General features: G+C 36.6%; 5 protein-coding genes across 5 annotated transcripts; 2 read left to right on the forward strand and 3 right to left on the reverse strand.

The window, feature by feature from the left end:
- Positions 1-1,615: 1,615 nt before the first annotated feature.
- On the reverse strand, positions 1,616-8,957 carry LOC131989331 (butyrophilin subfamily 3 member A2-like). The gene is made up of 13 exons (XM_059354521.1): positions 8,900-8,957; positions 7,576-7,899; positions 7,106-7,393; positions 6,877-7,011; positions 6,571-6,737; positions 6,274-6,372; positions 6,001-6,081; positions 4,468-4,530; positions 3,967-4,056; positions 3,773-3,868; positions 3,141-3,257; positions 1,739-1,822; positions 1,616-1,630 (listed from the first exon to the last, which is right to left on the reverse strand). Exons 1-13 carry the CDS (start codon positions 8,955-8,957, stop codon positions 1,616-1,618), a joined length of 1,617 nt encoding a protein of 538 aa, XP_059210504.1.
- A 12,407-nt stretch (positions 8,958-21,364) lies between these two features.
- On the forward strand, positions 21,365-22,767 carry LOC131989150 (carcinoembryonic antigen-related cell adhesion molecule 20-like). Its single transcript, XM_059354349.1, has 2 exons — positions 21,365-21,682; positions 22,588-22,767. The coding sequence occupies exons 1-2, from the start codon at positions 21,478-21,480 to the stop codon at positions 22,755-22,757; spliced, it is 375 nt and encodes a 124-aa protein (XP_059210332.1). The 5' UTR covers positions 21,365-21,477; the 3' UTR covers positions 22,758-22,767.
- A 7,658-nt stretch (positions 22,768-30,425) lies between these two features.
- LOC131989332 (Fc receptor-like B) lies at positions 30,426-34,150 on the reverse strand (the record flags this gene model as incomplete). The annotated part of the gene is made up of 4 exons (XM_059354522.1): positions 30,426-30,550; positions 31,324-31,659; positions 32,743-33,003; positions 34,027-34,150. Coding segments are annotated over 4 exons (846 nt in total), but the record flags the coding sequence as incomplete, so codon positions are not given.
- Positions 34,151-49,904: 15,754 nt separating this feature from the next.
- LOC131989333 (high affinity immunoglobulin gamma Fc receptor I-like) lies at positions 49,905-53,814 on the reverse strand. Its single transcript, XM_059354523.1, has 4 exons — positions 53,514-53,814; positions 52,512-52,757; positions 51,359-51,601; positions 49,905-50,053 (listed from the first exon to the last, which is right to left on the reverse strand). The coding sequence occupies exons 1-4, from the start codon at positions 53,812-53,814 to the stop codon at positions 49,905-49,907; spliced, it is 939 nt and encodes a 312-aa protein (XP_059210506.1).
- A 3,548-nt stretch (positions 53,815-57,362) lies between these two features.
- Positions 57,363-60,137, forward strand: LOC131989335 (low affinity immunoglobulin gamma Fc region receptor II-like). The gene is made up of 3 exons (XM_059354524.1): positions 57,363-57,368; positions 59,516-59,798; positions 59,881-60,137. The coding sequence occupies exons 1-3, from the start codon at positions 57,363-57,365 to the stop codon at positions 60,135-60,137; spliced, it is 546 nt and encodes a 181-aa protein (XP_059210507.1).
- Positions 60,138-60,948: the final 811 nt, after the last annotated feature.

A 60,948-nucleotide genomic window follows, 5' to 3' on the forward strand; every position in this document is an offset into this window, starting at 1 on the left:
TTGCCGATCTCATCCACAATGACAGGTCCTGTGGCTGAGCTCTGACTGTTGTCCTGCTCCTTGAGTTGAGGATTCTCAAACTCCTGAACTTCACATCTTGTTGCATTTACCTGGGAAGACATAACAATGAACTAGTTACCAGACAAACAGATGAATATTGACATTTAATTTTCTGTTGGAAGTGGGAGAGAATCCCTAAGTGGAAAACAATGTTTATTATATATATATATATATATATATATATATATATATATATATATATACTTTTTTTGGTATATATATATATATATATATATATTTAAATACAATTGTTTTTGCAACAGCCATGGAAATAATTGTAATTTGTATTATCTGTTGTGGGAGTTTGCTTGATAATGGATAAACATAGTCTTCAATCGCTCCAGAAAACAAAGAGAGTCCCAAAGTAAGCATCACCCAGAGGATTCAGCAAAACAAAGTCTAATTTTTATTATTTTAATCTCACAGGACAATAAAAAGATTAACTCTCATTATTGACTGTTAAGTTTGTGGAGATCATAAACCTTTTTTATGAGTTTTCTTGACAACTTTATCAGGGAAATGTTAATATTTGTGAAGATTAAAAGAAAGTGTGAGCTTTCACCTTGTTTTCAGGCTCCTTTAGGATCTCCGGTTCTCTCTCAGCATTTTTCCTTTTGGAACTTCTTCCTCGCAACAATTTTTTCAACTGGGACTGAAAGAGAGAAGAAGAGATCATTTTGTTTCATTTAGTATTTAATTCAATAAACAAAATATTCTGGTCTGGGGGAAGAAGGTTTCTGATCAGTTGGAGGTTATGATTTATTACCTATTTAAAGGTGGCTAGGCATTTTGTTTTTGGAGGGAAAATTCTATATCAGCCTTTAGGTATATATATAGATATACAATACAATACACATAGAGAAACCAAATTTGCTGTAAAAACAGGAGAACTGCTGGGGTTATTCTTTAGCTAATCCATGTCGGTTTGATTGTGGAGATCATAAAATCTGAAAACAAAGCTATAACCTTAGGCTCCTTCAGGTTCTCCAGTTCTTTCTCAGCATTGTCCCTTTTGGTCTTTTCTTCTTGGAGCTGCTTCTCCAACTGGGAATGAAAGAGAGAAGAAAAGAGGCATTTTGATTTTATTAAGTATACAAAATATCCCAGTCTGGATGAAAATAGTTTCTGATGAGCTAGAGGTTGTGATTTATTACCTTTATAAAAGTTGGGCTACTAGGCATTATTTTTGCCTTTCTGTTATCAGGCTTCAGAAAATCTGTGATATGACTACGATAAACTTTCCTTTCCTTCCTTTCCTGTTCACCACCAGCGGACGTTCAACACAACACCACCAGCTGCTTTTTGCAGAAGTTCTCTGACGACACCGCTGCTATAAGGTTTTATAATGCATAAATCTATAAGACTTTGGCCAATCATAGGTCATTTCAGAGGGAGAGCATCACTTTTGTCTGTTCTACAAATGAACATGCACGTCCTTTCAGTGAGACTTTTAGCCTTCTAAACTGAGATGTGTTAAAAGGTAGTTCAGTTGTTCGTCCAGAAGTGAACATTTGCTGTGAAAACAGAAGAGCTCCTGGGCTGCTGGAGTTAGCCTTTAGCTAGTGTATGGCTGTTTGATTGTGGAGATAATAAATCTGAGTTGTCTTGACAACGTTATTCGAGAAATACCAATATTGGTGTGAAAAAAAAGACAGTGAGATGAAAACAAAGCTTTAACCTCGGTCTGGAGCTCCTTTAGGTTCTCCAGTTCTTTCTCAGCATTCTCCCTTTTGGTCATTTCTTCTTTGACCACATTCTGCCACTGGGACCAAAAGAGAGAAGAAGAGAGGCATATTTAACTTATACATAGATTTTCTATCACACACGTGTGTTACAGTGACACTTGAGTTAATTTTCGGTTATTTGATGTCTCAGATTTCCCTCCTAGTTAGTTTGATCATCTCAGTAAAAATCAATGTCATATGGAGAGTATATGAAAAAAATGTTTTTATATTTGAGTGGAAAAAATCACCGTGTCATTGTAGTCCAACAGATCACTCTGATGTTTTTCCATTCCTTCCCTAGTCCAGTCCCGCTTTTCCAACTGTTTAGGGAGGAGAGATGAAGACAGACATTTTATTTAAATGTTTACGTTATGTCAATGAGTGAATTCAGTTTATTAGATACAACATATGGATCTGTATATACTGAGAATATGAGCTCTGTGCTGAGTTTTCCTTCTTGCAGTTAGTATAACCTGAAACTGGGAGTGAGACGTGAGTGAGTTGAGTGAAGCATTATGTATACATTATATTATGCAACCCACACTGACTCCGTCTTCTGGCATGTCGTAATCTGTTCATACAGCTGTTTATATCACAAATTTCCTGCTGTATATGTGTTTTGAACTGATTAACTGCATGTTCATTTATTATTCAAGGCTCCCAGTCTGTCTGCGCGCTTCACTCTGCAGCAGCTGAGTGGATTTGTCTTCACCAGGCTGACTGACAGCAGGAATTTACTGAAAGTTATCTATCTACAAACAGACTGGGAGTCAATCAATCTGGATGAGGTTAATAAGTATATGTGTGATTTCAACAGCTCTCTTGAAATCTCTCTTGGGGCGGCTGTGGCTCAGTTGGTAGAGCAGTGGCACATTGATGGACAGGTTGGTGGTTTGATTCCTGACCATGGCAGCCAACATGTTGAAGTATCCTTGAGCAAGATATTGAACCCCAAATTGCTCCTGATGCTGCGTTCATCGATGTGTGAATGAATTTCCAATGGTGGCAGGTGGCACCGTTTAGGGTAGCCTCTGCCACCAGTATGAATGTGTGTGTGAATGCAGTATATGCAGAAAACACTTCACTAAATGTGAAAAAATAGACTTAAAGCATAAAAACATGCAGGTGTCTCTGTAAGTCAAGTGAGTGATAGAGGCCAACAACACTGTTTTATGTAAAAAAAAATGTATCTGAAGGCATTATAATAATTGGTTTTCGGTACTTTTTTGCACCTGCATTGTAATGAAATAAAAACAATTATATTCTAAAACATTCTTCACTTTTTTCAATGGTGTTGAATAGCACTGACACTGTGTGTGTGTGTGTGTGTGTGTGTGTGTGTGTGTGTGTGTGTACCTGTCCTTTCAGCTGGTGGATCTCTGCATCCTTACTCTTGATCTGACCCTTTGCCTTATTAAGCTCTTCATTCTGTTCCTTCCACCGTTCGTTGGCTGCTTCTCCCAACTCCTTCAGCTAAAAAAGACAGATTGGTGTTTATTTCAGCTGTTTGTAAATCATAATCAGACATACAGGCACAACAGATATACGTTTAGCTGTTATTATTCTTTGTAATGTGAAAGGTCTTTGAGCCTCAAATTCTGCCGGGGGTGCTAGGCTCCATTAGCCCAAAATGAGAACTATTTAAAATTTCTATAAAAGTCATTTTGAACTGATGATATATTTCAGTAGTCACATTAACATTGCTGTAGAACCTTGTTATTTACAGTACATTTTCATATGGTCTTTATATATGAATGTTGTTGACTTTTTTAGCAGCATCATCCAAAATAAGTCGTCATCAATTTACCAAATTGTATTACTGAGGGGCGATCCTATGAGGCAGCCGGGGAAATCAGCTAATTATATCAGAAATAAATACAGCATTGAGAAAATGCAGAAAACATTGGGGACAATCTTTGGCTCTTGTGTGGTTCCCTGATAGAGGTGGTATGACATGAAAGGGGTGTCAATATCAATAAAAGATGAACCTCTTTTTCCTTCTCCTCCAGCTCCTTTTTCAGCTGCTCCTCACTCCTCTGATTCTCCTCTTGGAGCTTCTTGTAATCAGCTGATAGTTGATCCACCTGAGAGGAGAGAAGATAAAGACACAAGATGACAGACTGTTCTCTAATTAAACCAAGTAAATTACGGGAAAAAAAATAAATTTCAATAAAAGCAGAACCTCTTTTTTCTTGTTTTCCAGCTCCTTTTTCAGCTCCTTCTCACTCCTCTGTTTCTCCTCTTGGAGCTTCTTGTTGTCAGCTGATAACACCTAGAGGGAGAAAAAAGATGAGAGACATGCACGATAGATGAGTGCAAAATCAAGGTTAAAAAAAAAAATGGACAGCAAAATTTCAAATTTAATTTTATATTGTGTCAAGCTCCATGTTTGGAACCAACCACTATGAAATAATACTAGTACTACTATGAGTAAACACAAACAAAACAAAAGTGTCAGTTTCACTCTGATTCAGACGAACCAAATGGACTTGAGCTGTGAAAGCATCATTATTGACTCTTTTAACTGTTTATGGTCTTCACTAATTACTGAGAAAAGACTAAATGCTCCGCTATGTTCACCAGTTGGTCTGTGTCTCTCTGCTGTTTGCTGATAATCTAGTAGTGGACAGTGGCTGAAATCAATGCAGGAAAACTGTTTTATATGAAGAAAATACAGACTAACCTCCTTCTTCAAGGACTCTGCATCCTTCTCAGCCTGCGTCTGAGAACTAAAAGATGATGGGAGCTAAGAAAAGGCATGGGAGGAGAGACAAATTGGTCATAAGATGAATAACAATCACTTTCTTTTCTTCTTCCTGCTTGTTATCCAACCAAGCAGCAACTTCTGGAGCTGAAAAAATGAGTCCAACACAGAATGTCCCAAAAACTGCAATTCCTCCAATAGCTACTTGAGGAGTTTGATCGAGATTGGTGTGCTATTACTTTTCTCTACAGAATACGAATTTTTCCCGACGTAAGTCACGAAAAACAGCCCAAAATTTAGCATTGAAGTGAATGGGACGGCCGACAAAAAATGAGCGAAAAAGAACAATATTTGGAGATTTTTAAACGTCTACTTCTCCAGCATAATTTCACCTAGAGACTCCATTTAAACTTTAAACAGTAGACACAAGTCTTGTGTATTGGTGTATTAATCCACGTTTCGATAGGTCATATAGTTTTTTATCAATCCCTGTTCAATGACCATGATCATTTTTGGAGAAATTCTGAGAATATAATGGGTGTGTATTGCACGGAATGTTCGTGTCACAGTGTGTGACATCATCGCCAGAGTGTAGAGGGAGAGAAAAAACTGTCAAAAAATAAATTTGAAAACTGCGCTCCAGGCCACAAATTCCACTCTACAGAAATAATTTATACATAGAAACGTAGGAAAATTAGTCTTCTCCCTCACAATCCTCTGGTAAAGCTGTCAGAGTTATAGTTTGTGCGTAGGACGCACAGATGCACCACCAACACGCACCAACAGCCTCATTGGCTCCCATATTAAAAACGCAGGAAGATTTCAGAAAAAATGAGATGTAACAGTTTTTTTAGATTGCTCTAACAAAGCTATTTTTCAATTTTTCTTTAAAAAATCATATGTAGACATTCAGGAAGAACTCAGGACGCTCAAAGTGAAGTCGGATCAATGATAGGTATTATGGTTTTGCCAAAAATGCTTTCTGTTCGAGGCCAGAAATTCCACCTGTCAATGTTCCGGGACATTAGCAGGTGTCAGTTAATTCTGTTGATTGCTTTGATCTGATTGCCTTTGATCTTTGATGTGATTACAGTTACAGATACACACACGCACACACACACACACACACACTGGTCATTTAATGTAATAACAGTTAAAGATACATGTACACACACACACACATGCGCGTAAGCACGCACATTCCTCACACATGCATACATATGCTTCAAACACACACATGCACGCACGCACGCACGCACGCACACACACACACAGTAACTTTAAGTGATTTTAATTACATACACACACACACATTTTGAGGTTAAAGGGCATAGTTATAAATCTCTGAAGAATCTCATCATAGTGTACACACACCGGCAGTAGCCCCCGTGGCCCTTTCAGAATTTCCCCAGAGGAAATTTTCTAGTTATTATATATTAGAGTACCTTAGTTATTAGATTAGAGTAGATTAGATTAGATTAGATTGTTATTATGTACAAAGTAACTTCAGGCGAATGTGTAATTTGTGATATAGGCTGCACCACTTACCAAAGAAAACAAGAAGGACTTGGCTGGTGCAGCTTGGTTTGCCTCCTATTTGAAGTGAGGAGAGAGAAATAAAGTCAAATATGTCAGGGATCATTGCACACAATCGTATTCATCGTCATCGTATTTACAGCCTGTGTGCATTTTTAACACTTGATGTGCACAGGTGCTAAGAGCCTCTCAGTGCCGAGGTCAGTGGTCTTTAATCTAATTAGTCTGATTGTTCTCAGCCACCATCACCTTGTTAGGAATATCCACTTCGTTCACAGTCACTTTCTTCTTTAGATCCTCATCAGGGACCAGAGACAGATCAGAGGCAGCAGATAGTTTGTCTTCATGCTGGTAAGAGAGAAAAATAGAGAGACACAACTTTCAAACAATTACACATAGAGAAATATCAGCTATTCATGCAGCTGAAGTTCAAGTTTAAGTCTGATGCTTTTCTAGCTGTTTATCAGATTATTTCTCGTCCAGCCAGTAGCTGCTCTTGTTGTCTAATTCCTCTTAATTTGAGAAAATCAAGTCCCTGTTTCTTACGTGCTTGGTATTATCTTCTCCTTCCTCTTTGAAAACCTGCATTTGCATTGAATCAGCTGCCATGAGCCTCTCTCTCTCTTCAGTGAGCTGATCTTCACTTTTGTTAGTTTCAGAGAAGTTATTCTTTTCTCCTTCTTCAGGTCCATCTCTGTCGCTTATCTTGGTTTCTATTTAAAGAGATTGAAGGCATTGAAGACATTTGCATTGAACAAATGTATCATATGATACATTATGAGACACTTCAGTCAAGTTAATATTCCCCATAAAACCTGTGAGCATTAGTACTGCATTTTTTTTGTGACTTACTGGTTATTTTTTGTCTCCGTTTCCACACAAAAAAGAAAAGTAACAGGACAAACAGGATGATCCAAGTAACTGCCAGACTAACAGCCAAACCAGTAATAATGGGAGCAGAACTGGACTGGATGTTAAAGAAATCATCTGAAATGATAAAACAGAGGAAAAAAACATGACATTTATAGAGAACTGGATCTTAACTATAATCACAACATTTAAAATAAAGTAATTTCTCCACCTGGAATATAGGTGTGTGTCTCTGTGGTGTGGTTGGTGTCCTTCTGGTGGACTCTACAGGTGAAGCTGTTGCTGTGTCTCTTCTCCACAGTCACTCTGCTGCTGACAGTATAGAGGTCATCAGGACCTCTGACTGTCTCTGTAGGTCCAGCAGAGAGGAGCTTTCCCTCACCGTCCAGCCACAACACCTCAGGCTCTGGATACCAGCCAGAAGACTCACACTGGAGAACCACTCCCTCTTTGTCTCTATCAATCCCTGCTAAATTAATGAACGGTGAGGAAACAGCACCTGGAAGTGGAAGTGGGACAATTATTCATTCACAAACAATCAAAATGCAAAAGTATTTCATGATAAACTATAAATGGTAGTTGTATCAAAAAGGTACTTTTAAATTAACTTGTTCCCCTTTAAATTAATCCCACTTAAACCTGATTTCCTGCAGTGAGAAAAACTGAACATCATGAACTTACCAACAAGTAGTTGAACAAAACATTGCCTGTCCAGTCCTGGAGTAAAACATCTGTATGTTCCCCGATCAGCGATTTTCACTTTGGACAGTTTCAGTGAAATGTTTCCAAGCTTCAGCTTCTCAACAAGCAGAGACGTTCTTCCTTTGAATAACTTGTGTTGTTTACCCACAAGGTGTTGAGCAGAACGCCACACATGGACGAACCTGGGGTTCAGGTCCGGCCTCGACCACTCCACCGTCAGGTCTGTAGCATCTTCTGCAGGTTCCAGCTGACACGGCAGAATGATGTCAGCACCGAGGGTTGCTACTATTGGCTGAGACTGAGCTGGAAGGACAAATGTCTGTTAGGAAGATCATCTAGTTGACTTTATGAGGCTCCATCCCCGACAGTAAGACACAGCATTCATAGCACAGGTTTTCTGTGAAGCCTCAGTAAATGCCTGATGTCACTGATTGAAAAAAAGGGGGCGAGAGGACTTGTTGATACTGAAGGAAACACACTTTCATTCAGTTGTTATACATGCAAATGCTGGAAGGGAAGTAGTTACAAGGGTGAAGTGACTACCTTCAGTCATGTCCAAAATACCTCATGTCATTCACAAGACTTGAGCCACGGAAGTTACATAAAAAACGTAAGTTACGTAGAAAACGTAAGTTACATAAACAACGTAAGTTACATAAAAAACGTAAGTTACGTAAAAAAAAAAGAAGTTACATAAAAAAACCTAAGTTACGTAAAAAACGTAAGTTACATAAAAAACATAAGTTACGTAAAAAACAGAAGTTACATAAAAAAACGTAAGTTACGTAAAAAAAAGCCAGTTATGTAAAAAAACAAACGTAAATTACATTAAAAAAACAAGTTACGAAAAAAACTGAGGAAAATCGGAAGTTATGTCAAAAACCTCATGTCATTCACAAGACTTGAGCCATGGAAATTACATAAAAAACGTAAGTTACGTTAAAAAACAGAAGATACATAAAAAAACGTAAGTTACGTAAAAAAAAAGTCAGTTACGTAAAAAAACTAACGTAAATTACATTAAAAAAAACAAGTTACGAAAAAAAAAACTGAGGAAAATCGGAAGTTATGTCAAAAAAATTAAGTTACTTATAAAACTGAATTTACGCTTTAAATGGGAGTTACATAAAAATGGAAGTTATTTTTAAAAATGGAAGTTACGAATAAAATGGAAATTACATTTAAAAAACCTGGAAATTATCTGAAAAACTGAAATTATGTAAAAACAGAAGTTACGTAAAAAATAGTTTACTTCTGTTTTCACGTGGGACATGAAACCCTTTCTCCTGTTCAACCCTCCCACCTCCCCTGCCATACTGAATGTGACATCCTCCATTTAACTCCGCATCCACATCAATCATTACAACCACATCCGCAAGATCACAGCAGAGGACAGTCTAAAGCAGAAATATGAGTCGTATTTTACTGCCTGTACAAACATATATTGAAGTTTTGAGGGGAGACCAGTCTGAGAAAACAAATGAAAATATGATTTAGCAATCAAGTTTTACCACAGCAAAGTTGTTGTGTTGGACCCAAATTATAAATGGGACCTTTACTGATAGCAGATTGGTGGTCGACCCACATAAGCGACTTATTAGTGACACAAAAATGACGAAGATGTATTATTGTGCAAGTTACCTTGACAGCAGAGTGTCAGGACAAGAGGGGAAACCAAAACACTGAGTGTTCTGAGACGACTTTGAATGGACTTTCCATCCATGTGGAAAAGCATCACGAAGAGCTAAAAAATGAACAGAAACCAGAATGAACAGTGGAATTCTATAGATAAAATGCTCTGAATAGTTAAACCAATTAAACTTGGGCCTACAGTGGAGTCATTTCTAGACAGGCTCTAACTCTGCAGAGTTTTGTGCTATTTTGCCCCTTTTTGACTCCTTTTTATTCTGGCTGTATAAACAACCTAAACATGTTTACCATCACATGTTGGTATCATTATTTTCAGCACAAACTCATCACAACACAAAAACACAAAACACATACTCTTAGAACACATTGAGTTCTATATTTTCATATTAAATATATTTGACCTCATCTACAGTTTTACTTGGCCTATCATCATTAACCCATTGAGGCCTAAAACGCCTGTAAAACCTTTGGGCGATTTTAAAATCAGCCCCTAAAACCTGAAGTTTTTCTGGAAATTCAACAGAAGTGTCAACGCTTCTACTAAATAACAGATTTTTCAGCCTCTGTAGCAGATAGAAATGAAATTCAAAAAGTATTTGAGAGCTTATACAAATACTACAAAACAACGTATCTGCTTTCCAGGCTTCAATGGGTTAAACAAAAACTGTCATGGAGTTTGAAGCCAGAACTTTAAAGGGAATCTGACGGCAGGAAACACGCTGCTGAAGGTTTTATGAGGAAGTCATGTGATTGGATGATGCCAGCGTGTCTTCAGAGGGTCAATAAGTTATTAGTAAACCCAAAGTCCTGATTTATTAACTAAACTTTGCATATTAGATGGTCCTGAAGCTCAGATGAAACTCAAGTCTTTACTGCCATCTAAGGCATTCTACTGAATATTACCATACAGACACACATCTCCTTCATTAAACTCTTCAGTTCACTTCACAATAATGGCAGTTTCAGAGTATTAAACTATCAGTTTTCTACCACAGCTTTCGTTATGTTAAAAATAATGTTTGAAGTCTGAACTCTTTAATATTTTTCTTACGCTAGAACCCTTTCCATGTTACATAGTCCACAATAAGTATCACAAAGAATACTTATTTGGGCTTGCAAGTTTTTTTACTGACACAAGTTATGAAATAAACCTGATTATCTTTTCTAATCTTGGGTTGTGTCAAAGAGCGACCACAACTCAGTATGCAGACCCGCTTCTTTCTGGAATTATCTGTCTTTCTTTGGATTAAATGTTAGACAAAGATCACATACCTGCTGAATGCTGCGTGTTGTCACATCATCTGACTGCCACTCAGTCTGTAAATCATTGATAGGCTCTGACCTTTACTTTCACTGATATCAACTTCTCCATGCAGTTTATTTTGTTAACAGAACATTTATTTCTTCATGTTAACTGATAAGTAGTTATTCAGTGACAAAAATAGTTTTTGGTATGTGAATGTCTCATATTTCTTGCAATGTTCCTTCAGTAATGACACCATGTTAATACAGACACGACTGGTTAATGATAAACTGACTAATCTCAAGCAGGACATGAATTAAGTAATCTGTATAAACCAGTTACACACTGGTAATGCAATGATTACTGATAGTGTTTTATATTGGGGCAGCTGAGGACAAGCTAATGTTCAGCAAGGCAGAGTTCACAGCTGCTGTTTTACTTTAGGGGGCAGGACGACACAGGAATATTAATTCATAGCACCTGACAGCCATGCAGATATGGATTTGAGTTTTGACGTTTAATGCATGTTGAGGATGGAGAGTCGAGATGTAGGAGGGGAAGGAACAAGGTCCTTAATGGGACTCCTATTATTTTATTTATATTTATATATTTATGTACTGAGACAGATTTAACCCTCTGAACCCCAACGATTTTTGCTCTTTTTACATTTTGCTCATCCTGTCCTTGTGCTTCAGTGCAATATATAAAATCTCCATAAATCTATAAGTCCCACAGCTCTATGGAATCAGCACAATCATGGCTAGAAGTGGAAACAACCCCAACATGTCTTGCGCAGAATAACTCAGTTAGAATTACAGAAGAGAAGAATCAGAAGCAAAGGAAAAAAAATGCAAGTTGAATTTGTCATATTTTCTATTTGTATTATTTTATATATGCAATGCTTTAACCCACAAGTGTCACGAATATTGGGGGGGAATTGTGTTTCCACATGATCTACTATTGAACTATTTGCAATTTTCTAACCTCTACTTGCACCCTCTCCTGTCCTCTCCCCTCTGCTCTGTGTAAACAGCGCCGCCGGGACCTTGAAAGTCACGTGACTTGGAACAAACCAATAGGAACAAATATCCATGGAATAGCCACGGGATATGACTGTCTTTAACTGCACGCGTGACACAAAATAAATGCGCGTGCAGATGTGTTATCGCTCGCGCGACTTTTGACTCAAATATGATGCCATAATTTCCATTTTATGTAACTTTATACTTCTACTTCACTACATTTTAGAGGTAAATATTGAACTTTTTACTCCACTACATTTATCTGACAGCTTTAGTTACTTTACAGGAAGAGATTTAACATAAAAAATAATTTAAAGTGATTTGACTTGTTGTTGTTTTTTAAATTAAACCTCATAACAGTAGTTTAGTAGTTAAAATTAGCCATATCTTTAAATTAAATGCTGCTTACATTAATGCATCATAATTCCGATCCAATAATAGGTTGTTTTTATATGTTCTAAAGTATTCTAAGTACATTTTGATGCTGATACTTTTGTACTTTTACTTCAGTACGTTCAGACTTTTACTGTAGTGGAGTAATTTCACAGTGTGTATTAGTACTTTTACTGAAGTAACACACACACACACACACACACACACTGCAGCTGATTATTCTGAGTAACGCTGCTGGGAAATCTAATGTTATACAGTGTGTGTGTGTGTGTGTGTGTGTGTGTGTGTGTGTGTTTTGGTTCGTGGCTACAGATGCATTGTGTTAATGAAGTGTCCTCACAAAGATAGAAGTAAACGCATGTGTGTTTGTGTATTCAGGTCTTTCCGTCATATGAGGACCAGGGCTTTAAAGGACAAAGCGAGGACATTTTTTCTCCTGAGGTCTGTTTGAGGGTTCAGACTTGGTTTTAAGGTGCAGGTTATAATTAGGTTTAGGTGAGGTGGTTAGGGTTCAGTTAGGCATTTAGTGTGATGGTGAAGATTAAAAATAGAACATAGATATCAGGATACAGCCTTCTGTTTTTCTGTAAACATAAAATGTTTGTATGTAGAGCACTTTACATGTTCACCTTCATGCTTGATCAGATATAAACAATATTAACAAGAAGTATTATTATGTATATAAAATAATTCCCTAAAATAATGAAGTAAGTCTGCTGCAGCTTTAAAGAGAACCAGTAAATCTGAGACTAAAAGCAACAGGAATCCACTTTAGATTGTTGGTTCAATTCAACTTTATTGTTCAGTGCAAAAACTAGCAACATGCAGAGTAATGTACATATATTATTATATAACAGTAGGTGGTGGATATGAACACACCAAGATATAAACAGCATGGACATGTGCAGCAGTTACAGCAGGCAGTGCAGGTATAAGTATAAAATATATCAAACAGGTGTGAGTACAAGATATGCTCATAATGACACATTATATAGAGCAGTAGTTCTCAACCTTTTTGAGTCGTGACCCCCAATTTAACATGCATGTTGTCCACGACCCCCACTCACTGAACACAATCTCACACGCACAGTTCAGATCACCCAAAAAATAAACAAAATGACCACAAAAAGACACAAAATGACAAAAAAAGACACAAAATGACAAAAAAAAGACACAAATTGACAAAAAAGACACAAAATGACTAAAAATAGACGAATGACCAAAAAAGACATAAAATTACAAAAAAGACAAAAAATGACTAAAAAAAGATACAAAGTGATAAAAAAAGGACACAAATTGACCAAAAAAGACACAAAATGACAAAAAAAAGACACAAAATGACAAAAAAGACACAAATTGACAAAAAAAGACACAAAATTACCAAAAAAGACACAAAATGACAAAAAAAAGACACAAATTGACAAAAAAAAAGACACAAAATTACCAAAAAAAGGACAAAATTACCAAAAAAGACACAAAAAGACTAAAACACATGAACACTTTAACACAGTGGAGACAGAGCTGGCTTCCAAAATGATTTGGCGACCCCCAGAAATCATCTCGCGACCCCAACTGGGGTCCCGACCCCAAGGTTGAGAACAGCTGCTATAGAGAATAAACTGCATGATATGAATACTGTGTATAGACTATAGATGAGATATATACAGTGAGGACAAGAAGTATGAAGCGTCTCAGGCCTTCTTATTGTCCTCTTGACAGCATCCCTCCCCGTCTCTTGAAGGATGTTTTAATGTTATTGGGCCCTCCTTGTGTTACGGATCTGATTCATTCATCTCTGATGTCTGGATGTGTCCCAGCTGCCTTTAAACATGCTGTGGTCCAGCCCCTCCTCAAGAAACATCATCTAGATCCCTCAGTTTTATCTCATTCTAGGCCCATCTCTAAACTTCCTTTTCTTTCTAAGGTTTTGGAGAAGGTGGTCAATGAACAGCTGCAGTCTTTTATTGATCTTAATGGCGTCTCTGAGAAGCTCCAGTCTGGTTTTAAGTCACGCCATAGCACAGAAACGGAGCTTTTAAGGGTTTTAAATGACCTTCTGTTAACAGTGGACTCTGGTAACCCTGCGGTCCTGGTCCTTCTGGATCTGACAGCTGCCTTCGACACAGTTGACCACAACATTCTCCGTTCTCTCCTAAACACCTGTGTCGGCATTAAAGGCACCGCTCTGAACTGGTTTGAGTCCTACCTGTCAGATAGGAGCTTCTCTGTGCAGCTGGGCCAGTTTTCCTCAGACTCTTCCCCTCTGAGCTGTGGGGTGCCTCAGGGTTCTATTCTGGGGCCCCTCCTCTTTTCTATTTACATGTTGCCATTTGGATCCATATTTCAAAAGCATAACGTCTCATTTCATTGCTATGCAGACGATGTACTAATATATGTGCAGGTCTTATTAGACTGCCTGAAAGACACCCAGTCGTGGATGGAAGCAAACTTCCTCTCAATTAATAAAAACAAGACTGAGATCATTTTATCTGGCCCACAAAATCTTTTAGATGGCTATGACAGCTCCATTGGTAGCCTTGAATCTCTGTGTCAACCAGTCTGTTGAGCACTTTAAAACATTATTAAAAACCTTTTATTTATTCTCCTTGGCAAGAATCCTTGGCTTTCTTTAACTTTTTTACCCTTTTATTTTTCTTTTCTATCTCTAACTGTGTTTTTAGATCGAGTTTTTATTAATATTTTATTGTTTTACTGTTGTTAGTATTTTATTGTTTTCATTGTTTTTATTTATAACTATATTTGTATATTGTATGATTTTTATTGTATTTTAATAACTGTACAGCACTTTGGTCAACTGAGGTTGTTTTTAAATGTCTATAATTAAACTTTGACTCGACTTGACTTAATATTTATGGGTAGGTGAGAGTTAAACAATGACGTAAACTAAGTTTCACCAACAGGGGGCGTCTCTTAATGTCAGATCAGAACCTGAGTGTCTTTGTCTGGCTCAAAGTTAAAAACTAATACAGAGGAACAAGAAAGCCAATATTTCATTATTTCTGTTTTCTACATATGTTGAGCTGATATCTACCAGCAGTGGACTCTGTGCTGAGTTGATGTTGTTGATCAGTGGAGTCTGATGGAGACAGAAGGCTCTCCAACGTTTTCATAGTGCACCGTACCTTCATCTTCATCTTCATCATTACGCTGCTGTGAAAAACAAAAACAACATCCTTCAGATTCTGCATGAAAACAAATATTACACTGAAAAAGTCATAATTTGTTGTTTAGACTCACATTGTTTTCTCCCATCTGTGCTCTGTTCCCTGAAAAGACAAAATAAAAGAGTCAACTTTAGCTTCCAGCATAAAAATCCAGGTGAATTCAAACTTCCTGTTTTTAAAAGTGTCTTCTGTGAACGTTGTCACCTTTAGTTCTTGTCCACATGTTGACTGCAACAACAGTTATGATGAGAGCTGCTAAACCCAGCAGCACATAGATGATCCTCCACCAGCCTGGAGAGAGAAGTTAGAAATGTTCAATATAGTCGCAGGTTTCATCATCATCACACATTTGTTAGCGTGTTCTTGTGCTCTCCGTGTCTCTGAAAGTGACTAAAGTGTTTTCTTTACATACATCAATCAATCAATTAATCAATCAGACTTTATTTTATGTCACCTTCCATACAAGAGAGATGCAGCACCAAGTGCTTTACATAAAAAAGGAGAAAGAAATCATAATAATATCAATATTAAAAATAAGAAAACACAGAAACAAGCAAACACCCTCCATCCTGTTAAAAACAAAGCACAAACTGAGGAAGCTCCATCTCAACATGGAGCAGAGAGGAAACACTGGAGGCAGACTAGAAATTAATTAGATAAAAAATAAAGTAAGGCAAGAAAAAATAAAAATAAAATAAGATTCAAAACAATAAAAGTCAAATAATATAATAATAATAATAATAATAATAATAATAATAATAATAGGTCAATAATAATAACAATAAAAAGTTTTAAAAAGTACTTAAAAAAGATAAAACAATGAATAAATAATTATGAAGTAGAGCATGATATATATATATATATATATATATATATATATATATTATATATATATCATGCGGTGGTTGTAGTTGATACTTTCATTGTTTGTTTAGTTGTTGTTGTTGTTGCGGCCTTGTCACCTTATGGAATACAAAAACAATAAGCAACAGATGCAACAATCATCCACATCAGTTTGAAGTGAGTTTAAACAGCTCATCATATTCTCACCTGGTTTCTCACCTGAGGACTGAGGAGGGCTGAAGGGGAACAGAAGCACCTGTTCACTGTTACAATCTGTCACTTCACATTTCAATGAGTCGTTCTTTGACTTCTGATTGAAGTCAGATGTTGTAAATGTCACTCCTGCTGAACAGCGATCCTGTGGTGTCTCTCTGCCTGTGACATCATTTCCCTCATGCAGCCACTTCACTGAGTAGAAACACCAACCACCTTCATCCACAGAACACAACAAGTTGACTGTATCATTGTTCTTCTGTTCAGTGACTGGTGAAGATGGAGATATTGTGAGAGAAAGACAACAAGAGTAAAATTAACTTCATCACTGGAATCAGAATCATTGTAATATTTCAGTATTTTGTTCTAACAAGACAGTTAAACTTTATGACTTAAATACTCACTGCTGACAACAGAGAGGTGAGCTTCATCATATTGTCCTGATCTGATCTTTATGCAGGTGTAATAACCACCATCCTCCACTGTGACATTCTTTATAACCAGAGAACATTGTTCTGTAACACTCAGTCTGTCTGATTTAGTTGCAGCATCTTTGTGAATCTGTCCACGATCAAACAGTGTGACTGTCTTCTTTGAATCAGTGAACAACCAGGTAACTTTGTCACACTTATGATCATGTTCCACATCGTCACAAGGCAAAGTAGCTTCATCTCCAACTCTGACATAGGAAGATCCCCCAGCTGCTTCTGTTGATAAAATATAAAAAATGAACTAAAATAGGAATTTGTCTGTCATGTTCATAATAAGTGTGATGATAGTTTGAGATAAGTTTGTGTTTCTTTGGTTTCAAGGCACATTTAGTTGTATAGCACCATTCATACACATTAAAGACATTAAATAGACATTAAAGCACCAGAAGCAGCACTGTGTCTCATATTTGGCTCCAAGAGTTCACTAAACTCACCACGTTACTAACTAAACTTGTGTTCTTACCTCTAAAGCTGAACAGCAGCATCACAAATGAAGACATTATAATCCATCTGAATTCAGCCATCGTGCTTCTCTCTTGGTGTCTCGCTCTCAACTGTCAAAGTCTCTGACCAGCTGCTTCTTAAAATGAACACAGAACACATGTTAACAGTAGATGACGTCTTGGTCATCAACAGAGGAAGTTTAATGTCTGAAGATTGTTTCTTGGTTCCTCATTCTATCTTGGCACTAATTTATTAATTTATGTTTTCTAAGAAGGAGAAGTATTCAGATGAGAATGCGTCTAACAGCAGAGCTCTGCAGGTTTTACCCTCTAATGCTGACCAGATAAACATCACAAACACTAACTACACTAACAAGGATCTGACAGAACTGTTGGTGAATAACTTGAATGTAGAGCATCAAGTCTCCAAAACCCCAGAACAGATGCAGCAGCAGGTCTGTCAGAATTCTCCCGTGGCTATTCCAACATACAAAGTGATTATGTACATTCACTGAGTCAATATTTAGAAAATAAAACATATATTTCTCGCTAGAAATGTGATCAAAATCCATTTTTATGCAGAAACTAAGTCAAAATATTGATTTTTTCACTAAAAATGAGAGAACTGTCCGCCATGTTTTTTGTTCTGACCGCCGGGACCTTGAAAGTCACGTGACTTGGAACAAACCAATAGGAACAAATATCCATGGAATAGCCACGGGATATGACTGTCATTAACTTGCATTGTCAAGGTCAAGGTCAAGGTCACGTTTATTTCTAGAGCACCTTATATACAACCAAGGTTGACTAAAGTGCTTTACATAAATGAATCACAACAAAAAATCCAATGCAATACAAGATACATAATTGAATAACAATAAACTCACAAAATAAAAATAAAAGACAATTTAATCTAATAATATATGAGATGAGATGTACAATACAGCACACAGAAACGACTTTCTTCTCACGCAGGTTCAAAAGCCTGGGAGAAAAAATGAGTCTTAAGAGAAGATTTAAAATTGTCCAATGTCTTTGACGACCGGATATGCAGCGGTAAACTGTTCCACAGCTTCGGGGCAGCCACTGCAAAAGAGCGATCGCCTTTTGTTTTTAGCATTTAGGCTCATCCAGGTAGGACTCATCAGACCTCAGAGCTCTGGTCGGTCTGTGAACCTGTATCAGTTCAGTCAAATATGCTGGAGCCAATCCGTTTAAAATTTTAAAAACAAACATCAGGATTTTAAAATCTATTCTGAAACGGACAGGAAGCCAGTGCAGAGAGGCCAGAACTGGGGAGATGTGTTCACGTTTCTTTGTGCCTGTTAAAAGACACGCTGCAGCATTCTGTACGAGTTGTAGGCGTCTCAATGAGCGCTGGTCTAAACCTACATACAGCGAGTTGCAAAAATCCAGTTTTGTAGAGATAAAAGCATGGATAACCTTCTCCAGGTCACTAGGAGAGAGGTACGGTTTTACCTTGGCCAAAAGTCGCAGCTGGAAAAAGGCACTTTTGACCACATAGCCGATTTGCTTATCTAGTTTAAAATCACCGTCGAAAGTGACACCAAGGCTCTTAATGACAGAGCAGTTTTATGAAACCAAGGAGGGGGGCAGAGCATCAGCACAGTCGCTGTAATGTTTATGACGCCCAAACACAATGACTTCTGTCTTGCTGAGTCTTTACAATTCATTTGTAAGGGGAGATAAATCTGAACATCATCAGCGTAACAATGAAAGGACACATTATGTTTGCGGAGAATGGAACCAAGGGGCAACATGTACAGTGTGAACAGTAAAGGGCCTAGAATAGACCCTTGAGGCACCCCACAAGTAAGAGGGGTCACACTAGAAGAGAAATCTCCCAAATGCACGGAGAAGCTCCTATCGGTAAGGTAGGACTGGAGCAGCGAAATCCGTGTCAGTTTCACGGAAATTCGATGGATTCTGTGGCTATTCCACGGATTTTGAGTAAAGCAAATCCGTGGCTATTTCACGGATTCCTGTGAGACCAGGTTCGGGGAAGTTATAGTTTCTTTCTACAATAAACCCTGTATTTAATTTAAAGAAATATACTTTCAATGCCAGAGTTCAGAGGGTTAAATAAAGGTTTCATTATGGCTCAATGTTGAAACCACAGTGCGTCAGACCCCAACAGCATGAAGAAAAAAAACTGCACAGGAAGAGGAAGTCATAATGAGCAACGAGTTCAGTGAAGAGCTCAGTCAGTCAGCATCACGGCAGCATGGAGGTTACAGCTCTCTGCTTCAGACTGGGTGAGTACCAACTCAATCTAAGATTCATATATTCTTCTATATCAATGCATCTTTGGCTGATATTTTCATTTTTCTGTCTAGTGACGGTTGTAGTCATTCTGTCGGCTGCACATTTTCAGGAGAGCGTTACTCAAAAATATGGTGGGTAGCAAATACTTAATCCTTAAAATACAGTTCATGCATTTTTTTTTGCATTTTTCCTAAAACCCAATCCAAGTTAAAGCTTGAAACCAATTAAAACTTTAAAATTTTTTGGTAACACTTTACATTAACCATCTATGTGATGTTTATAGATGGTTAATCAAGCAATTATTATTAACCATTTACAAAATTCTATACATATTTAATCTTTAAATGTTTACAAGCAATTTCTTAAAGGCATAAGAATCATTTTGAAATCATTTACGTACTTAATATGGTGTTAAAAATGTTATAACGAGTGTAAAGCTATTAGTAAACTAATAATTATGTTTGTTTATGGTAAAGTAATCTATTTGGCATTTATAAATTATAGTTCAACATTATTACATTTTCTATTTACCATTCTAAATGGCCTATATACGGTTTATAAATGATGATTAAACATCTGTTTACAATCTATAAATGATGGTTATTGTAAAGTGTTACCAATTTTTTTAACCTGAATAGAAAATTGACCTGAATTCAAATATTGCAAAAAGTAAATTCACTCTAATGCTCATGTTGAGAAAGGAATACCAGAGACATGAACTTGTTTTAGATTTCTGATAGTTTTGCAGGTAATTTTTATGTTAGGAGATTATATTTTAAGCAGTGTTTTTCACTGTTTGTCTATTTCAGGTGCAGCTTTCCGTACAGTGTCGAACAGACTTCAGTTCTTTGAATATGAGTCCGTCTCTTTTCACTGTGAGAGTGCTGGTGGCTCGAGTCTGAGCGGGATTAGAAATCGTAAAGAAGTCATTCAGAAGTGTAAAATAAAGAAGACCTCAACACTTCATTGCACCATTCAAGAGGCCTATGAGTCAGACAGTGGGGAGTACTGGTGTGAGACCAAAACAGGAGAGAAAAGCAACATTGTCAACATCAGCGTCACCTGTATGTTTGTTATACATCAACACCTGCTAATTCACAATTATTTACTTAATGTTTTCTTCAGTTCTTTTCCAGTTTGATAGAAATTGCCTAAGCTAAGCAGATATTTTTTCCTTCAAATATTTCTTGATTTACTAGTAAATGCAATAAGCCAACAACTGCTCCTAAACAGTGTGTAAGTGTAAACATTTTATTTGGGGTCATAAAATCACAAACTTTTTCCGATCTGTCCCTAAAGTCTAAATTTAATCGTTTTTTGTCTTCAGATATAAAAGAAATCACAGAAACTACAATAAGTAAAATAGATATAAGTTATAAGATAAGTTGCTTTCTACAGAACTTAATGTATTTATGTTGTTCAGCTTTTTATTCTGCCACAGATCGGGTAATATTCGTCACTATGCAGACAATACACCGCTATACATAACTATTCCATTTCTGTTTTGTTTTTTTTATAGCTGTGTGATGTTAATTTATTTTTTTAATTTTCATCTTAAATGCATTAACTCTGTGCATGTTGTAGCCCAGCTTCAAAATCTTATGTAAACACTGTAAAAGAAAAGAAAAAAATAGTTATTTTACAGGGTTTTTCTTGTTTTTTTAAACATTAGCTGCAAATGCCATAAAAAAAAGTAAATTACCTTTATTACAAATATTAACCAAAAAAATACATTAAAATAAAAGTGGGAATCTGTAAATTATTTTTATGGCATATAACAGTAAAAGAAATCTTAAAACAAACAAAAAGGGTAAAAAGTCTAGCAGCAGAAGGTGCCAAACACTTACCATCATATTACATTAATTAAAAAAAAATATTATCCATATTTGTAGATGATTCATCTGTAAAGAATGTTAAAGTGTGAAAATCCAGAATAATAATGCAAGAATAAAGGCTACACTATAAAAAAATACATATATATTTGTTTTTTTCCCACAGAATTCTATCGTGTTAGGTCAAGGTTTTTTGTACGTAAAACGTCTCTAACATTTGACTTTTTCAACATGTCGTTCAGCTGGTTCTGTCGTCCTGGACCTTCCTGCTCTGCCTGTGATGGAGGGAGACAAAGTGACTTTGCACTGCAGAAACAAGACAAACTCCACCAACCTACCAGCTGCTTTCTACACACCTGCTTCCTACAAACCCAGCTCATCCGGGAAAATGGTCATCAAAGATGTTTCCAAGTCTCATGAAGGACTCTACAGCTGCAGCATCCCTGGTGTCGGAGAGTCACCGCGAGGCTGGCTGACTGTCAGAGGTGAGACACAAGTGTTAGAAAAACATATAAAGTGTGTAAATGTTAAAAGGGAGCCAATATGAAATGTGCAATAAGCTTCAACTACAACTACATTGTAAATTGTAATAAGTTCACTTTACTTAAAAAAAAGTTAGGAAACCGATTGCCTCAAAATCTCCAAGTAAAGTAGCTAATTCATTTCAAAGTGTCACAGCTAAAAATAATTGTGTTTAGACAACTCAGATAATGGCAGTAAACTTGAGTATAGTTAACTCAAAATCATTAGTTAGGTTACTTACTTACGCTCTGAATTTGGAGTAATACCCTCAACAATGTATGTAACCACACTTGAGAACCCCTGTATTTAAGGTAAACTTAAATAGTTTTCAGCCTGGGCCCCATTTTCCATGTATTTGTGTTCAGAACAAAAAAAGTTTAATTATTAAGCTTTGTTTTCCATTCAAACTGTTGTCTTTTGTGTCTTCGTTTCAATAACTTATCACTTTTGGTTCAGCTTACTTGAACATATCAAGGCAATCGGTTTCCTGATATTTTGCTAGTAATGTGAACACTTACATTTGTAAGGATAACTTATTTTTATGAGTACTGCCTAATTAAGATAACTCACAAGTTTAAGTAGTCAAAATTGACATGTTATAGTCAACCTAACTAATGATTTTGAGTTAACTTTACTCAAGTTTACTGCCATTATCTGAGTTGTCTAAACACAGTTATTTTTAGCTATGACACCTTGAAATGAATTAGCTACTTTACTTGGAGATTTTGAGGCAATCGGTTTCCTAACTTTTTTTAAGTAAAGTGAACTTATTACAATTTACAGTGTACTTTCAACAGTTAATCTTTACATGCTTCTCAATTTGGTCATGTTCCCAGAAAAAAATTAATGTCTTTCGTCCCTTTGTCAGTTTTAGAAAAACAAAAGAAGCGTCTTGTCCACCATCGCCCCCCTCATGTCCTCGTCCTGCTGTGGATCGCCGTCACAGTGTTTCTGGCGGCTGTGATGCTGCTGCTGCTGCTGGGATTCACTCATATCAAGAGACAAAGAGGTACGGATTCTATCATTGTAGGTAAATAACTTACATTGAAATACTTGAAAAATAAAAGTTACGTATGGCATCCGATAACACTCCAGGTTATATGTATAGCTAATAATTCATCAACTTATTCAAACGAGGACACAGATTTACTTCGCTTTATATTCTATTTTTTATTTTCTGGAATGCACACAGCAATATGAGTTTCTGAGAAACGAAGATGTTCAATAACTTTAACCTCTGAGAGAGTTAAAAGTGCCTTTGTGTGACTGTCCCTCAGGTTAAGGTGACAGTTTCAGATTGAGACGTGCTGCTCAGCAGGACTGAGCTGTCAACTATTTTTGCCTTCTCACTGAGTCACACTCTGTGTTTTATTTAAGATGCTGCAGTTTCTGCTGAAAATAAAAGCCCAGAGTCAAACCAGAGCACAAAACCACAGAGTGAAGAAGGTGAGAAAGTCTGTTCATAAGAGTATTTATAGCTAAGTTCATCTGTCTGTCACACACTGATCTGTTCACTCTGCTCTAACTGTAAGTGAGACTCCACAAGTTCACATATTTTATATCACAAAAAAAGGTGCCCACACACTTAATGGACCCTTCAAAGCAAAGCTGCAGACATTTCAACATTGTATCTTCATCTGGTATAAGATACACATGTACACTCATTTGTTCCCTCACTAATGGTCATGTACATTTAGAGTTAATTTAATGTATTTAAGATGATGTTTGTCCAGACCAAGGTTATAAAAGTTTTGAATTTTTCATTAGTTTTAGTTTTAATTTTGTTGTCAATTTTTGTTTTCAAATTCAGTTAGTTTTAGTTAGTTTTTAGAGTGAGTTTGCTAGTTTTGATTAGTTTTATTTTTTGGAAAATGCTTAGTTTTAGTTTAGTTTTTATTAGTTTTAGTGTTAGTTTTAGTTTTTTTTGTAATGGGGTATTTGTTGGGTGCCAGATTCAATAAGGTCACAATAAATGTTTCCTTTATTTCCTTTGTCTGATCCATTTCAGCCCCAATAAGTTTATTAAGTCATAAAACCAAATAGATGAAATTGATTTCATATCAACCTAAAAGGTTTACGTATGAAAAAAGTTGACAAAGACAAAAAATAAGGACATTTTCACTATAATTTTAGTTAGTTTTAGTTAGTTTTGTAACCACAAAATACAGTTTCAGTTAGTTATCGTTTTTTATAAACTCTCATTTTTATTTTTATTTCAGTTAAATAGCCACGGGATATGACTGTCATTAACTTGCATTGTAGCCAAATCCGTGTCAGTTTCACGGAAATTTGAGTGATTCCGTGGCTATTTCACGGATTTTGAGTTAAGCGAAATCTGTGGCTATTTCACGGATTCCTGTGAGACCAGGTTCAGCAGGGAGACAATGCTAATGTAAAGTTAGAAGGAATTATTTTTTTGTGCTGGGCCGTATTCCCTGGTTTAACATGATGGAAGGGGAGGAGGATGGGTCGAAAAAATGTCCAAATTTCACCAGGAGAACACAAAAACAAAAGTAAACAACTTTTAACGTAACTTGTGTTTTTTATGTAACTTCTGTGGTTCACGACACCCTCATAACTACTTCACTTCCAGCATTTACATCATTAATTTCTTGTGTAAGCTGTTGTTTATAACATCTAACCAGGACGTTTTTTGCCCTAAACCTAGCTCAGTGGTTTTGGGGCCTAAATTCAAAGACACTGCAGCTTTTTTTTTACAACCGTGAACAGCACGTGTATGTTTGAAGCAGACAGTAGCAGCAACACAGAAGCAAAGAAATGCACTGCTGTGGATGGGGGGAGCAGCAAAACGTATATTTAGACAGCTTAAAAAATTAATCAGTTTACAATTAGAATATTTTACCTTGCTGTCAGCCCGTTTAAGTCTATGAGGGGGAACTGAAGTTGTGACCTAAGCTCTCTTCAAAGCCACCAGACAAAAAGTGAAACTTTACTTGGAGTTGCTGTTCTACCACTGCGTTAGTGTGTTTGTGTTGTGAAGGAAATTTGGTGTTTCCTGCATGGTGGGACAGCTCCCACATGGTGAGAAGTAGGTGGCGACCTACTTGATATTCAAGACACAAGGCATTGTGGGAACTGACTCTGTGAACTTAACAATTCTAACACCATGACTGAGGGGAACGTGTTGACCAGTGGGCTCTGTCCTGATGTGATGCATAGGGCAGGAAGATAGGGCCGCATTGAGGCTTACTAAAGAATCAATGCTGGGAAATACAACAGACATAAGTCGAGCGGTGTACGGGACTTTGTTGTATTGTGAAAGAGCTGTTCGGGATTTTGCGGTGTATGGAACACGAATGTGCTAATAAAACCTGCTGAACAGAGTATTGAGTGCTTTGTTTTTGGCCAGCTCACCCACTAACTTAGTGCAATTGACCAGAATTGCCACGACAGTGTATATGTGTGACTTTGTTGAATCAAACTGGTTCTTTTAAGAAACCACAGTGAATATTAATAAGTGTCTCATGTAACCAAACTTTTAACATAACCAGGCTGAAATTATACCTTTCTGTTTGAGAAGGAAACACCTTTAGTTTTTAATGTTTTTTTACATGTTTAGCTGTGGAAACACGTATCTGTGGTAACACATCTGTGGTGAAGTAGACCATAGGTGAGCCTTGAGTCCAGAATATTTCACCACGTGTAAAGTTTCTGTGTCTTTTGTCTAACAGACCACAAAGAGCAGAGACTGCTGACAGAGGAAGACTGTTGATGTCTGCAAACGCAGAAGATAAACATAATAAAGACTGTTCTGCAGCTGTAAGTTCAACTTATTTGTGAACTTTAGTCACTGTATTTACTTTATTTGTGAGTTAGTCATTTCATATGGGTGTACTGAAAATGGCATGTAACAAAAATGTGTTTCTCAATATTGTATGTACTGAATTTTGTTTATTCTGCAACAAAAAGAAGAATTGAATAAATTCACATTTGATGTACTGTTGAACTTTTTAAGCTGAATTCATAATAAACTATGGCAGATGTTTAAGTTAACACAGCATCAGTTTCTATTTTTAATAGAGTGAAACAGTTGAACCACAGTCACACTGAAGAGTTTCCTGAACCAATGCTAATGCTAATGCTAACGCTAACAGCTACAGGGGGTGTATGTGTATGTGCATAGCTCACTATTGTAATCACTAAAATGGTGCAAAATTGTACATAAAATGTTTTAACCCATAAGAACCTATGGTGACACGGTGTCACAAACATTTTAAATGTTCTAGTAATGTTCATGTATGTTTTCTCAAGTACATAAGTGTGTTTTTCAGTGTTCTACAGCTACAGTAGCTTGTTGAGAAGCCGTCAAATGAGGCAGTGTTATTTATATTTATTTATTATTGATTTATTATTATTTTGTTACTTAAAAACAAATCTGAAATGGAATTTGTTGTTCAACAGCACTATTAATGTCACAATTTTTACATATGTGGTGGAGATGCAAAGAAAAAGGCACATTTGTGTTTCTGTAAACAGAAAATGTGTCTAGTTTTATTAAATTAAAAATAAGAAATATCATAATCATAAATACCATAAACCAATGTAACGTATATGTCACATCACAGATCTTTGTTATTTAGGGCTAGTATTTTTTTATTTTTTAAACATCATAAATGTGTTCTATGTGGTCCACTTGTTCTGTGGTATATCCCCCATAATGTTCCTTTTTAAGGGTAACTGGGTCTGGGTTAGATAGTTTATTGATGTTTAATCATCATTTATAAACCAAATATAGGCCATTTAGAATGGTAAATATATAATTTATCAATGTTTAACTAACTACATCATTTATAAATGGCAAATAGATGGTATATTAATGTAAGTTTATAGTTACTTTACCATTAATAAATCCAATAAATTGTTTATTATTGTTTTAGTTGCACTTATAACATTTTTAACACCATATTAAGTATGTTAATGATTTTTAATTTTGATTAAAAATTAATTCTTAAATCTTTGATTCATATACCTTTAAGAAATTGGTTGAAAACATTTAAAGATGAAATATGTATAGCACTTTGTAAAGGGTTAATAACTGGTTTATAAACCATCTATAAACATCACTTAGTTGGTTATTGTAGATTGTTTGTGTAATTAAACAAGCCCCCTCACCGCCACAGCCAAGGTTATAATAGTTTTGGATTTTTCATTAGTTTTAGTTTGAATTTTGTTGTGAATTTTTGTTTTCAAATTCAGTTAGTTTCAGTTAGTTTTTAGAGTGAGTTTCCTAGTTTTAGTTTAGTTTTTATTTTTTGAAAATGCTTAGTTTTAGTTTAGTTTTTATTTTTTGAAAATGCTTAGTTTTAGTTTAGTTTTTATTAGTTTTAGTGTTAGTTTTAGTGTTTTTGTAATGGGCTATGTGTTGGGTGCGAGATTCAAAGAGGTCATAATAAATGTTTCCTTTATTTCCTTTGGTTTATCATCTCAGCCCCAATAAGGTTATTAACTCTTACAGTTCTGGGTGTTTTGTATTTTGGTTCTAGTGTAAACATCCCAGTCTCAGTAAACATATTCACCATGTGTTCCTGCATGTTGAAATAGAAACACTGAATTATGAATGAAAAAAGTTGACAAAAAAAAACGAAAACTAAGGACATTTCCACTATAATTTTAGTTAGTTTTAGTTAGTTTTGTAACCACAAAATACAGTTTTAGTTAGTTATCTTTTTTAAAAACTCTAGTTTTTATTTTTATTTCAGTTAACGAAAATGTTTTTTCAATTCTAGTTTTCGTTATTTCGTTAGTTTTCGTTAACTATAATAACCTTGCCCCACAGACCACAGAAGTTGTTTTGGTGACTGTGGCATATGGTGTACATTCATCATCTGCTTTAGGTTCAGATTAAATACCAACTTGTCCACATTAAACTCTAATAATAGTATGGTTTTATGGTTTTATTTTATTTGCACAGTTAGAATTACATAAAATGACAAAGATAACATAAAATGTAAAGTGCAGGAGAGGCAGAAAACCCAGATGGGCTGATTTATTTAAAGCCTCCACCTAAATTTTCATTAGAAAGTAATAAACTGATAATAGAAAAAACAAATGTATAACATCAACAAGTTATAGTGACAATAACAAAAACAATTAAAAACAAAGATGAACATGTTAAAAAAGTGTATTTGTGTGTGAACTAGAATGTTAAAACAGCAGTTAAATGAGCTTTCAGACATCTTTTGAAGCATTTCACAGAGATGGAGTCCTTTGCCAGATGGGAAAAGGTTTTTATCCATAATTTATTCCCTAAATTGAACAATAAATTGACCTCTGCATGTCAGAAATCTTGGAGGATGAAGATCTAAAGATTGACGCGTTGAATAAGAGTGAATCTGAGAATTAATTTTGAAATAACAGTGCTTTGGAAAGTTTTCATGATCTGAATATACCTTAAAAATAAAAACACATATTTGAGAAATATTGATGTGATGAACAGAAAGTATGTGGAGTTTCTGAAAGAGGAACAGATGATCATGTGACTCAGATCTGGTTCTCTATGGAGTGTAGTAGGAAAGGTGCCCAAACTATATTACAATATGAACGATATGGATAAATTAAACTATAATAAAGTGTATGAAGACAGTTTGTAGTTACCAGATTACTAATCCTCTTAATTATACCAATAGATTTGCTTATTTTTTTGCTAACCCAGTGTATTTGTGCTTTCCAACTCAAACTCTCATCAACAAAGATTCCCAGGAATCTTTTACATGATGCAGTGGCTGATGACTCTTACAAAAAATATTGCGTGAAATAAATTTAATCAGACAATTGGGAACATACAATACATTTTTGATGAGTATATTACATACAGCAAGAGGTCATAACCTCAGACTAATAAACTGCTGTTTATGCAAAACTAATAGCGCCTTTTACATAAAAACAAATAATGGGTATCAATGTGTCAATATGTATTTCACAAAGTTAATTCATTAATTACAGTCCTTACATTGCAAAAATAATATCTGGGGTCCAGACAGCTGACGGGGTGATGAACCAGAGGACTCGGACTATTTATTCCCCTCCTGCAGACCTGATGAAACACACATTCAACTATCTTTATAATATTCTCATTTTTCTGTCTGCTCACGTTCTGCACTGGTTACCACAATCACTTCCTAACCTAAACAACATTTTGGAAAACAAAAAAAAACAACAAATAGGTGGGAAATCATAAAAAAAACCCACATGACTCCATGTTTTAATGGTCATGTTTGGGCTCTGGATCCGTGAACGATTGAGGTATTTTGGAAAGCAGTGTGGCTGACCTGTGAGGAGTTCCCCACGGCTCAATCCCTGGGCCTCTTTTATTTAACATTTACAGCATTTAAAACAAAAACAACAACAATAACAAAAAATTAATTACCCATTATGTGCAGGAGACAACCGGATGCACATAGTGTTTCTATGACGACAGCGATAGTTTTTTCGTAGATCTTTGTTGCCCCAATTTATTGTACATATGTTTGAATGCCTTTTATTCCCATTCAATGTTTTTAATGTATTAAGTAAAATACTATAAATCTGCTTTGTTTTGACCACATAAATGGGAACTCCAGCTTAATTTAAGGCTGTTGGGGAGTTCTGAATGCAATAAGACAATATCTTTGTTCCTTTCACTTGTTTTTTCTAACTATTTATTGACAGCATCATACAAGCACAAGGATTCCTGATATATTAATTACCCTTTAAGGCCCCGTTTACACGAGGACGCTCGCGGGTAAAAACGACAAAATATTTTATGTGAAGTGCCTTTCGTTTAGACGGTGACGGCGTTTTTGGGGCTTAAAGACGCAAAAATCTGAAACCACCCTCCAAAGTGTAAAAGTGTAATCCTCTCCTCCGTAGCGTGTCGTCTACACTGACAAGACACAAAACTCTGATCTGATCTGCTCACGTCACGTATGTGTTTACGTCACATACATGCTCCAGGACAGGAAATAAAGAAACGTGGGATTATTTCCATGGTGGGACCTTCAAGCTGCTCTGGCAGCTCTAATAAACTTACAGGAGTCTTTCCACCAAATGTCCAGGATATGTACAGATAGTATTAGTGAACAGAGAAGGATCTGGAATTACCTCCATCACATTCTGGATGCAGCGATTGGTGGGAGGAGCCAGACGGCTGTGAACGAGACCTGGGAGATCTAGTGATGGAGGAGAACTTTGTGGAAGGAGTAGCTGATGAAAATGTGTGGCGTGAAAACTTCTGCATGCCCAAAGATGCTCTTATGGCTTTAAGTGATGCCGCCTGGCTGCATACAATCCAATTTCACACACTTTTGCGTCACCGTATGCAGCAGATTTCCTCCTGAAAACGCTCGTCTAAACGAGGAATAAAAAGTGAAGACGAGACGCCACTTTTGCGTCTTCTGTTCAGACCGTCCTCGTGTAAACGTAGCCTAAATCTGTCTTGAGTTAACTGTCTTTTCTTAGTACAGAACCCCTCTGCCTTTTTCTATCTCTTATTTTCTCGTGTGGTTTGTGTTTGACAGGCTCTGGATTATCAGCGTCTAAATAAAACGCATGTGATGTGCAGTACTGCCTTTTCAAAATAGCTCATGCATCAGACTGTACCTCTGTGGTTTTCACTGTAACATTCTCTAACAACAGCATGACACAAGTCCCGACATATTACACACCACTTCAACAGCAGTGAAAGTTAGATGATAAAGTTATTATTTCCTACGTGCCTCTCGGTGTCCAGCAGTGCAGCAGTCCCAGCAGCAGCAGCATCATGGCCACCATCACGGCGGTGAACACAGTCCTCATGAGGAAGTGGAGGTGACAGGAATTATCTCTGTGAAGGGCTGCAAAGACAAAGACAATATGCAAAGACAATATTCACATACCCAAAACTAAGAGCATTGTCTAACTGTCAAAACCAAAACTACAGCTTTTGGGAAACAAATTGTTTAAGATTTGACGTGTTCACTTGGGATTTTTCTGCCACTTTTCTTAGTTTTTAACAGAGATGAAGAAACAAGAAGTGTTGGGTATACTGACACTTCAATACTTCTGCTAACTGTCTTATTTAAAATGGAAATATTCACATCATCCAATCCCAATCCAATCCCCCTTTATTTGTATAGCACATTTAAACAACACAAACGTCTCCAAAGTGCTGTACATAAAATCAACAATAAAACAAACAATTCCATACACCAATCAGCAATAAATAATAAGTGTATCAATCTAAAATGATGCCATAAATAAAACAATACAATCAAACAGATAAACATAGTAAAATAAAATAAAAGACGTAGTTAAAAGTAGTAAAATAAATAAGAGGACCACAAAACTCATGCAGTGTTAAAAAGCCAGGGAATAAAAATGGGTCTGGATCATTTACACCATGTAATTATATGTCTCATATCAACATGATCAAGAGTCTCTAAAATCATGTAATCTGGCAGGCTCTTCTCTATTCATTAAGTGTAATTGTTCTTTTTGCATATTTCTCTTCACCTCCAGACACTCATATTTTACAGCATATATTGTACTTCATTTTCTAAAAAAGGGACACTCTATAAACTTAAAAATGCATTTTAATGACTTTGTGTTGATATTTTAATAATAAAGGTATGGTGGGGTGTCCCCAACACAATTTTCAATGTGTACAGAATTTTGTCTTGCTGAGGTAAAAAACAAACAAACAAACAAACAAATATCTCACCTTTAACAGTAATCCAGCTCTCAGGTGACTCTCCACCATCAGAGATGCTGCACTTGTAGAGTCCTTCATCAGATTTAGAAACACGGTGGATGGTTGTGTTTCCTGTAGAGCTGCTGATGAAGAGGAGGCCATCTTTGTAGAAATCAGTCCGGTTTGATGAGGTGGTCTGGGTCCTGCAGCTCAGAGTCACCTGGTCTCCCTCCACCACAGGGACAGCAGGACTCTCCAGGACCACTGGACCAGCTGGACAACATGAGCTTCATATCTTCAGTTGAATAAATCAAACTTTGATTTGCTGATACACTACCGGTCAAAAGTTTTAGAACACCCCAATTTTTTCCAGTTTTTTATTGAAATTCAAGCAGTTCAAGTCAAATGAACAGCTTGAAAGGGTCCAAAGGTAAGTGGTGAACTGCCAGAGGTAAATAAAAAAAGGTAAGCTTAACCAAAACTGGAAAATAATGTACATTTCAGAATTATACAAGTAGGCCTTTTTCAGGGAACAAGAAATGGGTTAACAACTTAACTCTATGGAGTCTTGGGCTATTTTGTCCATTTTTGAATTCTTTTCATGTCTTTGTAAGTCATTTTGTGTCTTTTTTTGGTCATATTGTGTCTTTTGGTGTCTTTTTTGTCATTTTGTGTCTTTTTTTAGTCATTTTGTGTCTTTTTTTGGTCATTTTGTGTCTTTTTTTAGTCATTTTGTGTCTTTTGGTGTCTTTTTTTGGTGATTTTGTGTCTTTTTTTGTCATTTTGTGTCTTTTTTGTCATTTTATGTCTTTTTTTGTCATTTGTGTCTTTTTTTGGTGATTTTGTGTCTTTTTTTGTCATTTTGTGTCTTTAGGTGTCTTTTTTGTCATTTTGTGTCTTTTTTTGGTCATTTTGTGTCTTTTTTTGATGATTTTGTGTCTTTTTTTGTCATTTTGTGTCTTTTGGTGTCTTTTTTGTCATTTTGTGTCTTTCTTCGTTCTTTTTGTGTCTTTTTTTAGTCATTTTGTGTCTTTAGGTGTCTTTTTTGTCATTTTGTGTCTTTTTTTTTGTCATTTTGTGTCTTTTTTTGATGATTTTGTGTCTTTTTTTGTCATTTTGTGTCTTTTGGTGTCTTTTTTGTCATTTTGTGTCTTTTTTGTCATTTTGTGTCTTTTTTTAGTCCTTTAGTCCAACATAAAATGTGATTTTGAATCTTTTGTTTTACTTTCAAAACACTATCATGCTCAATAAAGAATGTTGCAAATGTGCATTAATTTCAGAGTACACTGAGACATTAAACTATTATTATTAAACTGTTCTCTAACTTTTGACCAGTAGTGTATGTTGGAGACGTACCAGTGACGGAGATGTTGACCCTGTTGCTGCTCCCTCCTCCTCCAGTCTGACACCAGTACTCCCCACTGTCTGACTGGTAGGCATGTCTAACGGCACACAGGGACCCTGAAGACTTCCTCCACTTGTCAGCACATGTGGTGAATTCTCCATTAACTATCCTCACCACCTCCCATCCAGCCGAGCCATTCAAACTCTCACATTTAAAAGAGACGGACTCGTATTCGAAGAGTTGCAGTCTGGACGGAACAATACGAGCTGCATCTGAAACAGATAAAAGATAAAGGTTACTTTTAATAACTGAGGCTCCGTGAAAGAGAGTTTGTGTCTTTTTTTGTCATTTTGGTGTCTTTTTTTGGTCATTTTCAGTCTTTTTTTAGTCATTTTGTGTCTTTTTTTGTCATTTTGTCTTTTGGTGTCTTTTTTGGTCATTTTGTGTCTTTTTTTGGTCATTTTGTGTCTTTTTTTAGTCATTTTGTGTCTTTTTTTGGGTCATTTTGTGTCTTTTTTGTCATTTTGTGTCTTTTGGTGTCTTTTTTTGTCATTTTGTGTCTTTTTTTTGGTCATTTTGTGTCTTTTTTTGGTCATTTTGTGTCTTTTTGGTCATTTTGTGTCTTTTTGTGTCTTTTTTTGTCATTTTGTGTCTTTTTTTGGTCATTTTGTGTCTTTTTTTGGTCATTTTGTGTCTTTTGGTGTCTTTTTTGTCATTTTGTGTCTTTTTTTGGTCATTTTGTGCCTTTTGGTGTCTTTTTTTGTCATTTTGTGTCTTTTTTTAGTCATTTTGTGTCTTTAGGTGTCTTTTTTGTCATTTTGTGTCTTTTTTTGGGCACAGACTCAGAAACAACCAGCGAAACGTACACTGAAAAAAGAACCAACTTAATTGAATTGTTTCATTTGGTAACACCTAAATGAATTAAGTTCTTTCAAAATAATTTAAGAAGTTACATTAACCCACTGATGCCTAAAACTTCCTGTAAAACCTCTGGGTGATTTTAAAATAAGCCCCTAAAACCTGAAGTTTTTCTGGAAATTCAACAGAAGTGTCAACGCTTCTCCTAAATAATAGATTTTTCAGCCTCTGTAGCAGATAGAAATGAAATTCAAAAAGTATTTGAGAGCTTATACAAATACTACAAAACGACATATCCGCTTTCCAGGCTTCAGTGGGTTAACACAATTGATTTTAAATTAATTTGAAAGAATTTGGTGTTAATTTGGTGTTACCAAATGAAACGATTCAATTAAGTTCGTTCAACTATTTTCTTTTTTCAGTGTACTTTGACTTACCGTGTTTTTGAGCACAGCTTTGGTGAATTTGTGCAACGAGCAGGATCAACACATCTACTGAAGAGGAAAAGATAGAATGAGAATAGATTACTGTTAGATAGATTACTTCAAACTGCACAATACACCATTAAACAGAGTGACTCACTCAGTCTGAGGCAGAGAGCTGTGGCCTCCATGGTGTCTTGCTGCTGACTGACTGAGAAACAAGTCGACTGGTGATGGAGGTTAGAACTTCCTCTTCCTGTCTCATGTATTTCTGCTGCTGATACAACAGCAGGGTTGAGTTTTATTTTTGCAAACAGAGTGTGTGGGAGGGTCGAGTTTTGAACACTGCATCTACTTTAAGGCTTGGTGGTAGTATCATGCTCTGGGGATGTTTGACTGCTAGAGGTGTGACGATACAATCAGCTCACGAGACAAGATGAGACACGACATTGGGTTCAAGAGGATGAGACAAGATTTTAAGAAAACTACAATGAAACAATATTTGACTGGACCAACAGACTTTTATTTAATGGAGTTGCACATACACTACTGGTCAAAAGTTTTAGAACACACCAACTTTTCCAGAATTTAATTGAAAATGATGCAGTTTAATGTCTCAGTGTACTCTGAAATTAATGCACATTTGCAACATTTAAAATCCTTTATTGAGCATGATAGTGTTTTGAAAGTAAAAAAAAAGATTCAAAATCACATTTTATGTTGGACTAAAGGACTAAAAAAAGACACAAAATGACCAAAAAAAGACACAAAATGACTAAAAAAAGACACAAAATGACTAAAAAAGACACCAAAAGACACAAAATGACTAAAAAAAGACACAAAATGACCAAAAAAAGACACAAAATGACAAAAAAAAGACACAAAATGACTTACAAAGACATAAAAATAATTCAAAAATGGACAAAATAGCCCAAGACTCCATAGAGTTAAGTTGTTAACCCATTTCTTGTTCCCTGAAAAAGGCCTACTTGTATAATTCTGAAATGTACATTATTTTCCAGTTTTGGTTCAGCTTACCTTTTTTTATTTACCTCTGGCAGTTCACCACTTACCTTTGGACCCTTTCAAGCTGTTCATTTGACTTGAACTGCTTGAATTTCAATAAAAAACTGGAAAAATTGGGGCGTTCTAAAACTTTTGACCGGTAGTGTATATTTTGAAATGTTTTATTTTAACTCTTTACATGCATGATGTAGGCATGAACTTTCAATAAACTTCTTCTTCCACCAATTTAAACTAAAACTAACATTTATAAAAGTTAAAATAAAATTAAATATTTCTCTCTTTTTTTCAACAAGCTGCTGATCGGGATGAAATGGAGTTATGAACATGCAACAAAATTCTAAGAAACAAGTTAGAAACCTTAGTTATTAATACCTGACATAATAAAGACGCGGTGCTCTGCTTGAGACTTTCACCATCAGATTACTTTATCTGAGACAACATACAGACACGTACAGGCCTTTTTTCTGAATCTTATCTAATTAAAGAGTGTCAACTTCTGTAAAAGAATGAGAAATGATTTCATTGGTCCTCTGCTCTGTGAAGCACAACAATTTACATTAGCCTATATCTGTTTACATTTTAGTGAATTGGGACAATGAAAAGTATTTTTTAAGCTTTGCTTCCTGTTTTATTTTCTACTCACAATGAGACTTATACAAGCACAGTTTATATTCTTACCTTTGTAATTCATTTATTTATACAAGATTTTCAAACTCATCATTTCTTCAAAGTAATAAAATATACAAAACATTAGTGAAAAACAGCATTTAGCACCACATCGTAACCATCAGCCATTACACATTACACTGTAAAAAATGTTTGTGGAAATTACAGTAAAAAACTGTCAAATTGCATCAGAAATAGGTCGTAAAATTAAACATTGTACATCACCGTAGTAGATACTTTTAATTACTGTAAATCAAAGAATAGTATAAAACTTTAAATTCTACCGCCATAAATTGTAGAAAACACACAGTTTTGCTGTAAAAATATAACATTTCCATGTAAAGTTAATGGAGAAATACCATGATGAAACAATTATCCTAAAAGTAATGGGATTATTCAGTATAAATTACAGTTTTTGCTGATATTTACATTTACATACGCTCACTGTATTTTTTTACGGTGATGTTCTGGCAACCACAGCTGCCGGTATTTTACCGTAAATTAAACAGATCTTTTTTTACAGTGTACACACACCCATTTCTGTCCTTTTTATACAGGTTTTTCATCACTCAGTGCAGACTTGTGGCTTTAAATTGCTCTTTGTGTGTTTGTTTGCTTCTTCTCATAGTTCTACTCTGATGGTTTCCTTGGGATTGATCTGTTTGTCTTATTTCAGCGTATCTTTCTCATCTTTCCCTCCGTCTCCCTGATTTACACTCTTCTCTTCAGTATTCTGTTGTTGGGTGTCTCCCTCTCCTCCTGCTTGTTGGTTATCTTCTTCTGCCTCATTTTGGGTCCTGATCTTCAGGTTCGTTCCCTGCAGCTTGTGTTGGCTCTTCATCTTCTTCTTCCTCTTTTTGGTCTTTGTCTTTGTTCCACTCTGTACTGCATCTGGATCGGCCTCGTCTCCAGGTTCAGATTGATTTATGTCCTGATCTATCTTCCCTAAGTCTGGAGGATTATTTTGCTGTGGGTTAGTTGAAACCTGACTTGCTGTTTCAATATGTTTGGCTTTGTCTTCCTCGTCTTCATTTGTCTTGTTTGAGTCACCCTCTTCTTCTTCTGCTTTAGTAATCTTACTGTCTACAACCATTGCCCCCCCTTCAGCTGGAAGAACATTGTGATGCATGTCTTTATTAGTTGTAACCTGATCATCTGTTTTCTCATTTGTACCTTGTGTTTGTCCTGTATTTTCTTCCTTGGCGGTTCCATTTTTTGCTTCACCTCCTGCTTCGACAGGAGCTCCATCTCCAACTATCAGAGCTGGTGTTGCAGCATTTACAGACCCTGTTTTCTCATTTTCACCTGTCCTGTCCACATTATTCTGCCCTTTTCCTACCGAGAGATCAATTGGTTGTGTTTCTCCAACTGGTGAACCCTGTCCTGCTGGTTTGCTATCTGTAGATTCTATTTTCTCTAACATATTGGGATCATTATTTGCCTTTTCTTCTGCCCGGACCTGCAGTTGTTGTCCATCTCCACCCTTCTGATCTGGACTTGCTGTTTCAGTAGAGTTTGTTCCCTCATCATTTCTCCTGACTGCATTAGGACCTGGACCTGCTGTTCCTTCTTTTACTGGATTGGTCTTGTTTTCTGTCCCTGCATCTGTAGATGGTTTCTTGTCCTGGGTCAAAGTGTTGCTAGTGTCTGCTTCAGTCTTCTCCTGTTGTGTTTCTGCCTCTGCTGGACCTGGACCTGATGTTCCTTCTTTTACTGATTTGTTCTCCTCCTCTACTAATGACTTGGTCAAAGTATTATTAGTGTCTGCTTCAGTCTGCTCCTGTTGTGTTTTTGCCTCTGCTGGACCTGGACCAGGTGTTCCTTCTTCTACTGAATTGGTCTTGTTGTTTTCTGTCCCTGCATTTGTAGATTGTTTCTTGTCCTGGGTCAAAGTATTATTAGTGTCTGCTTCAGTGTTCTCCTGTTGTGTTTCTGCCTCTGCTGGAACTGGACCTGGTGTTTCTTCTTTTACTGATTTGTTCTCCTCCTCTACTAATGGTTTGGTCAAAGTATTGTTAGTTTCTGCCTCAGTCTTCTCCTGCTGTGTTCCCTCCGTTATTTGACATGAAAGTCCTGTTTCTCCTGTTTTATTTTCTTCCTTCAACTCATGCTGATTCGTCAGTGTTTCTCTCTCTGGTGTGAACTGTTTTACAGCTGTTTTTGTTTGCAACAAAGACTCTTGTTCTGGATCATTGCTCTCTGCTCCTCTCTGTGTTTCTTCATCCACGGGTCGCCGCCTGCTCTCTGAGTGCAGAAACAGTATAAAGTAGTTACACATTGAATATGCGTGCTTGTGTAAAAGTGTAAAAATACTTTGACAATGGACCACACAAGTGCAACACGAATATCATAGAGCAGCTGGGTCATATTTTGCATTAAAATGGCTTGAAATAATGAGGACTGTTGAAAGTTTTTATGTAATATGTAAAAAAATGAATGTGGATGTGAAATTCCATTTTTCCAATGAAAATGGAAAAATGACTGAATGGATACTATATTCCCCCCAAAAAAAGATTATTTAAAAATCTAGGTGACTTACTGATTGCGTGTTGTCTCCATTTCCACCCAATCAGAGCAACCATGAGAATTAAAAGCATCCCAACAACTAAACCAATGATGGTAGAAGCAGTTGAACTATACGAGTCCTCGAAGAAATCATCTGGAAGGATAAAACACAAACAACATATTTATTTAACCCTTTGATGCACAACATGGGTCTAAAGTGACCCGACTTGAGTTTTTAAATTTTCTATATCTTTGCAATAAATTAATTTCATCATTCAGTATTCCAGGTTTTCCTCAATGAACTTGTTTTAGATCATCATACATCCTCATTTTTTGTTTTCATTTCTTAGTTTTTGAATAAAACCCCTTTTTGTATCACTACGCTTCTATTGCACAACATGGGTCAAAAATGTCATTATGGGGTATTGTGTGTATAATTTTAAGGAAAAATTAATTTATTCAATTTTGGCATGAGACTGAAACATAAAAAAATTGGAAAAGGTGAAGCACTGTGAAAATCTACCAGATACAGTGTATGTGTGACAAAATGATACATAAACATGTTAAATATATGAGTGTGGAAAGTAACTATTTGAAACAAATTACTATTATTATAGTATTAGGTAATTTCATTTTAAATCAAATTTGGATGACTGAGTCATTTTTGACCCATGTTGTGCATTAGAAGGGTTAAATCATGATTATTTGTGTGAAATGATGAAATCAAGAATAAAAAATGCTCCAGCTCACCTGGAACAGTGATGTGTGTCTCTGTGGTGTGGTTGGTGTCCTTCTGGTGGACTCTACAGGTGAAGCTGTTGCTGTGTCTCTTCTCCACATTCACTCTGCTGCTGACAGTATAGAGGTCATCAGGACCTCTGACTGTCTCTGTAGGTCCAGCAGAGAGGAGCTTTCCCTCACCGTCCAGCCACAACACCTCAGGCTCTGGATACCAGCCAGAAGACTCACACTGGAGAACCACTCCCTCTTTGTCTCTATCAATCCCTCTCAAACTGATGATAGGTGAGGAAACAGCACCTGATAATGAGCAAAAGGAAACGTAACGATGTAAAAGGAATTTGTTAAAAATGGTGAAATGTCTGCCAGCTAAACTTACCATCATATTAAAGTATAAAAAAAACTTTAGATATTCTACAGATATATATTCATTTAAATACAGATATTTAATGTATATTTTAAAGAAATTGTCTTTAAAATAACTGTAATAACAGTTGTTTGCTGTTATTTGGTGATAAGTATATGGTAATTTTTGCTGCCAGTCATTTTCCTTTTTTTTTTCATCGTTCAGATCAGTAGTTCTCAACCTTTTTAAGTAGCGACCCCCGCTCACTGAACAGAATCTCACACACACAGTTCAAACAAAATGACCAAAAAAGGAAACAAAATGACCAAAAAAAGGTAACAAAATGAGCAAAAAAAGACACAAAATGAGCAAAAAGGACACAAAATTACCAGAAAAGACACAAAATTACCAAAAAAAGACACAAAATTACCAAAAAAGACACAAATTGACCAAAAAAGACACAAAATGACAAAAAAAAAGGCACAAAAAGAGCAAAAAAAGGAAACAAAATGAGCAAAAAAGACACAAATTGACCACAAAATAATCAAAAAAGACACAAAATGAGCAAAAAAGACACAAAATTGCCAAAAAAAGACATTAAGTGACCAAAAAGACTAAAAAACATGAACACATGATTTGGCGACCCCCAGAAATCATCTCGCGACCCCAATTGGGGTCCCGACCCCAAGGTTGAGAACAGCTGGTTTAGATGATGAGATGATAATTAACATCATAAACATAAATGTAAACTTACCAACAACAAGCTGAACATTAGATTCAGTATTTAACGCTGGAATGAAGCATCTGTACGTTCCCTCATCAGAGACTTTTACTTTGGAGAGTTTCAGAGACATGTCCCCCTGTTTCAGTCCATCGAGGGACACTGATGTCCGTCCCTCGTAGGACGGATTCTGATCAACCAGGTGGTCTTGACCGGACCGCCTCATGTGGACAAATCGGGGGTCCAGGTTGAGTTTTGACCACTCCAGCATGGTGTCAGCAGCATCCATGGCATGTTCCACGTGGCACGGGAGAGTGATGTCATCACCAAACCTTGCCACTATTGGCTGAGGCTGACCAATCACCTGAGACCCACCTGAGAGAGAAATATTTATTTTTTAAAAGTCTACTGTGGTACGAACTGACCCAACTTTCCACACTGTAAACAAAATAACCTCATTTCAATCAAGAATCCAGATCCAGATGTCACTTGCTGTGTTTACATATATTTTTATGAAAATAAGACTGCCACCAATATTTTGTTCAGGAAGCTGTAAAACAAACAAATGCATGATTTTCCTGACATTTTTAACGCCTGGATTCCACTGGATGCGTAACGACTCCGAAAGGGGTCCGTCCGCAACGGCTGCGTATCTCCGCAGTCCGTCAACACCCACCGGATCCGTCTGTGTCGGAGCTGTTGCGGACAGCGGAGTCCTGAGGACGCACGAGATCTCGCGAATTCACGCCTAATCAATTGATATAACTGGAAGATAATCAACATCTCCTCGTTAATGACTGGAGACAAATCCAGCGACTCCGTCTTAACGAGCGCTAACGAGGTCGGTCGGCTTGTTAACGAGAGCCTCTTGTTAACAAGCCTTAGTGATCTATGTTGATTTCAGGTCTTCAAGTTATGAAATACGATCCGCCATGAACCCGAGGTAATTTATTTTGAAAATATACCGGATGTTTTATTTTGTGTCTGTGCACGACTTCCTGTCCCGAACGATCTGTTCTGTGCTGAATTTATGCGTCGTGCTCCGTCGTCCGACAAAAATAGAAGCTCTGCGCAAGTGTTGCGAGGGCTGTCGGACGGCCATGCGTCGTCTGACTCATTACGCAGCGGATCTGCAGTCGGTGGAATCTCACACATTGATTATAATGGATGCGTAACGGCTCCGACGATGGATCTGCAGCCGTTACGCATCCAGTGGAATCCAGGGGTTACACTATACTGCCTACACATTTTTTACAGCATCTAAACCAAACTAGGACTGCGCGCAGTACTGAACGGGCCCTCACAGTACACGCGTGTCGGGGCATGCTGCCGTCGGGGTTTGTACGTTACAGGCTATACCACCCCTATCAATTTCATTGCCTTAAGTCTTATGGTGTGGGCACAGTGGCACTCATTAAATTAAACTGCCGCCAGAGCGCCACCTAGGGGCCGGTCAATAATATCTTCAAGGGTTATCCTCAGGAGGGCATTGACAATAAGTATACCAAGTTTGGTGTTAATCTGACCAACTGATGTGGAGATATAAAATACTTCAATTTAAAGAGCGCCACCTAGTGGTAATCGGCCAACATTTTGCAGCGAGCCTCAGGGGCTCATGGGGAAGTAGTAACCTGAGTTTCATGTCATTCAGACTCACCAATGTGGAGATATGCAACACTTCGTGTTTTGTGTTGAAAATAGCGCCAGCTGTTATTTAATAACTTGAGTATTCTTTGGGTTATCAAAATTCTTTTAATAACTTTTTGTCATGAGGGTCCATAGATGCTTTGTGCAAAGTTTGGTGCAAAACGATGAAATTGCCTAGGAGGAGTTCGAAAAAGTAGGTTTGCGAATTTGCGAAAAAAAACGGCAGGCGAAAATGGGCGTGGCCTATATCAGGAGATTCAGCACCACTCAGTGAACGCGTGGATATAAGTTTTTTGAATGTGCGATAAAGTATGTGGGAGTTATTAGCCAAAACGCAATTTCCTTCATTATAGCGCCACCTAGTGGTGGAAATTCAGGATGACAATAGATTATAAAATTTTTCACCAGGTGTGACTTATATTTAAAGTTTCATGAGTTTTGGGGTATGTTCAGGCAGTGAAATATGCGATCATTTGGGAAGAAGAAGAATAAAAAAAAAATCATTCAAAATACAATAGGGACCTCGCAGGTCATTGCCTGCTCGGGCCCTAATGAAACACACTGACACACACATATACAATGCTATGTTACCAAAAGTGGACCGTGGTGCCGTGCTATCCTAACCAAGTGTGGACTTCTGTTTCTGGTCATTTTGACTCAACAAAAACAGAACAAAAATTTACTTTTAAGGTAATTTCTTCTTATATGACTGCAAAAGTTTTTTTTCTTTTAATAAATTGCCAGGAGGGAACTCTGAGCGCCCTCTACCTTTCAAAGATGGGAACTGCAGTTGTTTTATCCCCTAATGCGTGATGTTGGTTTGCTGCAAAGATTTCTTTCAACAACTTTTGTCTTATCAAATGTAAACCTTTTTCAGTGATACAAATTAAACAGAAAAACACAAATTACATCAGTTTACTCATTTTATTCTCTCTTCATATTTGTCTGTGCTATTGTTGGTCATTTTATGCCTCTTGTGGTATGGTGAAATATTCAAAGATGGCTCTTTAATAAGAATGTGTTTTTTGACAGGCCAAAAATGGGTATGTGACCTGAGGGAAACACCGTACCATAGAGGGTTAATAATTTACTTGGAGTCAGGAGAAAAATGTGTTCGCAATCTTATGTAGGTTTAGAATTCTGGGGCAACATCTCATCCAACAGAATGTAGTTATCATGAAAGGCCTTGAGATTGCATGGCTTAAAATATGTTTCCCAGTGTAAAAAAAAAAAAAAAAAAAAAAAGGAACATTAAACACGATTGACCTCAGCTGTATCTATAAATGACACTCTGCACAGCAACACACAGGCACAAGTTAATGATAAACTTCCCTCTTACCATCTAGACATTATATCAGTCAAAAGCTATCTTACTGACCTGTAAAGTCAAACAAACCTTATCAGTTAAACAAACACAGGAGACACTTTCACTTTCATTATGACCACCGAGTTTATATGAACAGAGAGAGTTCACAGTTTGAACTGTGACAGGTGAGATTATTGCATTATCTGCATTGTTCCTCTGAGAAAGGTCTTTCTGTGCCACTAATAACAGTTGTTACAAACTAAACTAATGCTGACTATTACTTAATGCAGCTGTTCTCAACCTTGAGGTCGGGACCCCAATTGATGATTTCTGGGGGTCGCCAAATCATTTTGGAAGTCAGCTCTGTTTTTTTGGTCATTTTGTGTTCTTTTTAGTCATTTTGTGTCTTTTTTTTAGCCATTTTGTGTCTTTTTGGTCATTTTGCATCTTTTTTTGGTATTTTTTTTCTTTTTTGGGTTATTTTGTTTATTTTTTTTGTCATTTTTGGTCAATTTGTGTCTTTTTTTGGTCATTTTGTTAATTTTTTGGGTCGTTTTTGGTCAATTTGTGTCTTTTTTTTGTCATTTTGTGTCTTTTTTTGGTCATTTTGTGTCTTTTCTTGGTCATTTTGTGGGTTTTTTTGGTCATTTTGTGTTCTTTTCGTCATTTTGTGTCTTTTTTTAGCCATTTTGTGTCTTTTTTTAGCCATTTTGTGTCTTTTCTGGTCATTTTGTGTCTCGTTTTTGTCATTTTGTGGTAATTTTGTGTCTTTTTTGGTAATTTTGTGTCTTTTTTTGTCACTTTATGTCTTTTCTGGTCATTTTGTGTCTCGTTTTTGTCATTTTGTGGTAATTTTGTGTCTTTTTTGGTAATTTTGTGTCTTTTTTTGTCACTTTATGTCTTTTCTGGTCATTTTGTTTCTTTTTTGGTCATTTTTGGTAAATTTGTGTCTTTTTTTGGTCATTTTGTGTCTTTTTTGTCATTTTGTGTCTTTTCTGGTCATTTTGTATCTTTTTTGGTCATTTGTTTACTTTTATTGGTTATTTTGTGTTTTTTTTGGGTGATCTGAACTGTGCGTGTGAGATTCTGTTCAGTGAGTGGGGGTCGTGGACAACATGAATGTTAAATTGGGGGTCACGACTCAAAAAGGTTGAGAACTACTGACTTAATGTAGCAGCATATCTTTAATATTATAAATAATATTAGTAGCAATGTATCAGCCCCTATAAAGTGTGAAGCTACTCATATAAATCATTGCAAAACATTAGAAACAAAAGTAATTTTGCAGCTAAAGTTTGCAAATAATGTCAAAAAACAGCCAGCAATATGTGGGTATAAAGTACTGACATGTGTGACAGTAATAAAAATCCTAAATAGAATACAAATCATACTCTTCATGAAAAAATATGAATTATTAAAATCAAAATGACTGTGATGATAGTTGGTGTCCATATTTTGATATCACATTTTACAATATTTATACTTTATAAGTATGATTTTGACGCTCTAATTCCACAATAATGACATTTTATTATGTTTATGAATACATTACCTCCATCAGAGTGTGTTAGGAGAAGGAAGGCGACGGCATGATGGAAAATCAGAGTTTTACAGAACAGTACGTCCGTCTGCTGAGGCATCATGGAGAGCTGGGAATAAAAATAAACCACATATATATTCACAAAAGATCACATGGATGAAAAATGTTTTAATATTCAGACAAAATACACACAGTGATCTCTTCAAACAGTCAGAAAGAAGCCTTTAAGGTTATAACTTCTATCGGTTGTGTGTATATATATATATATATATATATATACACACTACTGGTCAAAAGTTTTAGAACACACCAACTTTTCCAGAATTTAATTGAAAATGATGCAGTTTAATGTCTCAGTGTGCTCTGAAATTAATGCACATTTGCAACATTTAAAATTCTTTATTGAGCATGATAGTGTTTTGAAAGTAAAAAAAAGATTCAAAATCACATTTTATGTTGGACTAAAGGACTAAAAAAAGACACAAAATGACCAAAAAAAGACACAAAATGACAAAAAAAAGACACCAAAAGACACAAAATGACAAAAAAAGACACAAAATGACCCAAAAAAAGACACAAAATGACAAAAAAAGACACCAAAAGACACAAAATGACTAAAAAAAGACACAAAATGACCAAAAAAAGACACAAAATTACTTACAAACACATGAAAAGAATTCAAAAATGGACAAAATAGCCCAAGACTCCATAGAGTTAAGTTGTTAACCCATTTCTTGTTCCCTGAAAAAGGCCTACTTGTATAATTCTGAAATGTACGTTATATTTTACCTTTTTTTATTTACCTCTGGCAGTTCACCACTTACCTTTGTACCCTTTCAAGCTGTTCATTTGACTTGAAGTGCTTGATTTTCTATAAAAAACTGGAAAAATTGGGGTGTTCTAAAACTTTTGACCAGTAGTGTATATATTTGACCAGTAGTGTATATATATATATATATATATATATATATATATATATATATATATAATAACAAAACCATGAAAAACATGTGAGGGTAACGAAGGCCTGTTTAGGCTGTGAAAATGCTCAATAGAGGAGTATATGTGACGGCAAACTTACTTTATTTCCAAAGAAGTTACAGTTTCTTTATTTTAGCAATCAAATCTCAGCAGGAAATGTTTTATTTAAAAAAATATTTCTTACCATTCTCATGTTTTCTCAGTCCGCGAGCTGCAAACTGTCAGAGTCCTCACATAAATGAATCGTACTGCGCCGGCTCGGTCTATCTACAGCTTTATTCAGCCAATCAGATCAAAGTCTGTATGACATGTTGTAAAAGGGTTGATACACATCAGTGCACATTAAAAATGGTTCATATCAGACTTGTAAGAGTTTAGAGAACTCTCTAAACTTACCACCCAATTAATCCAATAAATAATGTCCCTTCAGGGTTGGCAGTAGAATAACGTACAAAAATATTACTGCACAATATAAACATATGGTTTGAACCGGGTTAAATAAAACTAACTTATAATTTAGCTGGTTTTCAACTGGCTTTTTGTTAATCTTTAACCTACAAGTCAGAGGTTGTACTCTGAAGCTGCCAGGTAGCTTATCAGCAGTTTAGATATTACACATAATTACAATCTGAAGCCAATGAAACATGAACAATGAAAACAGCCTCTTGTTGTTATGTCAACCTGATATAAAGTGTGAGTGAGCTGACATGTCTGCAGGGGGCAGAGTAGGACTTCTTATTGATCCATCAGACAGATGGAGTTCAGCAAAAGTTCAAACAGGAAGACACATGACTTTTTATTTCTCTCTCCTTAACTGTCTGATATGTGAAACTTATGTGAAATCAGAATACCTAATTTTCCCTCTCTTTTGTCCCTTGTTTTAGTAATATTCACATGGCCTTAACAATGGCATGGTGTGTGTTTGGCACTAGGGTTGGGGACTCTTCACGACTGAACCCTATATCTTCTAACCAGTATCTTAACACCTACCTACACATATGAGTTAAAATAAAAAAAACACTCTGACAAAAGGGCACTTTGGGCATCAAGGGGCAAAGAGGCAGGTGCTCAAGCACTGAATACCCTTCATTGCCCTATCTTCCTTTCCTCCATTGACAAACAGAGAGAGAACCCGTTCTCATTCCCAAAGCGTAAAATACCGACTATTTGTCACACCCCTAGACGTATCATACTGGTGCAAAGGGTACCCTTCCACGTGTGTGGGGAACGCTCTGGGTTCTCAATTGACTCCAATTTTTTGTTCTGACCGCTGGAGCCTTGAAAGTCACGTGACCAATAGGAACAAATACCTGGTCGGGATATGACTGTCATTAACTTGCATTGTAGCGAAATCCGTGTCAATTTCACTGAAAATATATCATAAAACACTGGGCCACATTAACTATCTTATTATGACGATAATTCTGACTGGTGATTATTTTAGAATAAATAAATTAATAACTGGTAGCGCCGTAGCAACTGTTGTTGAGGATTGTGGGTAATGTAGGCCTTTCCTCTATCCAAAACAAACAAATAAAAGTTTATTTCTCAGAATCGAAGGAGAAAAAAATGATACTGAGAGCCACATTAAAAGAAATCCTTAAAATAGGGAGAAAAATACTTCCGTGCACAGGGTCCTCGGTTCTCCATTCAGATTGTCGCTGGCAGCGTAATGGAGGGCCGTGGTCGGGATATTATTGGAGTGAATAGATACTGTAGCCTCTGCTCTAAGCGTTTCTCAGCGCCGCGAGCGGGTTTATATTGGAGTCAATTGAGAACCCAGAGCGTTCCCCACAGACGTGGACGGGTACCCTTTGCGTCAGTATTTTACGCTTTGGGAATGAGAGAGAGAATAGAGAGGTATAAGGTATGTTGTGACCACTTCTTGCATGGTTATCTGTCCTTCTTTGGGCCATAATTGCTTCAAATGAAGTGCACTGCACGTGATTGTTAATATTGTCCACATCTATTCTCAAATACATCTGCTTGACAAAACTACTACAGCCTGCAGCAATGGAAAGTATGTGCACAGAAAGAGGAAGTTGTCATACTGTATTTAGCTTAGAGTGAGGCTGAAGTGAGTACTACTGTTGTCTTTATAACAATCTTAACAGTTAACATGACGCACATTGTGGCAACAGAGAATGTTTAGAGATAAAGTTGAACATAGCTCTAGGAAACAACATATTAACATATATTAATTATATTAGACAGAACTTACTGTTGAAATGCAAATCCTATATCTTTGGATCAAGTGAATGAAGGTTATGTGTCAAATCATTTTAGCTATTGCAAATGGTTGGAGACATGAATAAATTCATCAGTATTGAAATATATCTAAACACGTTATAATTACCATAAAGTAACAGCTGCAAAGTAAAGATGTCTCTACAATAATACAAGTTTTAGAGGTTAAATATTGATCTTTTCATGTCTTTGTAAGTCATTTTGTGTATTTTTTTTGTCTTTTTTGTCATTTTGTGTATTTTTGTGTCTTTTTTTGTCATTTTGTGTCTTTTTTTAGTCATTTTGTGTCATTTTGTGTCTTTTTTAGTCATTTTGTGTCTTTTTTTAGTCCTTTAGTCCAACATAAAATTTGATTTTGAATCTTTTTTTTACTTTCAAAACACTACCATGCTCAATAAAGAATTTTAAATGTTGCAAATGTGCATTCATTTCAGAGTACACTGAGACATTAAACTTTAGAGGTTAAATATTGATCTGTTTACAGCTCTCCTCTTCTGTCTCTCCAGTGATGAAGATGTTGATGCTGCTGGTTTTAAATGTTCAGCAGAGTCGTCTGCAGACACAGAGTAAGTTCACATCCTGACCCTGAAACCTTTCTACTAACAACACAGCCAGCTTAATCACACATTGCACATGATTTTTAATGCCCCTGTCTAAGAACATGAATTCAGTGGCGGTTCTAGACCAGTGTTACTGTGGGGGCCAAGCAGGGGCCAGTGTTTAATCAGAGGGGCACATTAAAAAACAGCAAATATGACATTTAAGCATTCAAACCCTTAAATTAGATTTTTAAATAAGCTAAAATAAAGTATATTTGGAAGATACAAATACACTGATTGAAACAATGAGACTCACCAACTGTAACAATTATTTTTGTACGACAATGACATTTCTCATTTTTGTTCACAATTACTTCTTTTATTTTGAAAGTGCAGTACAGTGAGAATGTTTATATATATAGACTACACTACCGGTCAAAAGTTTTAGAACACCCCAATTTTTCCAGTTTTTTATTGAAATTCAAGCAGTTCAAGTCAAATGAACAGCTTGAAAGGGTCCAAAGGTAAGTGGTGAACTGCCAGAGGTAAATAAAAAAAGGTAAGCTTAACCAAAACTGAAAAATAATGTACATTTCAGAATTATACAAGTAGGCCTTTTTCAGGGAACAAGAAATGGGTTAACAACTTAACTCTATGGAGTCTTGGGCTATTTTGTCCATTTTTGAATTCTTTTCATGTCTTTGTAAGTCATTTTGTGTTCTTTTTATGTCTTTGTAAGTCATTTTGTGTCTTTTTTGGTCATTTTGTGTCTTTAGGTGTCTTTTTTGTAATTTTGTGTCTTTTTTTGGTCATTTTGTGTCTTTTTTTACTCCGTTAGTCCAACATAAAATGTGATTTTGAATCTTTTTTTTACTTTCAAAACACTATCATGCTCAATAAAGAATTTTAAATCTTGCAAATGTGCATTAATTTCAGAGTACACTGAGACATTAAACTGCATCATTTTCAATTAAATTCTGGAAAAGTTGGTGTGTTCTAAAACTTTTGACCAGTAGTGTAGACATTCAAAGAATACTTGGATTTTTCAATCATAAAATGAATTGATTTTAAAAGATAGAGCAAAGAAACACACAGCAGCATGAAATAACATGGGGAATGAATGTGGGTCATTGTTGACACATGTTGTGCATCAAAGGGTTAAACCAAGTATAGAAACTTTACAAAAATTAAATGAGCATCACATTTCAGAATGAATACAATCATGTTGAGGATTTACTGGGTGTAGGTTGTAATACTGATGTTTTATCACGTCAGTTTTCAAAGTGTAATGTTTTTAATAACCACATGTTTAACACCACCAAGCTGTATATTATTACTGGCCTCTTGAATGTTTGATAAACCTTCTGTCTTTCATTTTCTCATGTGGTTTTTGTCTGTGAAGCTGAAATTATCACCTGTGTCTGTATCATCTAAATAAACCCACAATAAGATGATAAGAGGCCTTTTAAAATGGTTCTCTCATCTGTGTGTTTCTACTCAGTGACCACAGCCTGCAGACACTTATAACTGGACCAGTTCATTTATATTTACTGCTCATACCATTATATCTAATGCAAGCCATTGCAACTAAGCTAATACGTGTTTCTATTATTATCCGCAATAAACCCACACTATTTTTGTGTAACTGTGAGTTTCCCACAGTGAAGCAGTCCCACCAGCAGCAGCAGCAGAGCCACCATCACTATGGTGAACACCGTCCTCAAGAGGAGGAGGAGATAAATGGAGTGATCCCAGGAGGGACAAGTCTCTCTGTGAAGAGCTGCAAAGACACAAGAAATAATCTGTTATCATCAAATATTAGCAGTTTCCCCAGGAGCCCCACCAGCATGGCAGTGGGTTTTAAGGGGGTCATCCCTATGTTGCCCGGGTCCTATGTTCCCCGTTTTTCCCAAAAAGGGTCCTATGTTCCCCGTTTTTCCCAAAAAGGGTCCTATGTTCCCCGTTTTTCCCCAAAAGGGTCCTATGTTCCCCGTTTTTCCCCAAAAGGGTCCTATGTTCCCCGTTTTTCCCAAAAAGGGTCCTATGTTCCCCGTTTTTCCCAAAAAGGGTCCTATGTTCCCCGTTTTTCCCAAAAAGGGTCCTATGTTCCCCTGTAGCAATACATACTGGGGAACCAACCTGGTCTCACAAGAATCCGTGAAATAGCCACGGATTTCGTTACAATGCAAGTTAATGCCAGTCATATCCCGTGGCTATTCCAACATACAAAGTGATTATGTACATTCACTGAGTGAATATTTAGAAAATAAAACATATTTCTTGCTAGAAATGTGATCAAAATCCATTTTTATGCAGAAACTAAGTCAAAATATTGATTTTTCACTAAAAATGAGAGAACTGTCCGCCATGTTTTTTGTTCTGACCGCCGGGACCTTGAAAGTCACGTGACTTGGAACAAACCAATAGGAACAAATATCCATGGAATAGCCACGGGATATGACTGTCATTAACTTGCATTGTAGCCAAATCCGTGTCAGTTTCACGGAAATTTGAGTGATTCCGTGGCTATTCCACGGATTCCTGTGAGACCAGGTTCTGGGGAACATAGGAGCCTTTTCCAGAAAAAAGGGTCCTATGTTCCCCAGAATCTATCAATCTTTACAGTAAACTCTCAGCATTTTTTGCTTTTTAAATCAAGGATTACTCATGTTTGTATATTACCACCCTGAGTCATATTGTCTTGCATCGAGGCGTAGCTTTTTCCTTTTAGGGTTAGAGTTAGGGTTAGGTTATTTGCATATATGTGCGTCAAACAGCCTGTACTTGATATTGAATTTGGCAGTAATGGTGTAAAAAGTAACAGACTGGGGAACATAGGACCCTTTTTGGGAAAAGCGGGGAAAAAGGGTCCTATGTTCCCCAGTCTTATACAAAGAGGGGAACATAGACACGCTCCTGTTTTAGGTATGTTTTCTTAAAAAGAAAAACTGCAAAAAATATGCCATTTATCATAGAAAGACAGCATATAAACAGGGATCATTGTAAGGAAGTATATTTTTTCTTACATTGACTTTATGCTTAACATCAACAGTAGGGCTTTTATTTCTGCATGACTGGGTCTCACCTGTAACAGCCAGCCATCTTCCTGCTGATTCTCCAACTCCAGGGACGCTGCACTTGTAGAGTCCTTCATGGGACTTGTAGACACTGTGGACGGTCATGTTTCCTGCAGAGCTGCTGCCAATGAAGAGGCCGTCTTTATAGAAGACAGCTGGGAGGCTGGAGGACGTCTTGTTTCTGCAGCTCAGAGTCACAGCGTCTCCCTCCATCACTGGGAGGACCGGACTCTCCAGCAGGACAGGACTGGCTGAACAATGGCATGGAAATATTTAATTTTAGAGACTAGTCATATATGTTTTATATCTGCTTCAGGGTTTATAGCATGCATTGAATGAGGTTGTCTACCACAAAGAAAACATCACTGAACAGTGTGTTAATGTGTGCAGTGCACTAAAAAGCTTTATCTGAAAGTTCTGATCTGACAGGGTTTTGGAGTTGCAACTCAAATATGGAGCAAACTTTCTAAAAAACAATAAACATTGCTAACATCTTTCTATTAACATTTACCTCTGAATGACACAAAATTACTAAAAGACACAAAATGACTAAAAAAAACACACAAAATGACCAAAAAAAGACACAAATCACCCAAAAAGACACAAAATGACAAAAAAAATACACAAAATTACCAACAAAATGACCAAAAAATACACAAAATTACCAACAAAATGACCAAAAAAGACACAAATTGACCAGAAAAGACACAAAATGACCAAAAAAAGACACAAATGACCAAAAAAGACACAAAATGTCCAAAAAAGACACAAAATGACCAGAAAAGACACAAAATGACTAAAAAAAATACACAAAATGACCAAAAAAAGACACAAATCACCCAAAAAGACACAAAATGACAAAAAAAGACATTAAATGACCAAAAAAATACACAAATTGACCACAAATGGATCAAAAAAAGACACAAAATGACCAAAAAAGACACAAAATGACCAGAAAAGACACAAAATGACCAGAAAAGACACAAAATTACTAAAAGACACAAAATGACTAAAAAAAAAACACACAAAATGACCCAAAAAAAGACATTAAATGACCAAAAAGAGTAAAACACATGAACACTTTAACACAGTGGAGACAGAGCTGACTTCCAAAATGATTTGGCGACCCCCAGAAATCATCTCGCGACTATCAACATGTACCTCTGACAGCCAGCCAGCTCTGTGGTGATTCTCCAGCTCCAGAGATGCTGCACTTGTAGAGTCCTTCATGGGACGTGGAAACACTTTCTATGGTCATGTTCCTGGTGGAACTGGTCCCGATACGGCGGCCATCTTGATAGAAATCTGCTGTGAGGTGAGAGGCATCTGTCTTGGTTCTGCAGCTCAGAGTCACAGCATCTCCCTCCATCACAGGAAGGACCGGACTCTCCAGAACCACTGGACCAGCTGGAGGACATTAAAGAGATTAACATTAAAGAGGTTCACATCACTGCTGCTGATATATCTGATAGTTTACAGACAAACAGACACTACCGGTCCAAAGTTTTAGAACACCCCAATTTTTCCAGTTTTTTATTGAAATTCAAGCAGTTCAAGTCAAATGAACAGCTTGAAAGGGTCCAAAGGTAAGTGGTGAACTGCCAGAGGTAAATAAAAAAAGGTAAGCTTAACCAAAACTGGAAAATAATGTACATTTCAGAATTATACAAGTAGGCCTTTTTCAGGGAACAAGAAATGGGTTAACAACTTAACTCTATGGAGTCTTGGGCTATTTTGTCCATTTTTGAATTCTTTTCATGTCTTTCTTTAGTCATTTTGTTTCTTTTGGTGTCTTTTTTTGTCATTTTGTGTCTTTTTTTGGTCATTTTGTGTCTTTTTTTGGTCATTTTGTGTCTTTTTTTTAGTCATTTTGTGTCTTTAGGCGTCTTTTTTGTCATTTTGTGTCTTTTTTTTGTCATTTTGTGTCTTTTTTAGTCCTTTAGTCCAACATAAAATGTGATTTTGAATCTTTTTTTTACTTTCAAAACACTATCATGCTCAATAAAGAATTTTAAATGTTGCAAATGTGCATTAATTTCAGAGTACACTGAGACATTAAACTGCATCATTTTCAGTTAAATTCTGGAAAAGTTGGTGTGTTCTAAAACTTTTGACCAGTAGTGTAAGTTGCTGATATATCTGCTAGTTTACAGACAAACATACCAGTAACAGTGATGCTGACAGCTTTGCTTCTTGGTCCTCCAGGACCTTCACACCAGTATTCTCCACTGTCTGATGCAAAGGCAAAGTCAATGGTGCAGGTCACAGCTGATGTCTTTGTGCTGTTCGAACATTTTCTAAGAAATTCCTTCAGGTTCCTCACTCTCCAGCCAGCTGACACATTGAAGCCCTCACAGCTGAAGGAGACAGACGAGTACTCAAAGAGCTGCAGGCGGCCTGGAACAATACGGACTGCTGCAACAGAGAACCAGAGAACAACATAAACACCTCGGTTCTCAGACATGCATTCATAAATATACAGGAAAACAAACAAACAAGAACTACACTGTAAATAAAAATCTGTTTAATTAACGATAAAATACCGGCAGCTGTGGTTGCCAGAACTTCACCGTAAAAATTACAGTGGTTGGATTTTCTATTCTAAATTAAAATGTAAATATCAGCAAAAACTGTAATTTAGACTGAATAATCCTGTTATTTTTAGGGTAATTGTGTCATTCATGCACACATTATGGTATTTCTCCATAATTTTTGCATGAAAATGTTTTATATGTTTTATATTTTTACGGCAAAACTGTGTGTTTCTTCCACTTTGTTACAGAAAAAAGTAAAAGTTTTGCGCTATTCTATGATTTACGGTTAATAAAAGTGTCTAATACAGTGATATACAATTTTTAATTTTACGCCCTATTTCTGATGTATTTGACAGTGTTTTACTGTTATTTCTACAAACATTTTTTACAGTGTAATATCTAAAACTTAACGAATACTTGTTAAAAGAATACAGCCCAACACACAACTTAGCTAGTTATACCTTAATATCGTACGAAAATAGACTCGAAACATACAAATATGTTCTGAGTTGGTGAGTAATCGATTCTAACACATGGCTGAAACACATTTAGAACAACTGAAGACATTAATATGCAAGACAGAGACATGACAAAGGAAAATAAAAAAATTAAAAAAATATATAGTTATTCCAACCGCTACAGTGAAAATGCTCCTGCAGACTTTTGTCTGGGCAGAAGTTTAGAGTTATCGCTAAAGAAAACTGTCTTCAGCTTGTTAAAGTGCTGTTACATTTTGGACCAATCATGGTCCAACAACATGAGATTTAATATATATATATATATATATATATATATATGTGTGTGTGTTCATATACACATATATTATGTTCCAGTAATGGTTAATACACCAGTATGTAGAAGCTCTTTCACCAAAATTATGTTTTTAATGCTAAAATACAATTATTATTGTTTTCGCTGGAAAAAAAGGGAAAAATTCAAAGTCAAATTATGCTACTTTACTTTATTCCTGAACAGAAAATGAGTTTTAGTGGTTGAATGTTCTGTTCATTACTTTGTGACTTCTCAGAGAAGCCCAGTGAGGACAAGTGGGACTCCAGAAGTGGTTTGGGAAACAAAAGAAATAAACATTTAAACCTTTTAGTATGAAATACGTTGACTTTTGATGTATTTCTTATTTTCTGGCTGTGTTGTTAGTAGAAAGGTTTCAGGGTCAGGATGTGAACTTACTCTGTGTCTGACGACTTTGCTGAACATTTATAACCAGCAGCATCAACATCTTCATCACTGGAGAGACAGAAGAGGAGAGCTGAGTAAATATTAACATAAATAAACAATATTTATCCTCTAAAACATCTGACTCTCTGCTTTGCAGCTGTTACTTTATTATCTGTTTGTACATTGATTCCTCCAGTTATGTTCAATTCTAAACCTTTTTGCCACAACATGTATTGTAAAGATATGCTGCTACATTAAGTCAGTAGTTCTCAACCTTTTTGAGTCGCGGCCCCCAATTTAACATGCATGTTGTCCACGACCCCCGCTCACTGAACACAATCTCACACGCACAGTTCAGATCACCCAAAAAAGAAACAAAATGACCACAAAAAGTAAACAAATTACCAAAAAAGAAACAAAATGACCAGAAAAGACACAAAATGACCAAAAAAACACACAAATTGACCAAAAATGACCCAAAAAAGAAACAAAATAACCCAAAAAAGAAAAAAATTACCAAAAAAAGACACAAAATGACCAAAAAGGAAACAAAATTACCAAAAAAGACACAAAATGACAAAAACAAGACACAAAATGACCAAAAAAAGAAACAAAATGACCAAAAAAAGAAACAAAATGACCAGAAAAGACACAAAATGACCAAAAAAAGAAACAAAATAACCCAAAAAAGAAAAAAAATACCAAAAAAAGACACAAAATGACAAAAAAACACACAAATTGACCAAAATGACCAAAAAAAGAAACAAAATGACCAGAAAACACACAAAATGACCGGAAAAGACACAAAATGACCAAAAAAAGACATTAAGTGACCAAAAAGACAGAGCAGTTCTGTTCAACTCTGAACCTTTTAGCCTCAACATGTATAGTATTTAGTGTTATAAAGGAAGCAGTAATGTAGATAAAGCCAGCAGCAGTACTCACACAGTGTTGTGACCTCCATGATGTCTGGCTGCAGACTGTCTGAGCGTCAGCCTCACACCAGATAATACAGGAGGACCACTTCCTCTTCCTGCTGCAAACTAACTGTCACTGATGCACCTGACAACAGCTCATGCAGTGGCGGTTCTACCAGGGGCCTCCAGGGGCCACTGCCCCTGTGAAGAAGCCCTCGGCCCCTGCTGTGGCCCCTGTGTCAAATTAATAATAAAATGATCATTTTGTAAAGATGAGAGACGGAACAATTCTTACCTATTTTTTGTTCAAACAATATCTCATTGTGCACAAAAGTTTTAGAACAGCCCAATTTTTCCAGTTTTTTATTGAAAATCAAGCAGTTCAAGTCAAATGAACAGCTTGAAAGGGTCCAAAGGTAAGTGGTGAACTGCCAGAGGTAAATAAAAAAAGGTAAGCTTAACCAAAACTGAAAAATAATGTACATTTCAGAATTATACAAGTAGGCCTTTTTCAGGGAACAAGAAATGGGTTAACAACTTAACTCTATGGAGTCTTGGGCTATTTTGTCCATTTTTGAATTCTTTTCATGTCTTTGGAAGTCATTTTCTGTCATTTTCTGTCTTTTTTTAGTCATTTTGTGTCTTTTTTTGTCATTTTCTGTCTTTTTTTTGTCATTTTCTGTCTTTTTTGTCATTTTGTGTCTTTTTTTGTGTCATTTTGTGTCTTTTTTTGTCATTTTATGTCTTTTGGTGTCTTTTTTGTAATTTTGTGTCTTTTTTTTGTCATTTTGTGTCTTTTTTGTCATTTTGTGTCTTTTTTTGGTCATTTTGTGTCTTTTTTTAGTCCTTTAGTTCAACATAAAATGTGATTTTGAATCTTTTTTTTACTTTCAAAACACTATCATGCTCAATAAAGAATTTTAAATGTTGCAAATGTGCATTAATTTCAGAGTACACTGAGACATTAAACTGCATCATTTTCAATTAAATTCTGGAAAAGTTGGTGTGTTCTAAAACTTTTGACCAGTAGTGTCAGTATGATATATATAAGTGTGTCTGCAGGGGGCAGAGGAGGATTTCTTATTGAGTTCAGCAAAAGTTCAAACAGGAAGACACATGACTTTTTTTTTCACCTTTCATATACTTGTAGCTCTTTCACCTCCTTTACTGTCTGATAAGTTACATCTTTGGGCTTTAATTATAATAAATAAATAAAAAGTGTAGTTGTAGTGACACAGCTGAAACATGATTTTCCTGCCACTGTCTAAGAACATGAGCTATTGTCAGGTGCATCAGTGACAGTTAGTTTGCAGCAGGAAGAGGAAGTGGTCCTCCTGTATTATCTGGTGTGAGGCTGACGCTCAGACAGTCTGCAGCCAGACATCATGGAGGTCACAACACTGTGTGAGTACTGCTGCTGGCTTTATCTACATTACTGCTTCCTTTATAACACTAAATACTATACATGTTGAGGCTAAAAGGTTCAGAGTTGAACAGAACTGCTCTGTCTCCACTGTGTTAAAGTGTTCATGTGCTCGTGTTTTCCTCTTTTTGGTCACTTAATGTCTTTTTTTAGGTCATTTTGTGTCTTTTCTGGTCATTTTGTGTCTTATTTTTGTCATTTTGTGTCTTTTTTGGTCATTTTGTTTCCTTTTTGGTCATTTTGTGTCTTTTTTTGGTCATTTTGTGTCTTTTCTGGTCATTTTGTGTCTTTTTTGGTCATTATGTTTCCATTTTTTGGTAATTTTTTTCTTTTTTGGGTCTTTTTTTGGTCATTTTGTGTCTTTTTTTGGTCATTTTGTGTCTTTTCTGGTCATTTTGTGCCTTTTTTTGGTAATTTTTTTTCTTTTTTGGGTTATTTTGGGGCTTTTTTTGGTCATTTTGTGTCTTTTCTGGTCATTTTGTTTCTTTTTTTGGTCATTTTTGGTCAATTTGTGTCTTTTTTTGGTCATTTTGTGTCTTTTCTGGTCATTTTGTGTCTTTTTTGGTCATTATGTTTCCTTTTTTTGGTCATTTTGTTTCTTTTTTGGGTGATCTGAACTGTGCGTGTGAGATTGTGTTCAGTGAGCGGGGGTCGTGGACAACATGCATGTTAAATTGGGGGTTGCGACTCAAAAAGGTTGAGAACTACTGACTTAATGTAGCAGCATATCTTTACTATACATGTTGTGGCAAAAAGGTTTAGAGTTGAACATAACTGGAGGAATCAATGTACAAACAGATAATAAAGTAACAGCTGCAAAGCAGAGAGTCAGATGTTTTAGAGGATAAATATTGTTTATTTATGTTAATATTTACACAGCTCTCCTCTTCTGTCTCTCCAGTGATGAAGATGTTGATGCTGCTGGTTATAAATGTTCAGCAAAGTCGTGAGACACAGAGTAAGTTCACATCCTGACCCTTTCTACTAACAACACTGCCAGAAAATAAGAAATACATCAAACGTTTGTGTTTTTAATACTTATAGGGCTAAAAAAAATGTTTGTCTCTAATAACTGAGTCATAGCAATTACTTTTTAATGTATTTAGAGGAGTGTTTCCCAGCCTGACCCTGTCCTTCTCTGAGGCTTTCTGCTTTTCATTTTATTATTTCCATGTCTATATCTTGCATATCTGTGTCTTAATTTGTTCTTTTTGTTCTTTTGTTCTTCATGAGATGCAAATTCAGAAAAATATTGTGTCACGCTGCACTGTGACTGAACAGAACAGGAGTCTGTGTTTTTTCCCATGTTTTTATTTATCATAGCACGCCCTTAATTCTTTATGATCAGGGTTCATACGGTGCTTGAAATCCTTGAAAATGCTTGAATTTAAATGTTGTATGTCCAAGTTTTAAAAAGTGCTTCAAGGATTCTGGATAAAGTGTTTGTAAATGCTTGAAATTCTTCCTGTATTTATCTTCAATCTGACTATATCCATCTATAGACTATAGATAATCACATGTTCAATATAAAATAATGAGTAGCCCATCTGAAATGAAGAGCGTTCCTCCTAAAAGTGTAAAACCATCGCTGTTGGTATTAGTGGAGCGGCTAAGTGATATAATCTTTCAGTTTATGATACAAGCGTGAAAATTGGCATGAACACTCTCCATGGGTCACTTGACAAGAAAATTGTCCGAGACATTTAAAATTTTAAGATGGCGGCCATTTTTCAAGATGGCCGACACCTAAGTGGAGCAGTTAAGTGATATAATGGTTTATTTGGTGATCCAAGCATACAAATTGGCATGAGCAGTCTCTGTTGGTCACTTGACAATAACCCACCCACAGTTACTTGAAATTTCAAGATGGCGGCCATTTTTCAAGATGGCCGACACCTTAGTGGAGCAATTAAATTATATGATGGTTTATTTGGTGATACAAGCATAAAAATTGGCATGAGCAGTCTCCATGGGTCACTTGACAATAAGCCACCCAAAGTTATTTGGGTTGACAAAAAAACACTCCCAGCCACTTGAAATTTCTATTTTCAAGAAAAGCTTGAAAATGGACCCTGAAAGTCCTTGGAAAGTGCTTGAATTTGACCACTGCTAAAGTGTCTGAACCCTGTATGTTGTTCTGTTCCAGCTGTGCGTATTGTTCCAGGCCGCCTGCAGCTCTTTGAGTACTCGTCTGTCTCCTTCAGCTGTGAGGGCTTCAATGTGTCAGCTGGCTGGAGAGTGAGGAACCTGAAGGAATTTCTTAGAAAATGTTCCAACAGCACAAAGACATCAACTGTGACCTGCACCATTGACTATGCCTATTCATCAGACAGTGGAGAATACTGGTGTGAAGGTCCTGGAGGACCAAGAAGCAAAGCTGTCAACATCACTGTCTCTGGTATGTTTGTCTGTAAACTATCAGATATATCAGCAGCAGTGATGTGAACCTCTTTAATGTTAATCTCTTTAATGTCCTCCAGCTGGTCCAGTGGTTCTGGAGAGTCCGGTCCTTCCTGTGATGGAGGGAGATGCTGTGACTCTGAGCTGCAGAACCAAGACAGATGCCTCTCACCTCACAGCAGATTTCTATCAAGATGGCCGCCGTATCGGGACCAGTTCCACCAGAAACATGACCCTAGAAAGTGTTTCCACGTCCCATGAAGGACTCTACAAGTGCAGCATCTCTGGAGCTGGAGAATCACCACAGAGCTGGCTGGCTGTCAGAGGTACATGTTGATAGAAATATGTTACAATGTTTAATGTTTTTAATAATAATAAACAACAAAAAACGAGCAGGGTGGTGGGGAGCAAGACAAGAAACTGGTTAAGGGTAGGGGAGGTCAAAAGCTTGGGAGAAGAGGTAGGTTTTCAAACGGGACTTGAATGTGGAGAGTGAAGGTTCCAGAGAGTTCCAGAGTCGGGGTGCAGTTCGGGAGAAGGCTCTGTCGCCAAAGGATTTGAGTTTAGATGGTGGTACTGTCAGTGAGAGAGTGTAGTAGGATCGGAGGGCACGGGTGGGGCGGTGGGGGATGAGGAGGTCAGACAGGTAAGGGGGAGCCAGATGGTGGAGGGCCTTGAAGGTGAGGAGGAGAATCTTGAAGTTGATGCGCTGTTTGATGGGGAGCCAGTGGAGAGAGTGGAGAACAGGAGTAATGTGTTGGCGGGACCGGGTGTGTGTAAGGAGGCGGGCAGCAGAGTTTTGGACCAGTTGGAGTTTGTGGAGGGAACGTGAAGTGATGCCAGTGAGGAGGGAGTTACAGTAGTCGAGGCGGGAGGAGGTGAAGGCGTGGATGAGGGATTCGGCAGCAGGGGGAGAGAGGCAGTGTCTGATTTTGGCGATGCGGCGGAGGTGAAAGTAGGAGGTCTTGACGGTGGAGCGGACATGAGGATCAAAGGAGAGGGTGGGGTCCAGGATAACACCGAGGGGGGGGGAGGGAGTGATGGTGGAGGAGTCGATCGTGAGTGAGATGGATCCGGTATTTTTGAGGGTGGATTTGGTGCCTATGAGGAGGAGCTCAGATTTGTCACTGTTCTGTCACACGGCCGAC

Source organism: Centropristis striata, chromosome 17 (assembly GCF_030273125.1).
Source record: "Centropristis striata isolate RG_2023a ecotype Rhode Island chromosome 17, C.striata_1.0, whole genome shotgun sequence".
Classification (NCBI taxonomy): Eukaryota; Metazoa; Chordata; class Actinopteri; order Perciformes; family Serranidae; genus Centropristis; species Centropristis striata.

Excerpts from the sequence above, each read along its gene's own strand:
- LOC131989333 (XM_059354523.1), bottom strand. The coding sequence starts at position 53,814 with ATGTCTGAGAACCGAGGTGTTTATGTTGTTCTCTGGTTCTCTGTTGCA. Across the intron at positions 52,758-53,513 it reads TGTCAGCATCACTGTTACTG|CTGGTCCAGTGGTTCTGGAG; the intron begins GTATGTTTGTCT and ends AATGTCCTCCAG. Across the intron at positions 50,054-51,358 it reads AAGATGGCTGGCTGTTACAG|CTCTTCACAGAGAGACTTGT; the intron begins GTGAGACCCAGT and ends GTGTCTTTGCAG.
- LOC131989150 (XM_059354349.1), top strand. The coding sequence starts at position 21,478 with ATGGAGGGAGACAAAGTGACTTTGCACTGCAGAAACAAGACAAACTCC. Across the intron at positions 21,683-22,587 it reads AGGCTGGCTGACTGTCAGAG|TTTTAGAAAAACAAAAGAAG; the intron begins GTGAGACACAAG and ends TCCCTTTGTCAG.
- LOC131989335 (XM_059354524.1), top strand. Across the intron at positions 59,799-59,880 it reads TGTCAACATCACTGTCTCTG|CTGGTCCAGTGGTTCTGGAG; the intron begins GTATGTTTGTCT and ends AATGTCCTCCAG.
- LOC131989331 (XM_059354521.1), bottom strand. The coding sequence starts at position 8,957 with ATGATTGATGTGGATGCGGAGTTAAATGGAGGATGTCACATTCAGTAT. Across the intron at positions 6,373-6,570 it reads GAGAAGATAATACCAAGCAC|CATGAAGACAAACTATCTGC; the intron begins GTAAGAAACAGG and ends CTCTCTTACCAG. Across the intron at positions 4,057-4,467 it reads CAGAGTCCTTGAAGAAGGAG|GTGTTATCAGCTGACAACAA; the intron begins GTTAGTCTGTAT and ends TTCTCCCTCTAG.